The following is a 72,089-nucleotide window of genomic DNA, read 5'->3' as shown; positions in this document are numbered from 1 at the left end:
AGAGCCATTAACAGCTGAATATGATGTAATAAATTGTATCCGTAATGAAAAAGGCTGGGCACATATAGGCCTGTGTGTGCTTTAAATTGCAACTTTTTATCCTCTAAGCTCCTACTGTAGAGAACGATTGGTATGAATTGTGGTGAAGAGTAAATGGTTCCTCTTGGTTATTATGGACAGGCTGTTATACAGTATAGGACAATAAAAGCAACAAAGGCAATTTCAAAGAGGAAAAAAGTGGCAAATCTCGAATAGGTCACTGAATGTATATGTGTGTATATATGTGGGTATGTACTATACATATACAGTATGTGTGTGTGTGCACTATATAATTAATTTACTGTTGAGATGTCCATGATGTCCCATGTATTTACATTTTTTAAACTACTTGTATTTCCCTTAACATGCGCAGCTCTGTGTATTCAGATAGTGGGAACACACAATATTCTTATCTTGATTAATGTTAGTTAATGCATGAACTAATACATAACATGAACATATTTATACATTTTTCCTAAGCCATTAACTAATGCAGTTTTAAATGCTTTATTTACATTCTGGTCATGTCACAGTTCTCCCAAAGTTCCTCTTTGATTTACTAACATTAACAAAGCATGCCGAAAACTATATATATTTATTTTGTTTCATTCAAACAGAAAGGTTGTTTCACTTTTCTTGAAGTTTTGCTCATGTTTAGAAATCATGAACTTGTTGTTCACCCTGTAGTTAATGCTTTACTACATATTAATTACAATGTACCATTGCCTACTTTTTCCATAAATGTCATTAATGTTATATGTTCATGCTATGTAAATAAAGCGGTGGGAGAGAAATTAAATAAGTAAATGGATCGGGATTTGATCGGGCGTCATGTAGCCGATACCGATCAATCAAAATACATCTTGGTCCAATTTCAATCATTCATTGATATCGACTCGGGACATCCCTAGTTAAAACAGTTATGATTAGATAGTGCTCATATCACAAAATTTCAGGAGATCAGGCTGGTTTCACCTGTGTGTATGGACTGTTAATCTGATCTGAGGCCAGTGCCCACAAAAGGCAGCGACACATTCTGCCCCCGAGTGCCCAGAGCTACTGATGAAATATTTATTCAGATTTTATGAATTGATGATGCTGATACTCCATCTTGAATGGCACTCTGTACTCATCATTGATGCGTCATAGAGAAAGAACGGGTGGTGAGGAGGGAAATGAAAGTCTTCCGCTGATCCTTTCTTCTTTCACCTGTGAGATTGATGGTTCAAGTGGAATGTGTTCATTCTCTTAGGTGACTGAGATTGAGTTTTGTTTCTCTCCATTTCTCTCTCTCTCTCTCTCTCTCTCTCTCTCTCCCCCTTTCTCTCTCCCCCAGGGTGATGATGTCTTGACAGTCATCAAAATGAAGGCGCAGTGGCCGGCCTGGCAACCACTGAATGTGTAAGCATTACATCATCATCATAATGCCCTCCTCCCCCCTTCCATGGAAATAACCATTCTTATCATCTGTTTTGTTACACTGCCTTTCCCTTTTCCTCCCATTCCCTTCAGCCTTCTGCCACACACACACACACACACACACACACACACACACACACACACACACACACACACACACACGTCTTACTGTCATCACAGAGCAAAGCCTCTTTAATTAGTCACTTGCTGCCACATGAATTCACATAAAAACTTAGGCTTCCTAGGTTTTTGAAGCTGGGGTGTCAGAATATTTAAAACTTAGCAGTCCAAAGTTGGATTCCCAACTTGTTGATCTGTGATGACCCAGCTGAAAGGCGCCCTGAAACTGCCAGCTACACCAGGCTCACCAGTGTGCCTTTTACTCCTAAATTCATAAAGTGCCATTTAATCTCTTATTCATGAGAAAAACAGTGAGCTAGTTGACACAGCTAGCGCAGAAGAACTTCAGTGGTAAAGGCCTGTGCAGTGGTGTTTCCTCAACCACAGACCCTCAGCGAGGGTCTTGGGTTTAGACTCCAAAGGGAAGAGCACAGCCAGGGGTAGAAGCAATCATATCCACAACGGATAATTGGCTTGCTTTGTTATTTATATGCAAGGAATTAATTGTATCATGCAGTGGTTGTGTAAATGCATGAAATCAACCACGTTGGTTAGGGGCAAGAGGAAGGAATGGAACGGATACAGATGATTGTAGTCATGTCATGCATAGAGAAATACATATCTTCCATGTATTTAATTTCATTTCCTCATGCTTGAAGTAGACAGCAGAAAGGGTTAAATGTGTGTTTTGCTCCACCAATTGGAGGATGCACCTTGTTAATCTTCAAAAGAGGCTCTAGAGATTTCATTAGCTTTACGTTTGAGCATGGATGCAAAATGCATATTGGTGTCAGCATATTTTATGGTTAGATGTGTGTGTGTGCGTGTGTATGCGTGTGTGTGTGTGTGTGCATGTGTGTCTGTGTGTGCATATCAATTCCAACAGTACAATGTACGGTGAACGTGTGTGGATGGGCATGTGCATGCTTATGTGATTGTGTGTGTTCCCATGTATGTTTCCACTTTCAGGTGTGTATGTCTGTGCATAAAGAACGTGTGTTTTGCTAGGTGATGTAACGCCAGAAAATATTTCTCTCAATCAAGGATAATATTCTCCTCTAAGTTCCACATCCAGACTTCAGGCGGACTTATTTTTAAAATTCGACCCTCAATTAACACTTCCAATTTCCCTTGCTTTGAAAAAGAGGATGAGAGAGAGACAGAGAAACAAAGAGAAAGCAAACAGAAAGTGAGAATAAGGAATTGATTAATTAAAGCTTGTGAGCACGCTGGGGCTTAATTACATTGCTAGAGTTTCTGTTTCAGGTCAACGATGTGGTTAAGAACCGGTATGTGCTGCAACTGCCATTTCTACAGTGAAGTGCTTCCTCCTGAATCGAGCTTTCACATTCATTTGACTATAAAGAGGAAGATGGTTACTGGAACAAAGGGCAAAGCAGCAGAGAAGTGGAAGGGAAGCGAGGGTGGGAGAAGAGGCATGAAGGAGGTGACAGCCATTATCACATGTTATAGCAGTATGTCCACAGCAATGAATCTCCAGAGAGAGAGAGAGAGAGAGAGAGAGAGAGAGAGAGAGAGAGAGAGGGGGAAATAAACGAAAGTATGGCAGGAATTTCTGAGCCATTTTATGCCGTGTAACAAGGTCAGAGCTAAGCTGATAGTGGAGATGAGTTTAAGGAGCTCGCTCAACTTATCGTTGACGGACACTGGTCTAATTAAAAACACAGCAGCACTAATGAAATTACCCCGTGCCCAGCTCATTTCCATTGAAGTCAGGGCACTGGGCAGTTGATAGGACTCTGTTAAGTGTTAAATGTTTCTGGTTTCACCTTTGTTCCTGAGTCTTTATTGACTTTTTTGTTTCTGGATGCTGTTCTAAAGCATCCTTTGGCACATATTTTTTTCTTTAATCTCTGGCAGAAGGGATGTTTATGTTACACACAGGAGAGAATCAAGGTTACATGTAACTTTGCACCTAGGATCAGGACTACGTAAAATTGTGATGACTTGGGGTCCTTGATTTCCTGTGGACTTGTCTGCTGAAGCGTTTCATCAGTACCATGTATAACTCTCATACACATTCAGCACACACACACACACACACACGCACACGCAAACCAAGCTCTCATAAAAGAAAGGGGCATATATTAGTGTGTGGAGAGAATGTGTGAATCCTCACAGTGCAGAGCCATCGCAGATGAGATGAACCTTCAATGATCCCCATGGGGAAATAAGGTCATTGCAGCAGCAAAGGTAATAGGATTCAGCAGGGAAAAAGACAAATACAATATAGCACAATAATAGAATACAAAAGAAGCAATTAATCAGAAATGAAGCAATAAAGCAATAAAATAAAATGAAAACAATTGTGGAGTTCTATAAATGAAGAGTTCTGTTAGAACATGAGATAACCACCATTTAAAAAAACATGACACCCACTCTGCAATATTGACTGCTGGCATGAAAGTTACTGTTTCCACTCACTCACTCACTCACTCACTCACTCACTCACTCATTCACTCACTCACTCACCAATTACTCCACATATCCTCCCTATTAGACAATGCTATCATATTCAAATCTTTGCACCAATTCTGGTGAAAACACAGACTCTCTTTGTTCCATTCCATCCTCCCTCCTCCTATACTGGATTAAAACGGTGGCACCCATGACAGCTACCTCCACGGCACACAACTGCCTCCTCGTTTTCTCCCAACTCCCACTCTCTCTTGTCAGGCCTCTCCCTAATAACCAGAGGAGCACTTTGGTGTTCCGTGGGGTACATCTGATTAGCATCATCCATTCAGTCACCACCCAGCCGGGGAAATAAGTTGTCGAAAGCATGAAATAACGGGTTTTTGACGACAAGAACCCAGCTGTTAATGAGCTGCCTGCTTTATCTCTGTGTCGTGTGTGTGTGTACATGTGAATGTGGTGTGGCAATGTTAGAACGGAAAAAGGGGAAGGTAGGCTACTCGCAGCACATGAAAATAATAATGATTTCCACCAGGTATTTAGGTGACACACAGCATGTCTGACCATCTGTCTTGACCAATGATTGACAGTTAAACTAATTACACCGAGTACTAGCCCAAGCCAATGAGAGATTAATTAGGGGTTGGAAGATTATCATTGTAAAGTAGAATTATCACCTGGAACAATTAGCCGGTGATTCCTTTTCTCCTGTCACCGTGCCCGTGTAAATCCATTTGACTTCACCCACCCCACTGCTGTCCTCCCGCACACTGCTAATAATGGCCTCTAAGGATGTGAAATAGCCCTAATCCCCTGGGAACACACAACTTGACTCGTCTCTCCTGGGCCTCAGCTCACTGAGTACTGGAAGTCTGAGGTTTATCTCAGACAGCCACCTTGGCCCGACACAAAGGCGAGTTGTAATTGGCAGAAAAGACGGGACAGAGCGAAGGTGGGAGCAAATGAGCAAGGGATCCACAAACCTTGATAATTTTCAAGTTCCATTTTTTTTTATTAACTGGTTTATAAATGTGTCTAGGAGTGTTTTTACGTAGGTGTTTGTTTTGTATGAATGTTAGTAGGTGTGGTGCTGGTGGTATATGTGTGGGATGTTTGTCACATAGTATCGATTTCTCTCCTGACCTGGAACATGCTTCTCTCCACCCACTCACTTCTTTGTTTGCATGCTCACTCACTCACACTTGACTTGACACTCGAGCCTGAGGTAGAAAGTTAGGTGACTTGTGGTCCTTGACTTGCTGGAATGGGACAAACTAGGGGGTCTCATGCAGCGCTGATGGGTGTGTTTTCTCTTGTAGAGCCCAAAATAAGGCAATAATCTCTCTCTCTCTCTCCTCTCTCTCTCTCTCTCTCTCTCTCTCTCTGTCTCTCTCTCTCTGTCTCTCTGTCTGTCTGTCTGTCTCTCCCACTCACTCTCTCTCTCACACACACACACCACATAACTCATGCTCACCCTCTTCCTCAGGCGGGCCGCACCCTCAGCAGAGTTCTCGGTGGACCGGGTCCGTCACCTTATGTCCTTCCTCACCATGCTGGGGCCCAGCCCAGACTGGAATGTGGGCCTGTCTGCTGAGGACCTGTGTACCAAGGAGTGTGGGTGGGCCCAGAGGGTGGTCCAGGACATGATCCCCTGGGACGCAGGCACTGACAGTGGGGTGACTTACGAGGTCAGTGAGAGCATTCAAATATTTTGGTATCAATTAGTTACAATTGGATAGATATAGCTTTCTAAAGCAACATTTCACACCGGTTTAACATTTTCACTCCCTTGCATGCATAGGAGTTCAGGAGTATAACCTTGACAATATTACCTGGGCCTAAGGTGCACAATGGCAAAACTAGCTTTTCAAAATGAAAGCTAGTGTGTTTTGACGTGAGAGGGTCAAATGTTCAAGAACTCTTATAATTGAATATAATTGCTCTAGTATGAGACTCTTTAGGCAGTTCTCAAATTCAAAGTATCTTGAGCTTCTCTGAGTTGCACTTCTCAAAATATCAGTTCTTAGTTCTAATTATGTTTAACTATAACTATATTTAATGCAATGTGAAATCTGTGAATGCTTTTGTGGGATGCACTTTTGGAAGTTCTGGGAAACACCTCTAAAGCTTAAGTCTCCAGTGGTCTTTACTTTGCTTGTAGTGCTGTATAGGCTCTGGGAAAACGAGCTCAGGACATTTGGAGAATAATCTGTTTAATCTCTACTGTTCTATCTACTTTGGATGTTTTTTTTTCCGACGTCTGGCTCAGACCCCTGACGTTTCCAGTCAAAACCAAAACAGCGTCCGTCGTGTACAAAATGTGCAATTCAACTCAGGTTACAACCCCAAAGTCCCATAGCAATCACACCCCATTGCAAACTGTTCTTTCCTCCACCCTTTACCCCCTTGTTAACCTTCATCCTTACTCTCACCACCAGCTGAATCTTCTCTTCGCACTCACATTTCGACCTTGTCATTATACCCACCTCTTCCTTTCACCTCACTGCCTGCTCACATTCACATTCCTCTGATCCTTCCCTCTCTCACATCTTCACATGCTGCCAGTCTGCAACCATTCCAGTGTCATCACCCATCTATTTCTGCTTTAACAGCCTTGAACGTCTTCCTCTCCCGCCCTCACCCTGAGGTGCTGTCTGCTGTCTCCTCAGTGTCTCCAGTCAGCAGTAACAGATGAGGCTGTGTGTCTATGTGTGTGTGTGTGTGTGTGTGTGTGTGTGTGTGTGTGTGTCTGACCAAATTGTATGACTGCATGTATGAAACCTTTGGCTGATCCCTCAGAGCTCACAGACGAACCCATTGAACTGCACGCTCTTGCTTGTTTTGGCTGGCTCCAGGAATGATTTCACTCTTCCTCTTCTTCTTCTTCTTCTTCTTCTTCTCTCTCTCTCTCTCTCTCTCTTACACACACACACACACACATATATTTCTCATTTGGTAACCATTCCTGTTTTTGCTTTTGCTAACACTTTTTGGCTCACTAGGGTTAAAGAGGGCTTGTGTAAGAGCAGCTCAAGAGACAAAAAGATAAGTTGCAGTTTGCTTTATTACTCAGCAGTCTGGTTACAGTAATATGAATTATGTGCCCCGTGGTCCCGTGTGAAGATATTTAAATTTGGTTTATCAATGATGGCATGAACGGCCAAAATTTTTACTAGTGTGTGCACAGGCCCTTTAACTAAAGGGTAACTGTTCTTTTATAATGCTTGTTTCTCACAACTATTACAAAGTAATAAAGGTACAGGCCTCTAATTGAATAATGGGATTCATCCTGTTTGCCATTGCTTATTTGTACTAATTAGTGGCCAGCCTCATTACGCCCTCTCCCCATCTCCCTCTCTCTTTCTCTCACACACAAACACCATCCCTGCCTGTTTTCTCTGTGTGGCCTCAGTGGGAGGTGAATGAATGGTCTGTGCTCCGGTCCTCTGCCTACTGACAGCCTCTGGCGGTGGCGCTTCTATCAGCCCCCTGCTGGCAGACCTTTACTGTCGACTAATAGGAGCATCTCCCATATAAACCACAGCGCTCCTCCACAACTGCTCTTCGACTTTGTGACTTGTCCTTTGTGTGACTTGTACTTTGTGCGACTTTGAGTGACTTTATGCTAAAGAAAGCCTGACAGTGTGTTATTGTTGTGAAGTCCCAAAGATCCATGCATTACAAGTCCATGTATTTTCTTTTCTTGTTTGTGTGTGTGTGTGTGTGTGTATGAGTGTTTATTTTTTGTGTCCATGTGTGTTTCCCTCAGTCTCCCAACAAGCCGTCGCTGCCCCAGGACAAGATACGTCCCCTGACCAGTCTGGATCATCCGCAGAGCCCTTTCTATGACCCCGAGGGGGGCGCCATCACTCCTGTGGCCAGGGTGATGGTGGAGCGCATCGCCAGAAAGGTCTGTTGTTTTCATACCAGTCAGCTCTCACTGCAAATACACACAGGCTATCTCAGCACTTGCAGGCTACAGATTACTTGGTCTTTCTTCATGGCTTTTAGCGTCTCAAAGCTATTCATTCTTACAATTTTACAGTAAACGACAGGGGGCACAGCCAGAAGTCAAGGCTAAAATGAATAAAACACATGTTTAGATTTGGTTTACATCTAAAAATGTGTTTCTCTCCACAATCATTTTTTATTCACTTGATACCCTTGCTTTGTTTCTACCTGCAGGGTTTATTATCCTCAACTACTTCCATCTCAGTTCAACTCCAGTCCTTCACTCTTAGCCCTTGTTGACTCCATGCTGAATCATAATGAGATTCACATCAAAATTGAAGTGGCATTGTTCAGTTTTTCAAGCCAGCATAGTGAAATATAGATGCCATTTAAAGATTCAAAAGCAGTTTGAAAGAAAGAGCTTTCACCTCTACTCATCCCTGCTCAGCAGGTATAATGATGAGAAAAGCTTTTGAAACTGGGGAGAAAAGGAATATAAGCTGTCATAAAAATGTAATTCATTTGAATAAATAAAATATGCACAACCAAATTCAAGTAAATTAAATAACTAGATTTCAAAGCATGTAGGATACAATCACAAATGGAAATGTAGTATTTCTTCAACCAATGGATAATGATTATAATTGCTGAAGTCATCCCCTGGCAATATATAACCAATTAATTAAAGGGTCATATTTTAACCAATGACATCTAGTGTTAAAGTTAACATATATCAAGTATTGCAAATTACATCATACCTCAGCTGTTAAACCCTCAGTCAAATGTGTTTTAATGCAACTCCAGAAAAGAAACACTTTTAAACTGGGACACTTAAGCCAATAAAGAGGACATAAAACACACACAAAAAAACATTTATGTCAGCTATAAAGCAGCACTCTCTATGCCAAACGTCCCTAATTATAATTTGGTGGCTCTGTGGGTGGTGAAAAGCATCCTGGGGGAACTCAGGCTGGATGCCAGACTGAGAATGACAACAGGATAAAAGCTTAACAGTCCTTCAGTGGCATCTAGAGGCAGCTATAGGTATTTTGGGTGATTATGTACATGAGTCTGTGACTTTCCTACTTCTTTTATTTGCACAACCCATTTTTCATGATTCAATCCGTTTTCTGTAAAAGATTACGCAATTGTGGAATCGTGGAAAACCAGGGCGATTAACACAGAGAGCGCTCTGAGTCAGACAGACTGGGGAATGAGTCTCACTACTCCAAATGGCCCTCCCCTTATCAATCAATGGATTGAATATTACCTACACAGAAACTTGCATTTACAAGTATACGCACATGCACACACACACATACAAGGAAAGTCAAGGATACAGAAAACAGTTCCTTTCACACACTGTGTGGCTGCCATTAACAACTGATATTAGACAGCATATTACCAAATGTGTGGCTCTACTCTTCAGCAGACCTATCATCAGAAGGCGTCTCATCACTAGCATCTGATCATGGCCTTACTAAGACAATTATCTGGTACTTGTAGCCTGGTTGAGGCTTGTTAGATTTACAGCACAGACAACCTTTAAAATTTCTTCCGAGCTCAGCATCAAAAATAACAACCACTAGGATGTTAGAAAGGTCAGTATTAAGTGGACTTAGAAGATGAGTGTCTTAGCAGTTGTGTAGTTATACATCATTCCAGAGGGTATGCCAAGTCCTTGGAAATCAAATCAACAACTCTGTAAGCATGGTAACTGTTTGATGACATTCGGTGCAATATATATCACTTGGTGGATGCTTTTAAGTGAAGCACCTCACAGTATCATGACTGCATACATTTACACATGGGTGGCTTGAGCCATACAGGACCAATACATAGGAACATACTGTAGTTCCAGTTATCTGTTCATGGTCATGGTGCAGGAAGCAGGATCAGGAAGATCTAGCTCAAGTAAAACCTGTTACCTTTATTTCATGGTAAAATGACAATGCCCTCATCAATTCTTAGAGACTGAATAGTCAGCAGAGTGTAGGAATTAGTTTCCACATAAGTCTCACGGTACACAGATTCATACTGCATTCATAACAGAGAAACACAAACACACACACAGGCACACACTCAGAACCAGTCACATGCAGATGTGTGGACAAGCGTTGTTATATACCTTTATGTGTCTTCTCCCTGTGCATTGTGTTCTTATCTTTATATAGTCAAGGTAAAGAGAATTTGGAGGCTGCATGCTTAAGCTCATCTTCCCATTTACCTGCTATCGCTCTCTCTCTGAGTGGTAAAGTATATTGCACCATCATGGTGTTTCTGTGTGTCCGCAGGGCGAACAGTGTAACATCGTGCCAGATAACGTGGATGACATAGTAGCAGATATTGCCCAGGAAGAGAAAGAGGAAGGTCTGGATCCTGCCCCCCCTCTCTCTCTGTGTGTCTCTTTCTCTTACACCATACTGAAAGCATAGCTAACAGCAGCAGGTTATGATAGTATCTCCGTTCCCTTTTACCACCCTGCAGATGATACACCTGAGACGTGCATCTACTCCAACTGGTCTCCGTGGTCCGCCTGCAGCTCAGCCACTTGTGAAAAGGGCAAGCGGATGAGGCAGAGGATGCTGAAGGCCCAGTTGGACCTTAGTGTTCCCTGCCCACACACCCAGGACTTTGAGCCTTGCATGGGGCCTGGCTGCAGTGATGAGGGTGAGTATCTATCCAAGGCCACTCATTATTTAATTTCCAGTCAAAACGGCAATTAAGTGCAAGTTATGTATTTTTCAGTGTAAGAAAAACATGCAGGAAACATATTTAACACACAATTACACAAAAGCCTCCACAACTAAATATAATATCACATTTTTCAGTATTTAGTGTGTCCACCCTTTTCTTTATTACAGCTTACATTCTTTTCGGGAGACTTTTTCAGATCTGAAGCAAGAGTGGAGCTTGATTTTTTCGTATCTCTCAAAGATGAAAGCTTTAAGTTCTGTCTACCTGATGGTGATAGTTTCGGTGGTCTATCAGCTCCTGTGCAGTCATTAGGAGTCCCATTTTCTCTATATCTTCCAATGCTTTTTTGAACTCCTCTTTTGGAAACTTTGTTTTTTCACTTATTTTCCTTTCCTGACTTTCACCTTCCTTATGCAAGTGTATTATCTTATATCTAATCTCATCAGAAATATCGACTTTAGCCATTTTAGATGCACATGAGAAAGAAATGTGCAAGGCAACTAAGGTGTGTTTGGGTTGTTGTTTGTGTGAAAGTTAGTGTCGCTTTTGAAGGGAAAGTGTGCTAACATGCCAGACACTTTTGGAACAACCTTTGCTGGTTTTAAGACTGGAAGGATGTAAGAAGTAAAGTGGCAGTAAGGTGAACAAACCTAAACACTGGACAAATTAAATACTGATAGATTTTATATTATACTTAGTGGTGGGGGGTTTTGAGTAATTTTCTGTTAAATATATGTTTCCTGCATTATTGTAAAAAAAAAAAATAATCTCTACTGAATGGCCGATTGACTGGAAATTAAATAAACTAAAGGATGGTCTCTGACTTCTGCACACTGTACTGTATGTAGAAAATGACATCATTTATATTGGAGAAGAGAACACGTCATTCCAGTCATGAGGTCCATCAGATATCCAAATGAATCCTGGTTGCCTGAAAGCGTAGGTTCTTGTGTTCAGTATCCACTGAGCCCCTTTATGAGCATTGTGAGTGTTTTTCATCATCTTTGGTAGCATTTTAGGGTTATTGCCTCGATTCATGACCTGACACTCTAAAAGGTCAGGGCTGGTTTTAAGCCGGTCTTTACTGGTGTAGTGGCCATCGATAATTCCCATTGCTCATTTGTACAACAGCCAATAAAGTTTTAGCTGCAGAGAGGTGAACGACACCACTGCGTTTATGAGGTAGGCTTTTAAATATTGTAGCGATTCAAGTTACATACACAGGAGGCCATTGAATACATTTTGCATATAAGATGTTAGAAGTAATTCACTTAGGAAATTATGTCCTTGCTGGCTATTGACAGAGACTATAAACTTTTCTGTGTAATATATGAAATGTGTTGCTTCACAAAGGCAGTAGTAGTATGGAGAGATTCATTATAGTTATCTGTTGTATACACTGCCATTTTGTTTGCATTTATCTCTTGTTTTCCCTTTGTAAAGGACCTGTACTTATTGAGAAGAAAGTCCTATGTGACAACAGCAAAAAATACTGTATTAATTCTGTAAGAGCCAACACAGTGGACTATATGACCATTTGTTTATTTTGTGCATATTACTTTTATTTTTTGGACATTTAAAAACAATTTTGTTAGTTCTGCTCTGTCATTGTAGTATTGTTATGTTGTTGTAGTGAGATGTCACTGGCTGAAGTTAAGTGCATCTCATAGTGCCTTTGTGCAGGAATAGCAGTAGTTCAGTAAGTCAGGGAGGAAGGACATTGCAGTTTTAATGCTCGCCACTAGGTGGAGATGCTCCATATGTTGGTTTGTCTGAGGAGGGAGTTTTTGGGGTTCATATAGACTTCCATTCATTTTGGATGCTCATTTACTTTCATTTACTTACAACTGTGGCAGTTCTCTTTACTTGTCAGTAGATGGCAGATCAGCATTTAGCATATTTCAGGTCACTTTCCAAATCTTCAAAATGGACTGACTGTTGTGTGTTTAGTGCTTGAGACTGACTGTTGCCATTGTTGTTGGTTGCTTGGCTATCATGCCATGTCATGTTGTGGATTGTATTAACTGTCAGAAATGGAAGGGAGAAATGTCATTGTTTCCCTTCTTGTAAAGAGGGCTAGCAGCTATTAGCAGAGATCAGTGGCCACCCAGTAAAACTTCTTGCTTTTTGTAATTTATTTAAATTCAAGACTGTCAGTGTTGACAGGCAACTAAGAATCCAACACGAACAGTTTCTCAATAACCAACATCATAGACCCGCTTCAGGTCTCGCTGACATCTACCCCTTTGGCCTCTGACCCCTTAGACGCATCCACCTGTATGATGTCAGAGTGGATCACCTGGTCTCCATGTAGTGTGTCCTGCGGGATGGGCACGCGTTCCCGGGAGCGTTATGTTAAGCAGTTCCCCGATGACGGCTCAGTCTGCACCCTGCCCACAGAGGAGACGGACAAGTGTGTCGTCAACGAGGAATGCTGTGAGTTTCCCTGACTCCTTTTTGACAAACTCCTCCATTACCACATGACCTGCCAGGTGTATGTCAACCAGACGTCTCTGTTGTACTCCCAGTCCATTCAATTCATACTGTAGATCTATGCATATGGTTAATATATAAGTAGTGCTCTAGGTATTACCCTGTCTCCCCAGCCCCCAGCAGTTGCCTGGTTACAGAGTGGGGCGAGTGGGACGTCTGCAGTGCTACTTGTGGCCTTGGCATGAAGAGGAGAGAGCGCATGGTGAAGATGCCTCCTGCTGACGGCTCGATCTGTGGGGCAGAGGTGCTGGAGGTGGAGAAGTGCATGATGCCAGAATGTCGTGAGTAGCAACATTGTCAGGACCAAGGCTGCCCTCGTCCTTACAATTTGATGAAATATATAGTCTCATTCCCAAATGTTTTTTCCAACTGTGATCTGATAAGGTAGATAGTTTACATGAGTCACGCATATATGCTTCTGATATGAAAATAAACACCCAAACACTGGAAGTCATTTTTACTGAGTGAATCCCGTTGTGTACAGACACCATCCCCTGCATGCTGACTCCATGGTCAGACTGGAGTGACTGCAGTGTGACATGTGGGAAGGGATTACGGACGCGCCAGCGAATGCTCAAGTCCCCTGTGGAGCTGGGGGAGTGTACAGAAGAGTTGGAACAGGTGGAGAAGTGCATGCTACCAGAGTGTCGTAAGTAATAAACACTCCCCATGTACACACACAAAGACCTGAATACAGATGTATAATTTATGATGATTAATGATTATGTCCTTTTTGTTATGCACCCTGGTGCCTTGATGCAGATGTAGGTACTCACTGAACCTTACTCCACAGTACACAGTGCAGAGAAGGAGAGAAGTGGACAACCTCTGCTTATTTGCCTACACTCCAAATTTACCGTAATTCACTGTTTGCTGGTTTATATGAGAGCTAACAAATGAGTTCATTTCCCCTATTCACATTTGAGCTGCAATTAAAATTCCTGTCAAGTGCACTAAATGACTGTGCAGACATGGAAAGGATTGTTTTCTAGGAAATCAGAGGCCTAACTTGAGGAAGGGATAATAAAGAATATCATTTAAAAAGCAGAAATTGTGGGTTTAGTCCTTGTAGAGGGAACTGTAAGACCACCATGAAAGGAGCTGCAATGTTGTGTTTCTGTCAGGTTATCAAACTGAGAAAAAATATCTTGTAGTGATTTTTTTTTATTCAACACCTCTGTTGTTCTTTGTTTCATCATTTTAAGATAAGACTCACACTATAATTCCTGGAGGGTTATTATGCATTCATGACATTTGTACAGTAGGACATAGCTCATAGTATCTTGGAGATGTGTAGTTTCCCAGATTGTGTCATCCGTATCACTCCTGATATCTTACTTCATCTTGCTGCTCTGTCCTCCCGTCTCATCAGTTATTACTCTCTCTTTAATTTTCTTTCTGTTTGTCCGATTGTCTTCTCAGCTACAGACTGTCTGGTGACAGAGTGGACCGAATGGTCAGAGTGCAATAAGTCCTGTGGGAAGGGTCATATGATCCGGACACGCATAGTGAAGCTGGAGCCTCAGTTCGGAGGAGACCCCTGCCCAGAGACCATCCAGAGGAGGAAGTGTAAGATCCGGAAGTGCAGCCGTGGCCAGGCCAACAGCGACGAGAAGAAACGACGCAAGGAGCAGCGCGAAAAGAGGAGGAGCAAACAGGGCAGGGCAGAGGTCACTGCTGAGCATCCAGGTCGGTATCCCTCTTCATCACTTTCAGAATTACAAAACAACACATAAAAAAAACGCAGTATTTTCACAGTCTATCTCTCCCCTTTCTTTGACTTCTGTCCTCAGTGTGTAAAATGAGGCCGTGGTCAAGTTGGACAGAATGTACCAAGCTGTGCGGAGGAGGGATTCAGGAGCGGCTCATGACAGTTAAGCTGAGGTTTAAGATTGCCCAGCTGCCCAGCTGCAAGGACAGGAAGGAGATCAGGGCATGTAATGTGCACCCCTGCTAGGAGGGAGTAGGGGAACAGGGGTGGGGTGGAACGCGGGGAGGGTGGGTGGGTGGGATGACAGTGGGGATGGGAACAGGACAGGGCGTGGCACACTGTCACACAATGATCCAATGCACTCTGTTTAGGGCTGAAATGGCACATACTTGAATCAGTACTGGTTGAATCCAGAGACCAGTTAGTGTCTGTCGGACTTCTCTGGATCTCTGAGATGTGCATCAGTCATCCTGTGCTTTCAGGTCAAAGGCCAAAGACAAACTTAAAGGCCTCAATGGAAAGCTCTGGATTTAAACCAGACTGATTCTTCTGTGCTTTCAAACTAGCTCTGTTACATATAAGATTCTTTTGCAAGATTACTGTAAACTTGTTGTGGTATAATATATCTTGAAAAATGATAATTATGAAATATGAATTGATTTAATAAGATATAGAACTGTTATATCTTGTGGTATCCTTCAGTAGTACATTATATTCCAGAACTTAAAAGCACAGGTGCCCAGCCATTCCAGTATTTTATATGCCTTCAAATAATGCTGTTTCTAGGACACAAAATGCCCCCATGACTTTTTACCCAGCTATATTACTGTACATGTAGATGCACCACGATTGAGATCTATATGATTTTGAGCATTATTAGAAGATTTTGTTATTTTTTGCTGTGGATTTTTTGATAAGAATGTCTCCCAAGATTCTTACCAAAGTCTTGTGTAGATGTTTTGTAGATGTTCCCCTCTCCTTCTCTTTTTCTCTGTTCCTCTAACATATTAATATTTTGGAATAATATCACCTTTACAATAAAAGTAAATGTGACAACTTGTCACCTGGATGTGTCTTTTCTTTTGGGGGGAAAGGTGCTGTATAATGTGAGCTATTTGTGCCTTACACGTTTTCCGCCACTAGATGGCGATAGCTAGCTTAGAACTGAGAACCTTTGTATATCACAGGTGAACTGACATTCACACCTGAGCCTGTAGGCCCAATCACTGCTTTACTAATTCACTCATCTACATAATGATGTTTGACCAAAGTCTCTGAGTGTCCATCTGATGGAATGAGAGTAAATAAATGGTTTGTATTTATATATATATATATATATATATATATATATATATATATATATATAGCCCTTGTGGGCATTAGACACACATACACACACACACGTACATGTACAGTATATAGGCACCTCTCACACATATATATATATATACAGTGTATATATAGTATATATACAGTATATAGAGAGGGGAAGAGATATATTATTATATATTATATTACATATTATAATGACCACAAGGGGGCAGTAAAGACTTACTGTTAATCAGAGAGCTATTTCAATTTTGATTAATCTAAAATTAACTCTGAAGTTAACTGTGTGATGAATAAAAAAAAAATCCGAAATAAGAGAAGGACATTTTTTTGCACCTTTTCTATGGTAATTTGCTCTGCAAATATGTGGCAATGCCTGAAACTGTTCAAGGGAATAGACGTTATCATTCTTATCAAATTGCAGACCTTATAGCTGCTAGTCAGAGATAGCTAGATGGGACACTGAAATTATTTTACAGCATGGCCATAACAGTAGACCTGGTCTTCAATTTCTGTTTCTACAGAGAGGATTTGCTTTAATGGAACATAGACGTGGGAGAGCATTGAGTTTTCATGTAGGCTACTGGCTGGCATCTTGAAAGGATCTTTTCCCTTCGTCTGGTGGAATAGCTGGGGGATGGGATTGGGGATGGTGTCATGCTTTCCTCAGTGTGGAACTCTGGGGACAGGGGTGAAAAATTCAATACACACACATCACAATGCCATTCCTGTTTCCATGCCAACCACACACAAGGGGGAAGCCTACACACTTAACAGGCGATGGAAACATTGAGGGTGAATTATCATGGCTGTGATTAAACTGATAAAACAGAAATACCATGGAGATGAAAACGTGGTAGACAAGGTAGACGTGATAAAAGAACTGCATGGATAAAGAAGAGACTTGAGTCTGTCGAAGGATTGGACAAATAATGTTGTCTCTTTATGTGTGTGTTTGTGTGTGCGTGTGTGTATGTGTGTGTGTAATCTGGAAGAAAACCCCTCTAGACCTCATCCAGGCTGGCTCTGCTTACGCTGGTGGTAAAGCAACACAGCTTTGCAGATCTAAGCTCAGACTCAGACTGGAAGTGGGCTAGATTGTCAACCCAAAGATGCAGTTATGCAAGTAGACCTGCTAGGTCTCTGTGGTTTTGTAATGAGTTTCCTTGGTGTGCAGACATGTTCATAAATATTCATTGAGCAGGCCACACAGCTGACATAAAAAGTGGACAGCTGGATCATCATGAATATTGCTAAAAACATGGAATAGTCAGAACGGCTAGGAACTCAACTAAGCATGTACTGAACAAAAGATGGGATTTTGAATGTCTCACATTGGCTATCCATCCTCTTCCTCATATACCATTTTTTGCACAGTGCTCCAAAGGCGTCAACAGCTAGCCTAATCATTTAGCTACATGATGTGGGGAATGGGGGAGCTCAAGCTTCACTGCCACAGGCGTTAAGCAGCATCTAACCGCAGACATAGGTTATCTTTTAGCATGAAGGTATCCTTCAGCTGAACCATCACCTTTTTGACAGATTGGTCTTCTTGTTTATGCGCCTCAATGTGTTTGCAAGGCAAGATGCATTGCAATGTCCTATCTTTATTTCAAATATGCCTCAGGCAAAAGACTTGTAGAAGCAGTCTCCAGTGGGTTTATGCCTATAAGATGTGTTGCAGTATAAAAACTCAAATACTCTATAGGTCATGAACATTAGTCTCTCATTTGTTATCTATCAGCAATTTCAGATTTTACATCTTGACGATCTTGCACAGGGCAGGAACCTTTACACATCAGGTTCAGTATTTCAGTTCAATAGAAATAATGTTGAAATAATGTTTTCATCGCACATTTCTATCAAATCTATCTATCATCTTGTGGATATAGCTCTAGGCTAAATTATAGGCAACATTTTAGGGAATGTGTCAAACCCTGGGGCAGGAAAAGAAACCCTTGTGTTAGGATTGTGCAGCTTTTCTATAGGTTGATTATAAATCACAATGACTGCAGGTAGGATAATAACAATGCTGTGTGCAATGTCTCCTGTGTATCTGCTACTGAGATGAGGTTGTCTAAATAATCCATTGTCCTGATGCTTTATGTTCTGATGGAAGATAGTGCTGCCTCTTCGCATTTATTTAGTGGAGCTACAGTTAGAACACAGACTGAACACTTGGTAGGTGACACACCAGGCTATTCATGTAAAGGCAAACCTGATGTGTTTGGGCAGAATAGGCACATGAAAATATGCACCTGTCAGATCTGTGGTTGTGAACCAATGGGGAAGGAGAACTGCTTCTAACACTCGTCGTAGACTCGTCGCATTTTCATCTTGGAATGTCACAGGTGTTTTTAAGGCCCTAAGGTCTAGTTTAGGGTGTAAGCCTTTATCTTATTTTAGAACTACAATGAAGCCAGTGTGTGTGTGTGTTTGTGTGTGTGTGTGTGTGTGTGTGTGTGTGAGAGAGTGAGTGAGTGAGTGAGCTTGCCTAACTGCTTAGGGAAAAGGGGGAGCCTTTGAAGTCATATGGCCAATACACTATGCCCGGATAACCTTGGTTGGCCATGAGAGAGAAGCTTCAGTTAAAGTAATAATCCATGACATTTTCATGTAGATACATTTCTGCTTTGCTATTCTGTATCACCGACTGATTTAACACTATAGTGATTCAACCTATACCCAGTTCACCCAGCCACCACAGTTGAACTACTTACCATCCAAGATGATAAAATAATAAATACATCTTGGGGATTATCACTTCAAAGCCACATTGGTCCCAGAAAGACCCTGGCACGTAAAATAATTGTTTGATAGGGACCTTCCATTCAAAAGGCCACTTTTAATTGAATTGTTCAAGCCAACAGTTTGAGGAATAGGCAAACATGAACCACTGGGTGTTACCATTTGGTCTGATTTTAGCAGTTAAAGGTCCCATATTCTACAATTTCCAGTGTTTTATTTTATGTCTTGAGGTCCATTCAAAGCTGTTTGTGTGGTGTCATGCACCAAAAACACTCTCAATCCATTTTTACATGTTCATTTGCAGCATCTCTCTGAGCCTTACCAAGAACAGGCTGTTTCTGTTGCTGTGCCTTTAAGGCTTATTAATATTAACGACCCCTCTGTTCTGATTGGCTAACAGTTTCAAGTGAGTGAAACATGAGACACCACAGACACGGCAGCTGCAGACAGCAACAGGTAGGGAAAACTCTCCGGTAATAAACAATGACAATCGCTCAACCGCTTTGAAAAAAACATTTTGTTAAACTATTATTTCTTACAAAAATGACAATGAGCGAACCTTTGTGACGCCACAAAGTTACGGAAGTCCAAACTGCTCATTTAGAGGCTCGGTTTTCTAATATGGATTGTGTGGATTTAGTTGGCGACCGTGCGTTTTGATACTTTCACAATGTTTAGATAGCACATCCAACTCCTTTATAATCAAAGAGGCAAGGGAAATCCTGTTTTACACGATATGGGACCTTTAAATTGTACATAGGAACATATACATAGGCTACAATATATGGTGCAAACTCTGAATACATATTTAAGTACTGTAACACAAAATGACCAGATGCTGAGTCTAGGTCTAGATCAGTAGTGACTATACAAAGTAATTCTTCTATACTGCTATGAATGAAGATTAAATTGAAATTGATGAATTCCAGTTTGATCTTGTACATTGGGCTTTCAGCCAGTTAAAGGAGACAAATCAGGTAAAATTGCTGTAAATCTAGCGAAGCATGGGATTAGGTCCAGAGATCAATGCTTGCTGTGGTATTCAACGCAGTTAGCAGTAGCCTTTTTGGTGTTGTAGGAGCAAATGTGCATATGATCTTGGGGTAAGATGACCAGATCTGGAGGAAATCCAGGTTTCTGGCTATGTAACATTACAGCCCAATGAAAAAGGCAAGGGGTAAGAAAGGAGGTAGCTGTGATGCCTAATACGCTTGCTACTAACTGAGAAAATGCAATCTAGCCATCCAGGTTAGTTATTTAGCCTAGCTGACCTTCTAAATTCAAACTAGCCACACTAGGTCATGAATGCTAATGAACGACAAAAATAAGTCATTGCTATATATATTTTGATTGGTTTTCCTTTTTTGCCATTCAGGTTTGCCAGTTAGCTAATTTGCAGTCTATGGTTCTTTGGCTCTCCCATTGAAGATTAACTCAACCAATGAGATTATTTCTGCCTCCAGAGCAGCTCTACCTCCAAGAAATGTTTGTATAACTAAAAGTCCAATCTGCCACGGGTTTTGTTTTGTATTCGTTATTTTGTGCCTCCTGTATAGCTTATCTCATAAGTAGGCTACAACCTTGGCTATTCTAAACCCTTATTTGACCGTCTGCATACCTAAATCTGTTGCAACAAAATATCTTTGGTTATAAGAGGTTTGCATTGTACTGTACAATACAAACCTCGCCATCTTAAGGAGTGCAATTTGTACGGTATATGTACTTAAACTAGTGGATGTGGCTGTCTGCTTAAAATGCATGTGAGAGGCAATCCAACAGCATGATTACGCAACTGTTACCTTATATCATCATAGAGCAATTTAAGCTCTTAATTATGACACACGTGATCGCTCACACTCCCCAGGCTGTGATCTACATGATTATATGCATAAGGCTCAGTAAATATATCACCACTCTTTCTCCAGCTTCTAATGACATCTTTTCATAAAACACTGTCCCTTATAACTACAACATCTTCTCCAAATTGTAGTATATGGCAGATTTTGCCAGCATGCCATATATTACATCTGTCTCATAATGTGACAAGCTCTAATTCTTGTTTGAACAGCTTGAGCAATGATTTTTGAAGTAAGCATTATGAATGACAGTGAAAAACCTCATCTGCATGGGGTTGTTTATTCAAAATGTATACAAAGTGGAGTCTAACTGTTCTATTTCATTTTGACAGCAGGCAATGTATGTTTAGTTTGGTACAGGCAGTGTGGGCCACCGACATGAGAAGGAAGGGTTAAACCATTATTGTGTGGAACGAGAGTGTGGGGTGGAGGATATGGAAGATCATGTCGCTATGATAGGGTTGATAAATCTATCTCGCCTTGGTTTGATTTGTCTGTGAGGTGTGAAAGCCTTTTTGGATGGGACAGGGTCAGTCTTTTCATTGACAAAACATAAGACAAGAAGAGAGTAAAAAAGAAAATATCAGTGGCTTTTCAGTTTTAGGTAGCTCAGGTAGCTTCCTTCTTCATTGGCTTCACAGGCAGTCCATCTGCCTGGACAGAGCCAGAGGAAATATAGGATTTCATAAACTAATAAACCTTGGAGGAAAAATCGATATGATGGCTAGACCTGCAAAGGCTCTTTTCCACAAATTTATAGACCATTGCAGAGCATCATGGCCTGAGTTTATAACCTGTGAAGCCTTGGAGCAGGAGGAATCAGTGGAATGTCAGTTAGCATTAGTGCATATTCAGAATGTAATCTAATGTGATCTCCTTTTAAGACAAGGCAATCTGCCCAGTTAAACAATTATAGACTTAAAGGTACTAGAAGGCTTCTTATTTAACTGTCTTGGGAATTCATTACAAATCTGCATTTTGTTTTCAGCTAAAGTTAAAAATGAGAACTAAGTTGTAACTCTAGATTTAGGAGGGGAAGTCATCTGCTGTAAGTCCCATTTTAGCTACCTAACACTGGCATTTATTACTTATAAAGTAATAAATGGCTTGGCCCAAGCTTACATGATGGAGCCAAACCCAAGACACACTAATACAAGTCTAATACAAAGGGCAATTTACTGAGTGAATCGCCAATATACTGTAAGATGAAATAAAAGCATGTTTTCAGAAAACAATAGAAATTACCTAATGTGAAAATATTTTTCAACTGGTAGAGACCAAACAACCAAACAACTCCTCTGACAAATTCAGAGCAGAATGATTTTTAGGAATTTAAAAAATTACATTTGTTGTGCCAAGTATAACAATTTCAAATTGTATCATGATTAGAGTTAGGACAGTTTTGAGTAGGGGTGTTTCTCTCCAAGCAATATGATGCATTGCGATACAATGCAATACGATACAATGTGATTCAATACTGTACAGACAGTTCCATTATACTTCTACGATAGTTTTGCCACTGGTTACAAGAAGGAATCTTTAGGCATGAATCAATCCACTTATGTGTGAGAGAGAAAGATGCACATAAAAATGGTCTCCTTCACATTTTGATGACCACAATAATATCCTATTTGGAATCTCATTTGCTGATAGTAAAAACTGAAAATCAGTCAGACAACCTGGGGATCTACTTTCCAGTGAAGCCCTGCCTACCTGTTATACCTCGGCTCCAGTGTGTGCAGCAGGTGTCCAAACCCTTCATTCTCCTCCACACTATATAGTTGCAGATCCTTACATATAAACAGTGTAATGGCTTCAGTAATCGATTTTGACAGTGCAGAGCTGTTGGCGAGTGGAGCATGGAAGAACATTTTGATACCTTTTTCGTCACTAGTGCTAAAGCTAGCTGCAGGTGATGAGGGGCAAGCAGGGACTCTGTCTCCCAGAGCGAGTCCAAGGCGTCTCTCAGAATGGGTCGTGAGATTAGTACTGTCACCTGTTTATTTCACTGCTGCTCCACGTTTTGCATATTGCCACACTTTATCATGTTTTCCGTCTTTATTCTAAAACCCAAAGTGGGTCCACACTTGTGATTTATAGATGTTTTGTTCATCACATCTTTGCTCTTCATTGGTCGACATTCTTGACAAAATGGTCAGAGGAGCACAACACTGGAAGAGACAAGCGGACTTGGAGGGAGAGAAACACACAAGGAATAGCCTAAATTACATCATTATGTGCTAAAATAGAAAAAAGATACGCGTGTCATATTGGCCTTTTCCAACAGAGAAGCCCGCATTGATTTAGCTGTGATTCCCTCCCAACTTCCCTCTCTCACCCCTAGTTTAGAGACATCTGACATTTCATGTTGGCTAGACAATCTATATTGTATTATGGCAATTTGTATCCCTGGGTTTTACAGGGAAATATAAGAGTGTATCATCTAAATAGCAGTTGAAAGGAATATACAAATTATGTGGCTAAATGGGAGCACAACAGCTTTTAACAAAAGATTACAGCCAATTAACCAATTCTTATGCCACACCCACTTGTAGGCTCCACCCACTTTGCAGACAGGGTGTGCTACTGTTACCAACACTTGCACATCAGTATTTGTCTGTTAGTACATGATGACATTCACCTACTACTGAGCTTTACTCATGTATGGATTATGGTCATGTTGACCTGATCTACAAACTGTTCTTCTGAAATGTCTGATTAATTTAAGATGCATAAGTCTAGAGAATACATCAGTGCGAAGCCTTCAAGAGGAGAATGCTAAGAGCACAGTTAACCTAGTTTGTATTTAGCCCTGGGCTGTAAAAAGCCTCTTTGGAGGCATGGGTCATAATTAAGGTCCACTATTATACATGTTTCATTTCTAAACTGTAATGGCTATTCTGTTTATTGTCCTACTCATTTTTCTCTCTTTCATTTACTGTCATCCCTTTCTTGTGCTGGTAAAGAATAGGAAAACCTTTTTACAGTGATAGCACAAAATGATTTCCCTGTCATGTTATCTTGCCGTTGCTGGGGAAACGCATTTCGTAGGAATTCACTAAACAGTAATCTGAAATTGACTGGCATTCCACAGCAAGCCTAGAGACTCACTATGTGGCTTCTGTAGAGCCTGATTGTCATTGTTTAATTAAAGCTTGAGTGGGTGACAGCACAAATGAAAAAAGGAACATTTAATAATGTAAGATTATTGTCCGCCACAGTAAATAGTTTAAGTGTTATAATGCAAAATGATCTGTTTCTCCTGCTGATCACTGTTTCTCCTGAATTCAATCTAATAATTGTTCATTTTGTCTCACAGTCTTTGTAAATTATAATCTCAACAAGAAGGAGGTTTGGGATGAACTCCATGTATTTTAGAATATTCCTGTTGCCCTTCGGGACATGCTGGGAACTCAGATAGGTGGGAGTTTTTCACCCTGTGTAAGACAAAATCTGTGAGCTTGAGGGCGTAGTGTGGTGGATTACTGGGTTTCTTCTGTACCCATGGGAATTACTAGAGAGGCCCAAATACTGCCTCCTCATACATGTCACACCCATGCACGTGCACACACACACACACACACACTACTGTACAGTATTCGTTTAAGTACTAACATGAAATTCAAATTCAAATTGAAAATGCTATCAAAAATATAACAAAAAAGACAAACTATGAAACCCTGCAGAGAATTTGACCTATACTCTTTGCCCATTCTAATCATTTGAATTAAAAATAGAATATTATGTTTTCTTATCATGGTCTCTCCATTTCAGTGTTGACCAATATTCTGTGTTTCTACATATAATTGTCTTATGAAAGCTTGACAGTTGGCTGACAGCGTCATATCTTCAGGTTGATGTATTTGTGTTCTTGTGTATTAACACATAAAGTGTCTGTGCATTGCCCTGCCTACTCCACTGCCACATCAGCTATGAATGGTGAAGCGAACAGAGTGATTGAACTGAATGAGAACGGTTTGGGGTGTTAAATTCTGCTTTAGAGCCACATTGTTACCATGACAACACAGCCATCCCAGTAGTGGTAGTTTCCTTACAACTCTTAAGTTACCATGATCTTAAAGGGATATCTCACCCATTTTACATAATTTTCAATGGCTCTTCTCCCTTCAAAATTGCTAGTTAAGCAGTAGTGACAAAATCAACCTCATGCCAATACCAGGATTGTCTCCACTGCCAAATGGACACTCTTCCACAAAGTAAGATCACGATAGTGCACTCAAAGAGTGTAGAAAATGGCCTGTAAGTGGGGTGATCCAAAAGAAAGCTGTTCACATCCCATTCGATGTGCAAGAAAAACTCACCTAAAAACAACTTAGTTCAATTTGGCATGACTCCACTCAAATTTGGTAACCTACCAACACCCATCCACCATTTTAGGTACCCATTATTTTCAGGTCCGATTTCTTCATAGTTAGTTTCTACAAATTGTTCTTGTCACAATCTTCAAGTCGATACAGGCAGTGAGGTGTGGGGGGTTATGTCAGCTTTTGGTGTTGCTGCGAGGAATCTAACTGTCTGCATAAAATGGATTCTGTCAGTATAGCTCAACTTTTGAACTATTGTTAAATAATGTAAAATGGGAGACTCAAAACACTAAAGTTTCACCAAAACGTTCTAATTCAACTTGCACAAGAATACAGCGCTCTGTACTACATGGCGATTGTAACTGCAATCTGAGCCATGAATCTCTAATGAACCACAGATCATAGCTCAGCATATCACTCATGAATATACCATGCTAGTTGTAAGTGTAACATCAGTAATTCAGTCTGAGCTGCTTCATATTCCTTAGAAGCTTGGTTTCTTGAGAGCTTATTCTATAAGCTACTATATTTTACTATCAAACAAACCTATAGCTCTTTCCCTACAGCTCATACACAATCTCTTGAGTTTCCCTGACAACAGCTTCCATACCAACAGAAATCATGCTGTTGTTGTTGGTGCTACTGAATGGCGATGCGTGTGTATCCATACGTGGGCGTACATGTGTGTCTGTGTCTACACCGAGGGAGAGCTTCAATCCCCCTCTCCCACTAGTCATGGATCTGTTAATTCCTTCCCACCGTCCAGAGTGGATCTGAGACAGGATCGCAATGAATCAGTGAAAGGAGCATAGAAAACCAGCATCACACATCCATCTGTTCTCATCTATTTCCATCTCCTCTTTTCTTACTGTTGTTAGCCAAAGAATTAGAACATAAAAATAGGTAACTAGAAGGCGCTCAGAGAGCACAAGCCTCCGCCAACACTGAACAATTCTCCAACTTGCTGTTGCGCCCACAGACATCATTCCTATCACTTTCACATTTTAAGTTTAATTGATTTCTTGACCTTTTAAACATATCCTTAGGATTTGGAATCAAGTGTCTATCTCTGTTAGTTTCCTTGTTATGGCTGAAAAACTGTCGGTAATCATCTAAGGGTGGAAATCCCAGATCACCACCAAAATCTAATCAATTGTTCCATGGCCCAAGGCCTATCTGTCCACCAAATTTCATGGAAATCCATGAGTTTTTGAGATATCGTGCTAACAGATAGACAGACAAACAAACTAACAGGGGTGAAAACATAACATCCTTGGCAGAGATAATGATTTTGTGGGAGCTCATAACTTATGGTGAGGATTTAAAAAGATGCTGGCTATCAAATTTGCGAAGGGGGTTGATTCACTGTAGGCTAATCTGTTCTGGCAACCCTGTGGTACTTTTTACTCCATTGAATACTGCCAAGCCTCAACAGATTGCTTTAAAACCTCAAGACTGAGAAAGTCTTCTTCCCTCACTTTAAAGATCACCACATAACCACATGGCAGACTGACATACTCTAAATGTCCAGTTCTCAAATTCTCTGTATCGAGCCCTCTGGCTGCACCATTCTCCCATGCCTCTTTCAGTCTTCCTTAGTCTCTCTTAGTCTCCAACAAGCCTCCATCAACTGTTCCCTCTACTGGCTTGTGAGCGATAGACAGATGAAAGCATGGTTCCTGACAGCCCATGTCAGATTACATCACTGTCAGTGTGGCTGGTAACACAAAGGCACCGCACGCCTAGCAGGTGTGCTACTCCAACACCATACCAGACGGGACCCCAGATCTAAGATGGAGCTATGGCTGCAACAGCAGGGGGGAGCTTCTTCCTTACTGACTTCACAGCATCACAGGAGATGCTTGTCATATCTGAGATGAAGCTGTTTCTCTGTAATAGATTGCATGGATAAAAGCATACAATACCCACTAGTCTGTAGCTTTAGGAATTGAATTGAAAATGCTGCACTCATTGACAGAGCGTGCAGGTCAGCCGTAACATTTATGGCTGCATTGACATGTAGCTCTCTCACTAGACTGTGCTCAGTCAGGGAAAGCAGGAGGAGCAAAGAGAGATTATCTGAGAGTCAAGGAGTAGAGCTCAGTGGAGGAATGACCTGTTTACACAAGCTAATGGCTCCCCGAGCAGAGCCAGAGCATGTAATGGTTCCTACTAATGTGTTCTCACATCATTTAAAGCTCTCTCTCTTTCTCTCTCTCTCTCTCTCCCTCTTTGCCCCTCTATCTTTCTCTCTCTCTCCAAGGAATTCTTTATCTCAGGCAGTATTACTCTTGCTTCCTCCTATTCTATTTATTTCTCCTGAATTGGCACTGATGTTATTTCCTTGAACCAAAAAGGCTCCAAGCGTTTTTTTTTTGCTTCATGGTTTGGTTACCATTTGTCACTTTGGGCTGGTACTTAACAGAAAGAGGGAAGTGTGTGTGTGTGTGTGTGTATAATGTGAGTGAAGATGAATAAATCTGTACGTCTGTCACACACAGACCAAGCAGAGCCACAGAAAAAGGCAGTTGGGTTTCCCCATTCAAAGACTGTCTGAAGATCTGCTCTATCTACTCATGCCATTCAGGAAAGTGTAACAATACACGTCATGTGTCAGTAGAATAATGAACGCCTATGATAGAGTGATAGCCATTAGTGTGTCTATTGAATCATATCGAATATGAAAATGAACTGAACACCTAAGGATGCAAGCTAATGTGTTTATAGATGTTTGACTTTTTTCTTTGTTGTGAAGGTAATTCATTATGATGACGAGACTATGCAGAAGTAAATGAAGCATGAGGAGAACTTAATGAACTTAATGTAGGATCTGAGCATGGTGTCAGGTCCAGAAGGTGGCAGTGCCACTGGTGGAATGAATTATTCAGACATGGAGCGCTCTCTGAGCACAGTGTCAGCACACATCTTAACTCAAACTACAACAGACTGTTCTGTCTGAGCGATGAATCTTTTCAGGCGTGCTCTGTCTTCTTGGCAAGAGCAAATCTTTTCAGGTGGAAACAGCAAGGAACTGTCTTCACTGGCTCATGTAGATCTTAACACTATTATTATAATGGAAATGCTTCCATAGAGTACATGTAGAGTATATCCTCTCTAATCTGAAGTGATTGAAGTTGCTTGAACTAGTGAAATGTTCTGTTAAATTGTGTAATGAATAGAAGAACCTTTATTAAGGCATGTTATAAACACAGTAACCTGGTATGATGCTGCATGTCAAACGGATGTATCGTGGCAGCTACTCCTTTCATGTGACACCTGTTAGGAGAGACCCAGTTGTGCTGATTGTCATGGTCATTTCCATCTTAGCAAGTGCTACGGCCGTTGAGACTAAAGCTGACATCATATGATAGCATGGCTTTAATACTTTCACAGCCATACACCAAACACATAATTCCTTAGCTGACTTCCATGTTCTTAAGCAATCTGAACTGTACCAGCAGAGAGAGGAGCCAGAAAACTGATCATTTTGATAACAACACCACTTCGTACACTGACCAGGGAAGATGCCAGCCTTTCCAAAGATAGACATGAAGAGGTGAGGCTTTGTGGAAAAACCACACTCAGATTTCCATTTAAAACGTATTATTTGTCAGAAGAAAGAATGTAGAAAGAATGTATGACTTTGTAGTGCTAACAGTCATAAAGAGAGACTGCTTGCATCACTTGTGAAATAGCTGTACCCCACAAGTATCCAGATGGTCCAATATCATGTGGAGACAACAGATTTCCACATCCAAAGAATCTTTGGTTTCATCAGCTTTTCCCTCTCGTGGTTTCTCTAGTTGGAAGCAGGTATTCAATCTCAGTTGAGGCCATTCTCAGTAGTTCTGCATCAGTGCCACCTTGATTTGACACTTGGCGAGCAGGATAGTGATCAATCCCTCCACCTAAGAATGGAAACGGACAACCATAACCAGAGACACAAGAGCTGGAGGTGCTTGCCGCTCTGTTACCACGGCAACAGGCGTGTGGGGGGCATCATGTGAAGCTGCAGAGTTTTTTTTCGGCTCTCGGAGATTGGCTGTTGGTGGTTTGGTGCAATGGTTCAGCTTAGTTGGTTGTTCTGCCCTCTGAGAGATATAGAAAGAGGTTCACCGGTTTTCAATTTACCTTGATCTCTCAGAAGCTGGGTAGATTTATGATAAAATGATGAGAAAGACGGCGGAGTTGACATCTCAAAGCCTTGGATAATCACGTGAAACCTAAAAGTTAACCCATGGTATGATTCAGTTTGAAATATTCTCGTCAGTATTTGACATTAAAGAGATGTTCACTTTGTGTATCACAATTCTCTGCCTGTTATCCGTTTTTAATACATTTGGTGGAATGTTATGCTTTGTTTATTGAATGATCAATAATAAATTCATATCAAATTAAGCATAAAGACATACCAAATAATAATATGTATAATAAAAATAATAATATTACAGTGATATTGAATTACAATTATTAAATGGAACTCTGAAATATGAAATATCCCTCTCATTCATATAGTCGTATGCTCAGTAATTGTACCACTATGTCATGTGTCTGTTTCTGGACCATCTGGTTGGTAAAGATTGTTGTGTATTCCTCGCCATACAAAACCCTGGGGACACATGTGCAATGTACACATCCAGCCTCACAGATTCCATCCAATAAATTATTACTGACACGGCAACAGTCACAGACATGAGACAGACTACTGTCCCTGGACACACTGAGTACATACTATATAATATGAGCACAGACACATACATTATATATGTAAGCGCACACATTAACACAAACAGATGAATGCTTGCATGCATGCACACACACAAGAGTGCGAACCTTTCCCCTGCTCTATCCCCATGAGTCCACTTACAGAGCTCTTTCAGAAAGATGCAGTGAACCCAGTGATGGTTTGGGAATGTATCAGACTAACAGAGAGGATAGTTACTGCACCACTTACACTGGTAACCATCTTTAGGATTAGGATATCACTCCAAGATAATCAATTGAAAGCAGCTGCACACAAAACATTTCAACATTATTGTGTGTGGTTTATTAGTGTTCATGCACCCTCTTAACAAGGTGCAACCGTCCTCCCACCTCACTCCTCCATTTGCTCATAGTGTTCTGTACTTCAAGGATGTACGTAATTTTTAAATAAGTGATGAGGAATTTATGAATAATGTATTAATTGGTTTTATCAAAACTCAGCAACCCAGTTTGTACTCATTTTGAGGTGAAGAATGAATCTAAGTAGATGCTTTGGTCTTCCAATGCTACCACATAATAGTGTTTGATAATATATTCATAACATGTAATGATTACTGTCAATGATAATATGTGCATTCTCCAGTAAAGAAATAGTTCTGAGAGTTCTTAATCATTACTTGATCGTTTCATCAGATTGTGCCAAACAGAATCTAGTAAAGTCAGCCCCATTGTCTTCTTGTGTTTGTGCAAATTATTTGCTTTCTAATTGCCATAATGTACCATGACTGAATATGTACAACTCGGTCTCACGGCAGTTCGTGAAATAGTCACAAAATTTAAACTATTGATTCGTGTACATGGACACGATTTTTCAATTTTTTTCGTGACACTCAGAACGACTTACAAACTAACATATTTCAATTGGAAGTATCTTTCGTGCCTGCAGCACGTTTTTTTTTCTGTCAGTTGGGACTCAGGAAGTAGTGTGACATTGAAATAAAACAGTGGCCAGTAAGGGTGTTGTGGGCGTATACGTTTGCCTTCGATGCCGATGACCGGGGTTCGATTCCCAGCGTGTTCAAAGTACATTTCAACTGTAAGCCACATTTAAATTTAAACGTTTTTCTTATTTAACCATGACCAAACCATTTCTCTAAAGTTAACCAAGTTGTTTTAGTTGCCTAACCATAACCGTAACACAATTTGTTTACTTGTTGTTTAGTTGTTACGTTTTCAAATTCGTGGTGGAGGAACGTAATTCAGGTCGTGGTGGAGGCACGTTTTTAGGTCGTGTTCATTTCACGAAAAAAATGGCAAAATCGTGTCCATGTACACGAATCAATAGAGTAAATTTCCATGACTATTTCACGAACTAAAATTGCAATAATGATCAGCAAAGCTGCAAAACATCCCCAGTGCCTTGTGGCTAAATTAAACAGAGAGCAACTAAGCACTGCAAAATTCTCCAACCTTTTCAAATTTAAATTCCATTTATTGTCTACAAATAAGGGAATTCTATTTCACAGTTCAGGGGCTGAGTACAAACACAAGCAATATGAATAATTAGTTGACAAGTCTGTGTCACACACAATGTTATAAAGTTAAAATAATTTGTGCTTTTGGTATACGCTGTGCAATTGATACATTTTATAATTACCAACAGGTATCATATGAAAACTCAAGGTATAAATTTGGATTTGTTTATGTATACAGCAGTTCCAGTGCCAGTGATTACTACAATATGGACTTGGGCCAAGAAATCTACAGTTAAGACCAGGGGTGCTCACACTTTTTCAGCATGCGAGCTACTTATAAAATGACCAAGTCACAAAGATCTACCCACTACAAAAATGCAAAACATAGAATTATTTTCAAATATATAATATATAATATTTTCAAAGTCCGAAAATGCCGCTCCACATTTCCCTTCTTTGGTATTGCGATGGTAGACTGGCAGATGAGGCAAACGCACTTGGAAAATGACATTGTGAAAAAAAAGTCCACCTCCCATTCCATATGAAAGTGATATGTTTTTGTCTTCTTACTTGGTCCAGCAACCCCACTCATTTTTGATGGTCATAAGCTTTCTTTAGTTTTAAAGAAAAAAGCGAGGGCTTAAAATTGGAGATAACTCGCTGACTAGCTTGTTAGTTTTGCTGCACTTAGCGCCTTTTTGCGCATGCGCGGTGACCTAAAGGTCAGAAAAATTTAGTTGTCATCTGACTGGCTGCCCTGTATGTCAATCAAAAAAAAAATAGACGTCTATAGACGTCTATTTTTTTAATGTCATGCGATCTACCAATACACTTTTGCGATCGACTGGTAGATCGCGATCGACGTATTGAGCACCCCTGGTTAAGACAGTCAGTTGCCTGGCACCAACTCCAAGCTTATTTCTAGATTCTGGGGCTTCCACGACTCCCCTGCTTGCTTTGGCAAGTCAAATACACCGCATAACATTTACATCTGACAGCAAACAACAGACATTAAGAGGACAAAAATCGTTCAACCAATAGTTAATTGGAGCAACAGCTATTTCTTTTAATTGTGCTTCATGGCATTTCCTGATTTCATTCTTACACCAGTTTCATTTGTCTTGTGTTGTGCTGCACTGACTGCTAGGTGAAGCTCTACAGCAGACCTGACAATGGGTCGGACGCTTGCTCTCTCTCTCTCTCTCTCTCTCTCTGTCTGTCCCCCTTTTTGTGTGTGTGTTCCTCTTTTTATCTTTCTCCCTCATTCTCTCTCCCTTGTAAACTCTTTTTATAGGAGCATCCTCCCACAGGGCCCAGCAGGTTTAGCAGGTGTTAACCCCACTCTGGGAGGCTCCCTCCTGAGGCAACACACAGTCTAGCAGAGCAACACCTCCCATCCCCAAAGCAGCTTGCACTCTGCCAATCACACAGGTGGAGATGATGGGCAGCGGGGAGAGTCTCCCTCAGCCCTGTTGCTTGTGTTGCCTATATCCTACATATTAGTTATGGGGAAAGTACCTGTTTCTGCTCCTGTTCAAGCTAAATCCACACTATAGCTTGCCACTAAATTTGCGAGGCTGTACAATAATCTGACTATATCCTCCTGCATCTCGTTTCCAATTTAGTTAGCAACAGCAGTTACTGAAATCAGACTGGGCACATTGTGTTGGCCCTTTACTTACATTGTACAGTTTGGCCCATTGGTGACCTTTGTGATGAGACAATTCACACCAAAATCATCTAGCTCTATATGGTGTGTATGCTAAAGCTTTAGCATAGGCTACAATATGTAATCATTGGCAAATAGCATCATTCTAAAAGTGAGTAAATTATAAGGCTTGATGATTAGTTATATTTAATAACATGCATCTAAACCCGCCAGGCTTGTTTAAAAGAATGGTAGACATATTCGACAAAAGAGAATCACTTTCAATGGCAGAAATCTCTCTTCCTGCAAGACTTTGAGCGTAACTTGTTTTTTTATCAGGCAGGTAAGGGAAGTTAACCAGACAGCCAGACATTTACCTTTTTTTTTTTTTTTTTTTCTCCAGTTACCTTTTCACGGTTGTCAAACAACCGCATGATCATTAAAATGTTTTTTTCTTTAAGTCTCAAAATGCCTCTCTTGAACAGAAGTTTGCATGGAAGTTTGCTAGCTTGTTAGCATTTTGTGACTTCCAGAAAAAATTTGAATGATGCAGTTCTTTGATAACTGTGAAAAGGTAACAACAAATTATTGACACCATATACATTTCACATAAATTATCAGAGCACAGAAAATGTTGATTTTTTGTTTTGCCCATAGAAATAGTGCGGGGCATATCACCTGTACCGCACTTTGCGGGCGTGCATGGCCCATTTGAAACGTCACGCCATTCTTATCTATGCTGTTATCCAGGGTTGCCAATTTAGGTCAGCTGGCTGGAGTGGGATGTTCATGTCGTGGCCTGCATTTTTAACATGTGCATGTCTTCACCAGAAATCGCTGTTTATTTAGCCTAAAAATTCACAAACAACAGATTATTGGCTGTAACGTGGCTGTCGCCTGTCACTGATAAGACACATGGAAATCTGTCTGGAATGACAGTGCTATTCTTTCTCTTCCATCTCCCTTTCCTTGTCTTAATTAGGACTTCTCTCTTTCTCCTCCATCCCCACTTTCCTTGTTTCACTAGGACTTCTCTCCTCTCTTTCTCCTCTATCGCCCTCTCTTTCGTTCTCTTCATTAGGACTTTTCTCCCCTTTCTCCTCCATCCCCCCACTTTCCTTCTCTTATGACTTATCTATTTCTCTCCACTCCCCCCATTCTCTATTTCAGCAAATTCATCTGGAGTCATGGTCACAGAAGTTATGGTCAACAGTTTAGCTGAAGTTTTACTATTTACTTTGTAAGCTAGGTAGCTAGCTAATTTTAGTTTGCTCAATTAGCAGTGTGTGTGTGTGTGTGCGTGTGCGTGTGTGTGTGTGTGTGTGTGCGTGTGCGTGCGTGTGTGGCTTGCCACAAGTGTATCTCAGCTTTAACACTGTTCGCATCCTTACTTAGCACTGTCTGGCAATTGAAACAACACCATCCTATATCTTGGGTATAACTGGGTGGAAGTTCTCACCTCGAACCACCGTCTTGGGAGTCTTCGGAACTTGGTCTGAATTTTCAGAAAGTGCCTTGTGCACAGAAAACAACACAAAGCAGTGCTGTAGAAGAGATTGCAGCCAATCCACAGTCTCTCCTTACTGTCTATGAGACAATTTCATCTCATCATGCAGGGAAAAAATATATTGTCTGCTAGCGGATGTGTTCAGAATAGCCTACTCATGTTGCTCTGTCTTGATGTGTTCAAAATGACCAAAACTGTGGTGTGAGATTTGTTTGGGGAGCTTGAAAGGGTGAGATGGAGCCTGAAAGCATGTCTCACACCAAATGCGTGAGAGTTGGCGATCCTGTGTTACCGAACATGATTAAGGACAAAGTGTATTTCCTTTTCCCGTGCATATAAGGGCTATAAGAGACATGGACACATATAGACACTTGAGGTTTAGATCTGAGCGAAGGGAAGTGAAGTTGTCCCCGGGGGAAAGGTTTTTCCATTTGCTAGTCCTGCCTTACCTCTTCTCTCTTGATACAGTCTGGCTGACATAAGAGCATTGGACATCTTGTTCAGTCAGAACACAGAGCTAGGAGTCAGACCGCAGGATGTTATCGTAGCCAGCCTCCTGTTCACACAGTCACAGACACAACATGTCGAACACACATGCACACACACGTAAACAGACAGATATGCACAGGCACAAACACATAGATACACGCGTGTACACACACACAAGATTGTAAAGAATATAATTTTGTCAGAATCCTAGTGATCCTAGAGGTAATCATATTCCTTTTCCTCTCCAGTGAAATTACTCAAACCTACCTATTCTTGAACCATCACACTCTATGATACTGCATGGTGAAGCTCTGTCCAAATTGACTCCTCACTGAAAATCTAGGAGTATGTTGTGTAACACTATCAGTTGATGGATTTCAAAAAGCGAAATGGAGGGAGATACTGTGGAGTAATATCTAATTCTATCTAATCTAATTCTCTCTGGCTACACAGAGAATAGACAGGCGTGCTCTGTGGCTATTTTTAGCACCATTCACACATTCCTTTGCGTTCAGGCATGGAGACAGAAACGTGTGAACGCTTCCATTCAATTAGCGTTTGGCTTTTCAGGGTTGATGCTTTTCATGGCTTAAATTAAACTTGCTTATTTTTAATTAGCGGATTTGCTGTGTCCTCTGGTCCCCGTACAACCCTCCCCCCTCCCTCACCCTCCACCCCTATTCTTTTTCAGATCAGATAATTAGGATTTTATTTGAATTTTTTAATGGCCCAGGTTTTGCGCACTTTGGTGGTGGCGAGGCATTGTTCTACACATTTTAGTGCAGAGTTGGGGAAAGGGCGGAGAAGGATTCAGTGGTGTGGTTGTTGTGCATGGATGTAAATGTGTGAATCCACTAAGGGTTAAATCATTTTGTCTTGTACTGTGCGTTTACCATGTATCATTAAAACACTACTGGCTGTACAGTCACTAGAGCAGCAGTTCCATCACAGTCTACTGGCTACATCATTACATTCATGAGCCTTGTTGAATGAAATTAAGTTACTGTCTTCTACTACGCTGTAACTGTGCCATGGCAAATAAATTATCCCATACATCAGTGAGTCTGTCTTTGTATGCAGATACTCAAAAAATGTGTATCAAATTGCCATTATTAATTGATCATTTGTAACAGTTTTTTTGACATCATAATAGCATGTCTGTAATACAAACTCTAAAAAGCATTTGGATCGATACAGTCAAGTGGTGGCTTTGCATGGAGTCTGACAGACTGGGGAACCATAAGTCTGATAGCTAATAGCTATTTATCTCTTTTTATTAAAAATTCTCCAAAGGATGATTGAAAAGAAAGGAATATCAGACACATTGTAATCTCCTGATTAATTCAGTGCTTATGTAGCAAAGTCTCCAACTGCCCATCTTACTGCAGTAACTGCAAACGGTCTCTTGGCACAGTGGTTGAGCCCACCTGGGACATCTGGGCTTAATACCTGCTGCCCCGTTGCAGTAACCAATAACACGTCTTTTTATTTATAGTAATTTCAATTACAGTTAACACAAGTATGAAAACTATTGCCTATTCATCATTTTTCTTTCTTGCAAGTTTTTAAGTGGAGCTCATTGCTTCCACAGTCTACATTATAACTATGAGTGTGCCAAACTGCCTGTATCTGTATCTGCTGAATCAGGAAAATTATTTGTATTTGGAAAACAACTGGAAGTTGCATGTCGTAAACTGGAAATGGGCTGTAGACTAAATGATCTATTTAAAAAGTAGATTTTTTGCAGTATTTGCACTTGGAATGAAGTTTGAAAACAAGCGTATCAATCATTTCAATATTATTTGAAATGTTTACAGATTTACTCATCTAAATTCCTTTGAAAACATCTTAAAAGGTACATTTCAATGAACAACTGATACTAAGAAATTGGTTCTAAATTGAAAAGTTGAATATCTACAAAATCCACGAAAAACCAGAGCACCTGGAAGAAATCCACGTAAACACGGGAAGAACATGTAAATTCAACACAGAATGTGCCAGGGCCAGGAGTCAAACCCTGGTCCTTGGCGACAGTGGTAACTACTGAGCCACTGTGCTACCCCCAAGACACTTATCCTTGTGTTTCATTTCCACCTCCATTGGCACAGTGGTGAGATTCCATTGATATGGAATAGAGCAGGGAGGGAAACTTGACTGAAGGACGTCTTTCAGGAGTTGGAGGAGCGACCACCAATGAGATACATTTTTCAGAATTACTGGATTTGGATAAGCCAGTAATTATTGCCAGTCACAAAGAATTTCTAATAACTTTGACTAATGCCAGTATAGTGACCATGAATCTCCTACCACCTCAATTACCCAGCAGAAATGTCTTTATTCACAAGGCTTGTCAGTGGCAGTCATGGCATGAACAGCCCATCCAGCCACACATAAGGCTATCTATAGGTCATAGCAAGCTATCAGTGAACAACTTATTTGCACTTCAAAATCATAACCATTAGCCTGCTGACATAAAATAAAATGTTCATGACATATCGTAGGTTGCCTCTATCTTGACAATGCTTCTCCTCTTGTTCTTTTCTTTTTCCCACGGTGCAGCCAAGGGCATCACGAGGCAAATTCAGGTCAGTCAGTCAGTCATTCAGTCAGTCAGGTAATGCTTAGTGAGATGTTGCGCTTCGTCAGATGGCCTCTAGAGGGCGTTTTTGACTGTGAGATGCAGTGTTTCCCATACAGAGGCACAAAATCCAAAATTGGTCAGAAATGTATCTAAATCGATCTCTAATGCGCCTGGTGTGCACATCACGTCATGTTTGTCGTTTGGAGATACAGCAGACCAGCAGCACTGAACTCAATCCACAGAGTCTCCAGGTGTGAAAACAAAAGTGAAACTTAACATTCCACAGTTGGTAATGGGGATTTGCAGACAGTAATTTAACCGTGTTGCAGTGCTTCAGTGCATAGAATTGAACACACGTGCCGTGGGTCTGTACAGGATCTGTGCTTGTTCTGAACTGTGCATCTGATTTCTTTGACCTCTACATTATGCAGTACTGCACAGTGCAGTACTCAAAATGACTTGGCGCTCTTACTAATCAATGCAGACTGCTGTCACACAAGTGAGGCAATTTTTGTTTTGTTGATTTTCTCTCATTATTCTCTAAAGCTCAAGGTTGACAAACACACAGTTTAGATGAAGATGTCACTGACCTTGTGGCCTCAGCTTGCTGCTCTCTATATAGTGTAAAATGGAAATGAGTGTGCATAATTTGATCCTGAGTCCCTTAGGAGATGGAATAATGAAGGGTGAGCTGGAAGGAGGAAGCCAAGCCCTGGATGCAATTAAAGGGAAGCTTTTCATACTTCACCATTTAGATAACAAGGGAGCCATTCCATGTATTTACTCTCTGAAAGGCACAAGAGTGGAGATATTAATGAAATATAAACACAAATTGTTCAGATGTGAGCTGAGGTGACCGAGTCAACTTTGCTGTAGTCCCAAGTCAGTCTCAAGTCTTGATGCACACGTCTCAAGTCAAGTCCCAAGTCTAAATGTAGATTACCAAGTCAAGTCCAAGTCAAGTCCATGCCATTAATGTGAAGTCTCAAGTCTAAATGTAGAACACCAAGTCAAGTCAGAACAAATCCAGTATCAATTTAATATCTTAAAGAAAATGAAATATCTAGGACTTTTCAATGCAATATATTTTGAATAGGATACAAGTTTGATTTCTATAATCAGTTTCAACTTCAATAAATTCAATCATTCCATATAAATTCAGAAAACAGAATTTAAATTCAGTTGTCTGGTCGAACAAATCTCATAATTTTCAATCTAAGTCATTTACATGAACACAAGATCTTTTGTGAAGACTTCAGAAACCTTTTTCAAGTCATCAAAGTACAAGTCAAAGTCAAGTCCCAAGTCACCAGAACTCAAGTCAAGTGCCAAGCATGTTCTGCAAAGGAGCCATGTGAAACAATTCAGTTTGCTTTGCAAGTAAGCTGAAACTGGACTGTGAAAGGAATATTTATTTGTTTCCATGGTATTTATTTGGTATCCAGGTCGCTCATAATTATTTATTTTGCTTTTCAAATCTATCAAGAAGAACATGTGCCAGTATGATCTGTACGGTTCTAAAATATTCCAATTCACTCAGTAGGTATACTGAAACTGGATTGTGAAAGGGAACATTCCATATGTTTTTTTTACCATAATGGGTTATTTCCTTTTCCTTTCCATTCAGACCAGCATGTGTCACCAGAATGAACATTAAAGACTTTTCGTACATTGCTCCTCTACTTTGGACAATATGGACTTTTGTACATTGTTTTTATGTGGCCACTTGTGCATTGTGCCTTACCTATGAGCTACTGAGATTATTCCAGAGACTCTCTCTCTCTCTTTCTCTCTCTCTCCCTCCCTCCCTTACCTTTCAGCCTTAACCAGCCGCACCAGTGGACCGCCTGGTAAAGAGGTGCTTGGGCTGAGGACATTTGCGGGCTGCTTCTAAGAGAAGTCAGTCCGGCTGCTGTTGAGAGACGTTGTTCGGCTGGCAAGTGGGCGTATGCAGACCGCCTGCATGGAAGGACCGCTGGAACCATTCAGGAGGAGAACCGTGCTCTCAAATCCATGTAAAAGGGATGGTATTTTCCTTTTTTCCTAGCTCTGAGCAAAATAGTGTGTGTGTGTGTGTGTGTGTGTGTGTGTGTGTGTGTGTGTGTGTGGGTGTAATCGGTCCGGCCGGCTGGTGCAGTCGCTGATCCCTTGATCTCCTCTAGCAACAGGGAAATTTGGGGATCGAACCTGTGTCCTTCTTGCTCTGAGTTGTCAATGCTAACCACTGAGCCACAAAATGGACATTCATTTTAGAATAAGACAGGTTCACTGTATACAATCTATAAGAAATGGACAGTCCTTGCCTTAGGTCTTAAAATGATGGTGTTGTCAAAGTAATTGAAACTACTGCAGTTGATTCATATATAGCAGTGGACCAAAAAAGAAGAGAAAAGGTATTGTCGTTTTAATTTGTAATCAACCTTCTTCTGAAAATTATTGCACTGTCACTGCAACTGGGAAAAAAGTGGCTAACTTAAGTAGCTGCTGCAAGATTAATCCGATTTGAGCTGGTGGAAAAACGCTGCACACACACAACACCTTGGGACCAGCCTTAGCCAACAGTTGGTACACAAAGTGGTCTAACATTCAGTTCCAGCCCCAAATCTAAAACAGAAGTCAGATTTCAACAAAAGATGTTAAAAATGCCTCTAGCCATTTCTGCTTGTTAGCTACAGGAACTAGTGAACATCCCACACCTTCCATAGCTAGGAAGCCTGTCGTCAAAGAAATGGAATGCAAAGTTCACTAGCTAACAAAGAGAAATGGCTTGAGGCATTTCTTGCAGCTAATGGTGAAGTGCGATTGAAGTTTGTTTTACTTAATGCCTTTGCAGAACATGTATAGCACAAGTTGTCTGACTTGAATGGTAGAGGACAAAATTATAAATGATATTGAGGTCAAACCATGGAAGCAAGCGATGCTTACCTTTTCTGTCCAGTTTCAGCTTATTTACTGAGTAAATTGGAATCTTATACCTAGTACCTTTGTGAAACATACATGGTTTATTTTGGCCTTGAATTGGCATTGAATTGAAAAGGAAATAGTCAATTACATTAGGATAACAACCTGGTAATTTAATGGGAACAAACAACACTTTCTTTTACACTTTTCTTTTATATCTTTTTTTATTATTATTTCAGCTTAGTTTCCTAGAAAATTAGAAGATATTTCTTAGCACTACACTAAATCATACATGGTCACCATTCAGCAGAGATGCCTCTCAGAATATAAAACCTATGTAGACCTGCTTAGAAGGTAGGCCTACCCTAAATATTTAAGAAAATGTACCATGAAAGTAGAGTATGTGCTCTGTCAAATACTGTACTGAGTTTGAATGAGGTCATGTTTGGTAATAGATAAGGGTAATAGAGAAGCTATTTCTAAGAAAGTCTAGCCTTAAACTCCAGTTGTTACCATCCTAAACCTGTCACAACAGCAATGTGATTAGACTACTTGTACTGACTAGAAATACCACAGGTGTTTGTTAGTAATTGAGCTATTTCTAAGTATTTACCTATAGTTGCAGCTGCAATTGCTGATCTTCTATTGTACCTAGGCTAGTATTGTACCTAGTACCTACCCTGCATTCAAGTGGTGTGTTGAGTCGGAATTTTCTCCGAGACGGTCACAACTTCATCGGAGTAGTTTGCGTTCATGTGCTTTATGGTCTGAAAATTGGAGAAAAGATGGAGACAAGTGAAGATTGAGGCAAGTGTCTGCTGTGTGTGCGGTTTTCTCAACTGTTAACAAACATTGCTAGCCTTCTAGGCTAACATTAGCAATCAAGCTAGTGATAGCCTAGCTAGCAAGCAATCTTAGGCTATTTCAGGGCATTATGAATGTAAATACCACAGGAAAGTGAATGCCATAGCACTATAGTTATCAATGAATATCCATGTCTTTTAAATTTGTACTTGTGGTTCATTTTCGGCTTTATTGTATGACATTTCTTAGAGTTCACTCTGTGCTCTTCAGCCAAGTTGGAAAGAGCAACACAACTCGGCCAATTCGTGCTGCATCTACAATCCCGATTTGTCCAACTTGATTATCCGACATAATAAGGTGTTCATATGGCACTTGCTGGTTGGAAACTCGTTCAAAACATAAATCTGACACCACTTGAGTGCAAGGTTAGGGTGACTATAAAAGGACAGGTTTCCAAGAAAAGTTGAAAGTAGTGAAACACTCATCTTGAAAGCCAGAGACAATACCAGTAATGATCACAGCAGTGAGCAAGGCTGTACCGTAAGGTGTCTATTAACATCGATGTTGCTCTTGAAGGTGAACAAAGCCCTCTGTCAGTCTGCCTCAGATGTAAATGAAAAGTAAAACTGTGCGAGAAATGATTTCTGATCTGATACAGCTACTGAGAGGAGAGGATGTGCGCTGTGCTCTTACCACAGTTACTGTGTTTTTCTTTGTAGCTGATGCTCTCTCTCTCTCTCTCTCTCTCTCTCTCTCTCTCTCTCTGTATCTTTATTTCTTTCTCTAAGGAACATGCTTATGAGAAATGGAACAATGTTTACAGAAGGAGCTTCCCAACTTTATTTGTACCCAGCTGAGTTTTTGACTGAAGATTGGCTTACTCACTGGGGAATAGCAAGGATGCCATGAATATAAAACCCAAAAGTGCCACATTGTATCTTTGGTAAAATCCATATGTAAACAAATGTTCAAACAAACACAAAACATGCACTAGTAAATCCACTGCAATCTTAAGGGATGTAAAAACCATATAAATTGACTCATTCCTAACCTGCACAGCAAATATATTCTTTTATTTTTCTCTCTATGCCCCAGCATAAGCTTTGACAACAGCAGGAGTCAAATCTGACTTTGGCATAATGTTTTAGCATTTAGCATCAAGCTGTGGATATGCCTTTGAGAAATGATGGTCCTATTTTCAAAACAGTGATTTCAACACATTTTAATCAATCATAATAAGAGCAACCATGCAGAGCTGACAGTTGAAAGTCTTATTTATCAGTCGTTGCTCATGCAAAACAATTTGACATACTCAGCAGGAACTATTGAATGACTTTATGGCTTGAAGGCCAAAGTCATCATCCAAATGTAAAGGGAAGCCCCACCACTAAACACCAAAAAACACTCTAAATTATTTGGGTGTAATTTGGGTTTTTAAAATATAGCATAATTGCAAATGTCTCTGTTTAGAAGTCAAACTTGTCACAAATATGAATATACCCAAAGTGTCTTTTTAATCCAAAAAGTAAACTGTTGGAGCACTATTAAAGTCTTTACCATCAATTGTGGTCCATGGATTGCTTCAATATGTTTTTTTCTTTCTTTCATTTTTTTCCTTCTTATCCCCTCCCCCATACAGTAACACACTACTTTGTAATTCTATTCTTCATATACACTCCATGACCCCCCAACACTCTCTCTCTCTCTCTCTCTCTCTCTCTCACACACACACACACACACACACACATGCACACGCACACACACAACCACACACACACATACATACCCTCTCACTCACCAAAATATCTTGCATAGGCTTTGCCTTTGTGCCTTTGTTTTTTGAGACCCGATGCTCAAAGCCTCAAGGCCTCTCTTTTAGCCACAGAGAAAAATGGAGGCAGAGAAAGAGCAATTGAGATGAGAGAATCCCACCCCGTCCTCCTCCTCTCCGCACATCTCTCCTATGAAGCACACTTTGTTTTAAGTCATTGAATGCTAAGAGGCTTGGGCAGCACGTGAGATTTTGCAGAAAATAACCAGTAATGAATCTCTTCACGCTCATCTAGTCACATTCATGCTCTTCTTCTGTGTCTGTTGTAGATAAACACTTTGTCAAAGTGATACTGTACTTCTAATCGTCCCACTTATGTCAAGAGAGGAACACTCAGTCAAAAAATACCAGGTACGTCTTTTTATATAAGCACGTTATTTTTTTATTTATTATTGTTATCCTACATATTGTGATCCTTCACATTTAGAAAACCCAGGATTTTGTATCTTCAAATGAATTACAATATTCTGCACACATTCCCTAATTATAACATAGGACAGTAATTACAATGTATTATCCTTATATAATGATCCTCTTTTAATTTTTTATATGGCAACATCAAAAGGAATATTTGTTGATATACATTTTAGGGGCTCACATGTTGGATTGTTAATGTGACACGTAAATATTTATGATATTATGCAAAAAACAGATCTTTACTTTTCATTACAGAGCATGCCATAAGAGGAATCGTTACCAACAAAATACCAAAGCCCTGAAACAACAGGATTGAACTCTCCAGCAACAGAGGCAAGCTGCAGGTATATTGAGATAATCTGCTCTGCATTACAGAGACAGAGGCAGAAATGCTTCCCATTACCTTGGCCACAGGACACATGGAAAGAGAGATCCATAAAACAATATGAACCACTCATTACAGGTCACCATGCCAGCTAAATCAATTTGAATTTGTTTAGAAATAAGCCAAAGGGGGGCAGTCCATTGAGTCAATGTTCCAATTATAAAAACACTGAACCAAAATGAAAGGGGGAGGTCATAAAACCTGGCTTGTGGAACTGACTGTTTAATTTCACAATATATTTGGACAAAGTCTTCTGTTAAATTAAACACAATCTGTAATAGCCATGACATGCAACAAACATTTTACGTTTTCATATACATATATATATATAACTCAATCATCCTGATTTTGTAAATCTGGGTAGGACATTTTAATTAGTCTTAATTTTTTTTATGGGTTTGAATCCCCTAAAGAACTATACTACAATAAGCAACTATACTATAACAAGCAACTTTTGGCCAATAACTCCTGAACCCTAAGGTCTAGAATATTTTTTTTTCCACCATGTTTTTCTGCCATTTTGATTTTTTTGTAAAACCATTTTCCGCTATTTCTCCCACAAAGTTAAGCCCATTTCAACAAAATTTTGCACACAGCATAATACACTTTAGAGATTACAGCTATTACCCAGAGTTTTGAAAATCCAAACCATTTGGCCATGTTGCACAAATTAAGTTAATGATGAAGACACGCAAAAAAAGAAGTGATGCATATTTCCTAAATGCTTAATGCTAGACCATCCAAATATCAGGCCTACCTGTTTGCAAGGAGCCCCAAAGTGTGTCAGATCACATTTGATCATGCTGAGTAGCATCAACATCATGACAAATTGGTGACAAATCAGAATTGAACTCTTCCAATCCTGCAGTGTGTATATGCGTCATAAGGCACCTTTGTATGAACTTCCAGATTGTCCCTTACCACATGAATCCTCATGCCTCCCCAGTGAGCCAAAGAGTTAGGGGCAGTTCAGGCTGCGCTAGGCAACAGCTGAATAATGGGATGCAGGTTATGAGTGTCAAGTGTATCACAAGGTGCTGCAGGCATTCTTCACAGTGGACTTTTATCACTCTGTGAACTCTGCTCTATTGTTGTTCATCTGCTGAGCCACCAGCTGGTAAACCACAACACACATTATGAGCAAAATAAAGTGAGAGAGAGAGGAGAGAGACATGTGTGATAAGAAGTAATTCTACAGCAACAACAGCAACGGCAGAAGTGGAAAAATGAACATCAAATTAAAAAAAGAAAAAAAAGAAAAATGGAGGAGCAATAATGGAAGGTCTACATGAGGAGAGAGCCAGTATGACAATATGAGAGTAGGAGAGAAGGAGAAATGGGTGAAGAGGCCCTTCTGTCTTTTGTGTTGCCATGGACACCAAGAAAGCTGACTTACTGCTATGTGAAAAAAAATATTTGAATGCACAACACACACATACACACACACACACACATGATTACCACACATCACCATCATCATAACTACCATGACCTACTCCTCTCTCCGCTCACATCACTCTCACCTCTTGAATTGTTCAAGGAAGACAAATGCATATTAAATAGCGTCCTAACCACATCCCGAGGAGTTCTCTTGTGCACCGGCACAGTCTGCTAGGATGCCTGCTAGGCTCTCATTATTACTAGGTATGAAAGCACATCATACCATTTGTAAGACAGCAGAGCAACAGGATAAATGCACACAGGGCACAGCTCATTAGAAGTTGTGTGCGTCTTTGATGGTAGATGACTGCTGGGCTCTTTGTTCTTGGTGGAGCAAGCATGAAAAACACCAACACAGCAAGCCCACTTATCTCTGTTACTCCTTCAAATCCCTAACCTTTCTTCTCTCTCTCTCTCTCTCTCTCTCTCTCTCACACACACACACACACACACACACACACATATACAGACTCTTTTTCTCTGCCTCTTAATATCAGTGCCTGACAGCTGGTCAAATTGCAAGTTAAAATTAATATACTGATTCTGCATTTAGTATTTTATTTGATTAGTCAGCCAACTCTAGTCATATGACTATGAGGGGCCATGAGATTCTAGAAATTTCCAGTGTGTGGTAGATTGTGATACTCTAGTATATCAATAAGACAAATACACTATAGAAAGAGAGTATTTCAGATGAGGAAGCTATGGTCTAGTTTGCTGTTCCCTCTGTTGGCATACTCTTTCCACTTCTTCCAGTAATCTCAATAATGGGGCAATGGCTGTACATCCTTATAACCTCAAAGTACCATTTTGTGCTGTGAGAGATTATTAAAACAGAAGAGATGTATTGTCATATCTCAGGGGATGATATAGAGTATAGCAGATGTCCTTGTATGATGCATGTCACAAAGTGGTTGCACTTTGACACGCACACACCCAGACTATTACATATTCACCCAGCTGTAAGTGTATGCACACTGGAATTACACGCACGCACGCGCACACACACACACACACACACACACACACACACACACACTGCAATAATTACTGGGCTGTCAATCATTGAAATGAACTGACTGAAGGTGAAACTGACTGAGCCTTCAGAAAGGCTGCTTACTGATCAGTTGAGCAAATCCATAACATAATGAGTGACAGCCCTAATGCAATTCCTCAAAATATTGACACCCATTGTCCCATGAGAAATATATCCAGCTTTGCCTATAAGGTAGACAGGGAATTTAATTATAATTATGTCTATAGAATACTCCAGAGATGATTACAAACAATACAAATAAAGACAGGAAAACACATGAACACAGTGTCCCTCCCTCTCTCTCTCTCTCTCTCTCTCTCTCTCTCTCTCTCTCTCTCTCTCTGTGCGGTGTGTTCCTAATCTCTAATTAGTTCTGTCTATGAAGACAAGTCAAGGATGTCATTGCTGAAGAATGCTCGGATGCTTGGATTCAGCCTTCCTCTTGGCAGGACCACGGCGGGAGCAGACTACTGAGAAATCCACTGTTTCTTTCAACTGAGAGAATTCCTTTGCGCTGGCTTGCCTTAAGAAGTCGTGCTGTTCCTTTAAGATAAATTACGCCAAACGTACATATGCAATATATTAAAGGCTTGTGTCTGATGCCTGTACTTGTTTCTAGTCTAAAAAGAAACTGATTTCACTGAAAAAAAAAACCATGTCATTCTCCGATTGGTCACATGCAGGGACGTAACACCACACCAGATTTGTCGTAGCAGAGTGCTGATTGGTGTTTGTTGCAGGTAGTGCTTGCAAAACCCGCTATTTCTCTGTAAAGTAAAGTGTTGCTCAACTTTCCCGAGCTTTTTACCGGTTGTTTTAGCAATCGGCTGCCGTTTCTGAAAGCAGTAAAGATACATGACGGCGGGCCGCCCGGCGCAAAGATTCACTGTAGCATGCGCGCGCGCGCACATTTCAGCACCTTGGACAGCGCGGGGCGCCGCAGTGGCAATGCGTGGATTCAACCGGTGGCATTTAAACAGAGCAGTGATTATGTGTGAGGTGGGTGATTTGACTGAATCGTAAATGGAAAGTGCCTGTTTTCCATGCATGGAAAAAGCTATTTTCTTTCTGGATTACATGGACTCTTGCTTCTCATCCTTGCTGATACACCGCGTCTCCGTCGTCTCCGGTTTTGGTAGGCGTGCCGGTGGATGAGCGGTTGACTGGAGAAGCCGTGTTGAGCAGCGTGGAATAGGTGACTCTCTGGCGGGCGGAGTGGTGTGGTGGTGCCTAAGAGACCCTCCATTTATAAGGATGCTGGTGGGAAATGCCTGGCGACAGAGATGACGAGATTTGTCAAAAGGCACTTGAACTCCTGTCAGATCTTTGTTCGAAGGGGGAAGTGCAGAACGAAAACTGCCTGGATTTCATTTACTATTTCCGAGACCTTGCCAGGCCACGCTACACGGACTCAGGTGAGGCATCAGTTGCAGACTTGATTCACGGGTTGCATTGATCTCTGGACATATGAGTTCAGAGACTGAGCAGCGTGCACCTGAAACCTACTACTGCAGGTGGTCCACCAAGCTGTTAAGCCTAACTTGTTGCGCTGCTTAAGTGCTTCTACAATCGTATTTTCATGCTTTGTTTTGGAATTTGGGTAGTAGATTTTTCCCCCACACATAGACTTATTTAACTTATCTAACGAAAACCCTACTCAGCTCAGCGAGAGCTTTCCTTTGCCACTCATTGCCAGATCCACAGTGCCGATTTTTGAATTCTACTTTCATGCAATAAATCTACATCCACATGTTATCAGCATCTGTTATATTTTTTTATTTTATTTTATATGGTATTAGTCAATATGTTCATTCTTCATACTTGTGCAGGCAGATGCCGGCAGCGCCCTGGAATGAAAGTGAGGGTGTACGATTTATACGTAGGCTCTCTCTTCTCCCCAGGCTCCCCGAGGAGACAGAAGGGCAGGGATACAATATAGAAAACTGGATTTGTATTCTCGTCCTTGAGTTTAGCTTGCACTTGCGCTCCCGTTATTGGCAATGACTATCTAGCACATACTTATTGTAATTCTCCCTTGAAAGTTCACTTCATTAATTCTTCGTCTTGCCCAAAGTCTACGTGAAGCATTTACTGACGATATGTGGACATACTGTACGTGCTGAACATAAAGGATATCAGGCAGGGGAGCTATAGGGAGACATGCAATCTGGAACCAGCAAGCAGTTTATAGCCTACATGTGAAGAATTAATGGGACCATATAGTAATGTTTCATCATCCCCAGCACAAACACCTCATAATCTCCATCTGAACCGTGTGTGTGTGTGTGTGTGTGAGTGAGTGAAAGAGCGAGAGAAACCGCGAGGGAGAAAATAAGACACGAGAGGAGAGAGAAAGCACACTATCTGCTGCGTGTTGCACAAGAGTTCTCCACACCTCTACTCCAGTCATTCAGTCACGTTATTCACCACGACCAAAACCCCATTTGCCTCTCCCTTCTCCTTCCCTCTTGCTCTGCCTCTCTGCCTCTCTCTCTTTCCTCTCTCTCTTTCTCCTCGCTCTCTTTTCCCTCCTTATTTCCTCTATTCCCCAATATCTTCATCCTCCCCCCTCTCCTTCATCCTATACCCAGTCTTGTCTTTACTTTGCACGGACAGATACAGAAGTGGAATTTTTATCTGGGTAGTGGGGTTACTGGACGGCCATCAGGACGGCTTCCCTAAGGTTTAATACCAGATCCAGCTGATGTGTCACCCAGAATCATGACAGCACCCTTAATAAAATGACAAGGGAAGTAGATGGGAGAGCGTGGGCAGAGTACTGGTAAAAAACTGGTATGAAAATTGGTGAGTCCAATACCATAAATCATTGGCAGATGTGACCCAGAGTGCAGGGTCAGGGTTAGGGTTACAGAGCTGGTTGGAGTGTCTTGCTCAAGGACATTACTCATGCATGTTTGTGTGACTTTCGTGAATATTTCTGGACGGAGCACAGAATCTTGACTTGGCAACTGTAGTTCATACTGTTAAATGTCATTAATTATGGGGAAATAATATTTGCAAGGATCTGGTCAGATATGCCTGGTAGCAGAAAGATTATAAAAATGAACAATTCAAAGTAATTGAAACACAAGCCCTTAGTGCTTAGGGTAAAGACACATCGGAAGGTGAATCGTGCTGCACTGAGTTTTTTCTGTCAGTTTTTCACTTGCAGCATTCAATTATACAGTATATCCTCCCTTCTTCATGTTGTGATCAAAATGAATAAAATGACTTGTACCACTAGTAAGGCACTAAGGGACAACATGTGCACGCCATAGGACAGTGGTTCCCAAATCCAATTCTCAGGACCCAGAGCGCTGCTGGTTTCATTCTAGACATCTAATAGGGAAAGATTTAGATCTGGGATGCCAGGTGAATGCAATTAACTACCTGTTGGATAGGAAACCAGCAGTGGGACCCCTGGATCCCAAGGACCCAGAGTAGTAGGGCACCACTCACATAGGATTTATAGTAACATACTGTATGCTATGCTGTGTGGGCATTAATTGTAGAGCATGAGGAAATTAAGCAACTTCCAATAATTGTTTAATGACATAAATACATACTGTATATTATACATGCAAGTGGTATACCAAATAACATACATTATATACAAGTAATACAAGTGCTATACCAAATAACATACATTATATGCAAGTAATACAAGTGCTATACCAAAACTGCACTCTCAGGAATCGTAACTATGTGGAATATAGTGCTGAAGACTTCAAGGCTTCTGTGACTCCTGGTCAGCGGAAAAAATTGGTGTTGTCATTTACGACCCTGCATGCAATCTGTCCTGGTCCTTCCAACTGCCCCCTTCTGGAAGCAGATATGCTTTTTTGTATTAGCTTATCAGATTGTGCCATGACTGGATAGAATAGATTAGGGCGTATTGTCTATCATGTTCACCCTGGGAAATACCGCCTTGTACAATGCACAGAAAGGGTCCTAAAGCAACACAGCCTAAACATGCATGAGATATTGCTGTGGTAATGCTTTCACAGTGTTGTCAAACTCTGCGGGACTTGGCAAATAACATCACAGGAGCTGGACGTTCCAAATATTGCTTTTTCAGCACTGGGTTACCTCCTACTCTACTGCACCTTTGAAGGTCCTGTGCTCTAAAATTGGTCCACTCGCTTTGTTGTGATGCAGTCTCTGTGAATCCTTCCAGATGTCTATAGATCATTCTGCACCAGGCAGCACCGGGGCAGCCTGCCAAGCTAACTGTGGGCTCCAGGATCAATGTCCTCAGATGGGGGGGCCCCTCAACCTCTCCACATTATTCTCCAAAATCACGCAGGTAGAAATACCCCAGTATCCAGAGTCTCAGAGCTCAATAATGACCGTTCGACCAAATGCCTGTGTGAGAGCCAGTCCTGTATTAGGCAGAGATGTTGGCTGTGGAGTCACAGATCACCTTGCTTACAACACACACAGAAATATGCAAAATATGTAATATGATTTGCGGTGCTTTTTGGATATATTATTATGGATATATTAATTTCAAAGCCTTTCCAGATCTGTTATGAATGACACCAACATTGAGCACGTTGAGGGCGACATGACATAGCTTTTTAATATGTTTAACCACCGTACATGTTCAAGAACTAACATATATCAACATCATTTTTCAACCTTCCTTAGTTAATGTTTTGTCTTCAAGTATTGCCTAGCTTTACATCAGATGTGTAGCACAGCTTGCCAATAGGGATTCAATTCAGGATGTTTCCTGGTTGCATAAGATGTTCTGTGATTTTAGTTACACCCTAAAGCACATTCTCTCCACTTATTGAGAAGTCCTTTGTCTGTCACATCAGTCATAAAGTGGTGGCATCATTACAGAGACTCAGATCAGAAGTAATTCGGAAATTGCATATAGCTCATGGAAGGTGACAGGAGGTTTTAAATAACATTGTGTGAATACTAATACTATATACTAATCGGCATGATTTAGAATAACAAACTTTGACTTTTAAGAATTACGGCGACACATCTTGCTGTGTATTCTATTGAGATTAGAAATTAGAAAGGATATGAGCAAGGGCAAAAGAAAAATTGAGAGGATAAAGAGTGGACATTGCGGTAATATTTTACATGAACTTTTGTAACAGATTCATCATGCCTCAGCAAGGGCTTCACAACAGCTGCACACGATAGTAAGTCTTTATGTTAACTTTAATTAGGTGTACTATGTCATTGTGTCATTTGTGACATAGCAGTAGAATAGTGTGCAATTTAATGAGTGTAAAAATCAAAATAAAAGTTATACTGGCCACTGCCATTTTCTTTACTTTCTTTTTTTGTCTTTTTTTCCCTATTTTCCCCCAATTTTGTTGTTGCCAGTTTCTGATGTGTTCCACGGTCCCTGTCATTGGGTGACCCCCTTTTGGCCAGGGAGGGTGTAGACTACCAGTATCTTAGTCATAGTCATAGTATATATACTGTATGTAGTGGTATTTAGTGTAATCTAGTTGCTGGACTATTGTTCAGGCACCAGGGATGTTCTAAACTATGTTAAGTGATAACAGATGCTAAAGAGATTGGTGGAGATTAAGAGAAGTAGAGGGAAAAACTATAGGTGAACATTGAGTACACAGGAAGCTGCACTAATTGAAGCCATGACTTCCAGGAAGGATCCTCTACTCACTAATGACATACAGTATGTCATGCACTGAACCTGCAACGCTTGGCAATAAATGTCCTCTTTGCTCTTTATGGCTAACGAAGAGGCTGATCTGGGCCCAGCACTAATGCCATTACAACCTCTTTAAGGTTATTAAAACAGGACAATATTTAACATGTTAGTGATTATTTTACCACATTGTAGTGTATTTACCATTATCTACTGATTGCAGTGCAGCTCTCTGAACTGTTTTACCCTCCAGTGGATGTATGTGAAAGGTACTGGTTAAGATAAGATTTAATTAAGATGCAGTCAGTGAGCATCTGTGAGACTCCATATCGCCCATGAGCAGACTTTGTTGTGGAAAAGATAACAGTTACTCATGTTACAGACTGCATTCAGTTCTGCTGCTATCTCGTAGTTGAGTGATTACACAAATCATCACTTCATCATTTCCTTTGCCTCATAAAAAATCAAAGGTTCATGACTACCAAGAAGACGAGGAGAGGAGGCATAGCATATATAATGTGTATGCCATGTTGTTGTCCAACCCACTAGACAGAGAGAGATAATCTTGTATTCTAAGAAATTATCTCATCACAGAAATGTACTCTACCATCTTGATTCAGTCAGTACATAATGTGGTCTATACACTAACCTAACCTCTACTGAAATCTACTGGCTGATGTGATTAGTTCATGACCTGATTTGTTTTCCCAATCGTTACCTTTGGAAGAAACCAGTTGATTAGAAGCACATGGAGAGATGGATAGGACACATAGCAAACATTATACAGTGTCTGAGAAACATCTTCATGCAAATTTTCATGGCAAACCACAATGCATGATTTTTAGTAAACAGAAAAACTTTTATTTTGAAAATGTCCTTCATAATTTTATTTCAATTCTATGTCATAAATGACTTGAGCATTACATCATACCTCATGAAAGCTGACATAAGGATTGAATTCATATTCATGAATATGAGGCTCTTGCTTAAACCAGAGTTCATATAAAGGCTCTATCTTCATGGTGCCGCATGGCGGGGCTTTGCACCGGCGAAGTGGCATTTTCATTGGGTGCACAGGGTTTTTTTCTCACCTGCGCCTGTTTGGTATTTTTGTGACTTCCTGTGAACTTGACTGTGCTGAAGTGGGAGGTGAGGCGCAGCAGGGGGTGTGTCAGTAGTGATCAAGCAGTGCAGTGCAAAGCTTACCAAGTCTTTTTGTGAATGATAAGTGAATGATATGTTGGCCAATTTGACTTAGAAATATCTCAAGCAGCATACTTACACTTAACATTTTTCATTCTAACTATGCACGTGGCTGTGGTGTGAATGATTGTCATCCAACATAAAACTATCAGTATGCACCATGATGCACATATTGGGGATTGTGGAGGCGGCCACATCTTCTAGATATCAGGGACTGGCTGGTGGATGGCCCCCCACCCATAGCCAAACTGTCAATGAGGTTTGCCGCCAACTTCTGTTGGCCCTTCGCCTAATATCATTGAACTGTTTCTTACATTGGGCCAGTGCCAGCTCAGAGTGCATAAAGATCACAGTGGAATTATGAGGTGATGACCAGGAAAGGGATACATCATAGTTAGTTGATGGGCTAATATTGAAATAGAACTCACTGCTTTGGACTTCAGGTTTTAATGTGATATGTAATGATTTTTGTGGGTGTCCAACAAACCTCTGCCAAAAGTTGGGAGGAAGACTGACTGCTCATGGATTTTTTAACATTAAATTTATCTCCACTTTTTAGTAAATACTATATATTTTTTTATGGTAATTGGGCAAGTGCACCTTAAATGTTAATAATCAATTACTTAGTCTAAGTACCATGGTAAGACAATATCAATTTTTTGGACTATCATTGATCTATATAATAGTTGTCCATAGTTAGGCAATATGGTTCTATCAGTTTCTAGAACTCCAATCACCTCACCCACTTCTCACAGAACAGAACAGAACATCCATTGTGAAATCAAATAACTTTGTGTGATTGCTATGAAAGTGAGAACCAAGATGAATCAGAGAGTTCTTGGTGACTCTTGGCGAGTTCCCACCTCACATCTCTGTCCATGGTGACTAGGGGACCCTGTTCTGATATAAACAAATGCACTGTCATACTATTCAGAATCATAGTTTTAAACCATAAACTTTTATTTGAAAGGCTAAGAGCCGGTGTAATGCTCCTGTAAAACGTTTTACATGCCCCCCAGCGATTGTTTATGCACTTAGCCACCATTAAACCATTACCATTACCATTGTGTTGCTGAGGACTTACGTTTTTTACATGGAATTTACCATTGGATTTGTTTGCTGCTTAAGTATGGGTTTCAGTTTTCATTTGTTGAGGGAATCATTAACACTAACAGTAATTACACTCTAACTCACCATGTTGAGTTGGTTCAGTTTTATGGAAATCATTCCTGCAGTATGTACAGTATGTATGTATGTATGTATGTACGTATGTATTTATTTATTTATTTATTTTTATAAACTTACCTTTTTAGGCAAGAAGGTATTGGTCAGGAGTTGCAGCAACCCCTTTCTTTGCTGACCATCATCAGTTTTTTTGAGAAAAAATTTGATGTAATAATCCCTCATGTGAGTTACATAACCACCTTGAGGAAAATTTACATTGTGAGTAATGGTTACCATAGCATTTACACTGGCAATGTTCTGGCTATACTAAACATAGAAGACTTACTGGGTCTGGATGTGCTGGTCAGATAATGACACCTTCCTTTTTACCAACCTGTCATCTTGACACAGAAGTTGAAGCTGAGTCAGAATCTACAATTTCCTGGTACAACTGCTCTGTATAAAGACTGCTTTAGCAGTGGTGATGGAGCAAGACTGGAACTAATCCCCTCTTGCCAGTTGGGGAAATAGACAGTGTCACAGTAAAATGTCTCTATTACAAGATTCTCTCTGGGAATATTTTAAATGTTTGACACAATGTCTGTTGCAAAAACAATTATTTTTGAATAATCAGACACCTGCAAGGTTTCAGAATTTAGTGGCAGCCATACATTATATTCCCCAAGGTCCCCCAAGTGTTCACCTAATGAATGAATCTGTTGCTGGCTTTTTGAACTTTGCAATTACAGTAGTTTAATTCATGGATTAAATGTTGTTTTCAGCAAATATTGCTTTGAGGTAACCTAATTATTTAAACAACATGGAGGTAGAAAAGGAGTTTTGTGTTTAGTACAGAATTTATTTTTGTTTGTGAAATTTGACAGATGGACAACAGGGTGGCCTTGTGTTTAGAGCAACCATTATATATAATATAATAATATATAACCACAAAGGCAAAGGTTTGATCCCTGTAACATGCAATGTGTCCATCAACATTGAATATAAGTCTGTAAGTAATGTAAAATGTGAATATTAGCTCATCAGCTGGCTCAGGCTGAAGCACAAGATATGGGTTGCCAGGCACTGCAAAATTCAGCATCAAACAAAGCAGAAATAAGATTTGGGTCTTGCAAAAGATTGAGTCCTGGTTTTTGTAACAGTTGTGTAAAAAAACAACCAAGACATCCAGATAAGATTCACATTGGGCAATGTCTTGCTTTGGTGTGAAAAGGCAGGACTCTTTACTTTATAGGATAAACTGTGAGAAATTCATAACTTCAACCAGGGGGCTTCAAATGTGTGATCCATGAAGGTCTTCGAAAAAACATTTATGCCTAATTTTCCGCACTGGCAAGACTTACGTTTTCACTCCTTGATCTCTATTTTGAATAGATTTTCTATGTTCCAGTTGGACAGTACTAGTACACATTCATGGTGAGTATCTGTTAGAAAACCTCTCTCACTGTTCAGTGGGCATAAAGTGCCTTCTACAACCCCATTTTAACCCCATTTATATAGTTGACCGTTTAAGTGACCTTTTTAGTTCCATTTTTTGACTGACCATGCTTTGGTTTGATGATTTATTGAGTGTACATACATTATTAATTTATTATATGACACAAGGAGTTGGGTGTGTTTTTCTCCATCTCGTATATAACGTTTCCTGGATCAAAGTCAGCACTCAAAGATCCATCCCCATATAATGAACATGCCGCTCATGTTTTGTTCAATTAAATTTTATGTTAAAATTTTTATTTTTGTATGCATGCAACACAAATGAGTTCCTTTTATATACATTACAATCCTGCATAGTTGGCCATTTTGTAATAGATTGTTCCTCACAGTGGCGTTATCTTCCATTGTACCCTGAAAATCATTCAAGAAACACATTCTTCACATTCCACTGTTCATCTTTCCTCTCCCCCACGTCACACATCCCCATAGTTTCCTTACTTGCACTGAAAATACTCCTGTCTTGTTTAAAAAAAAAAAAAAAATTCTGCCTGGCTTTTACTTATTTGCCTTGCATGTCTCTATCATACATGGTCATTCTTGGGAGGTAGACATATTTGGTACATATATTGTCTGGGAGCAAAGCTGGGGCTTCTTCGACCCTGGCACTTCATACTATTGGTTGTTTGTACTGTAATGTTGGCAGTCTAAGAATTTAGGCTATTGTATACAACTGTTGTACTCATTTTAACTTGTTCTGGATAACAGCATCAGTTAAATGCCTTAAGCATAAATATTGACCCCAATGAAACAATCAATAATATTACTGCCAGTATAAGGCCGTGGGTAGGTCATGTACAAGCATTTGCTGCAGCGTTTGTTTTGTAACACACTCTATTCCTCTGTTATTATCGAATCGGGGAGAAAATTACAGCATGGAGCACGCCACAGTCCTGGGGCAGAGATGATACTCCAGAGAAGATAATTAAATAAATTTAGCTAATCCTAATTAAGCTCGTCAAGGGTTCTTTTTAAGAATAAAGAAGAACAAAGGAGAAAATCCCATAAAACTCTTAGAATAAGTCATGCTTTTTCAAAGAGCGCATACTTGTGTGATCCGTCTTAGGACATTCCCCTAAAGTGTCTACAGAGACCAGGCCTGAGGATGCCACAGACAAATATACCTATCTGCCTAACACATCACTCATCCATGAGTGTGATTTTATTGTCAGCCAATGACAAGATAACTCTTAAAGCTGTGCAGGCTATCAACCTTGCAAGAAATTGTAGACTACTTAATATATGACAGAGTAAAAATGACTTTCTTCTGATGTCAATGACAGTGATGCTGCTGCTTAAGGTGGTGATGGTCACAGACTAAAGGACTGCCTGTGATATAGCGCTGCAGCAAAGCAAAACAGCTAACAGCAGTATCACTTCACTGCTGTTGGCTATATGTCTGATCCTTATTTCCCGTTTCTTGTGTCCTCTCAACTTATCAGATGTATCGGTGAGCCTACTGTCGCTGGTGGTCACTGCCTGTGGCTTGGCCCTGTTTGGAGTCTCCCTCTTTGTCTCCTGGAAGCTCTGCTGGATACCATGGAGGGAGCGCGGGGTCTCTCCCAGCACCAAGGAGGCCCATGGGCACCTCAACCCCACCCTGAGCCCCCTGCCCTCCCAGCCCCCGCCCCGTCAGCCTGTTTACACCGCTGTGGACCCCCCCGCCCACAACCGCCGTGAGTCCTCGCACTGCTCCGCCACCACTAGAGAGCCCACTCCTGTGGCGTCGGTGGTGTCGGTGGAGGCTCCGGTAACTCCTGTGTCGCCACCACCTGTGGTCATACCCACACCGGAGGCAGCTATGAAGATCAGCCACACATCGCCAGACATCCCGCTGGATGCCCACCAGAGTAAAAGCCGGGAGAATGGGGTTCACACCAACCCTCGTATGCAGAGACAGACCACGGAACCCCCGCCCTCTGGTCGCTCAATGTCTGAAATTGGGTCAGTATAACATTCTTGTTGATTTCTTTGCCTTTGTGGGAACGAGATGTTTCCTTTGATGTGTAACCCATTATCATGAGAAACTTGTAACAGTCTCCTTTCTGCCCCTCTTTATACGCTCTACTGCATATCTCTACATAAGCATCTTAATGTCATAATATTGATTTTTTCTGTCCCTCGTTTTTACAGACAAGGGTCTATTCGCAGACATATGAACCTGTCCAACCCAGACTTCAACATGGCCCAGTTCCAGAGGCAGGATTCACTCACTGGAATGGGTCTGGGCCTCGGCCGCCTCAAGCCTGAGCTCTACAAGCAGCGCTCGCTAGAGGGGGATGAAGGCGGTCGAAGAGGCGGGGGCTGTGGACGCCTCCACTTCATCCTCAAATTTGATTGTGACCTGGAACAGCTAATAGTTAAGATCCACAAAGCTGAGGACCTGCCAGCCAAGGACTTCTCTGGTACCTCTGACCCTTATGTCAAGATCTACCTGCTGCCCGATCGTAAGACCAAGCACCAGACCAAGGTGCACCGCAAGACGCTGAACCCCGTGTTCGACGAGGTGTTCCTGTTTCCCGTGGCGTACTCTGAGCTGCCCACACGTAAACTGCACTTCAGTGTCTATGACTTCGACCGCTTTTCACGCCATGACATCATTGGCCAAGTGGTTGTGGATAACTTCCTGGATCTGGTGGACTTCCCCCGGGAGACAAAACTCTGCCGGGAAATCCAGTATGTCTCCTCGGTGAGTCAGCACTTCTTCTGGACGATCAAACACATGTCATGTTTATTTAGATATGCTGAGTAGGAGTTAACAATAAATGATTAATATAAAAAGGTTAGATTTTAAAGGTAGTTCATTAATCATCAAATGTCTGTCACGATGGTGCTTGGATGCGTAGATGTTGTTGCAGTTAGTGTTGTAGTTTCATTTGGAGCTAGAGCTTTTATTTTGTCCTTCATTTCAGCACGAGGTGTCTGACAAAGACAATATACCCAATAAAGTGTGTCTTTGTGGTAGGAGAGAATAGAAATGACTGCTTGCGAATTCACTGAGCTGACAGCTCTGGATAAACGAGGAAGGAATTAGTTGGTGAGTTGGGTGAATAGGTCTCACTTTGAAAAAAAGAATTTCTCCTGATGACTTTGTTCTGTCTTAACACAGCTCCCCACGCTGCTGAGATGGAGGCTTTTGTAGCCTGAAGCAAAGTATTTGATCAATGCCATGACATACCCCCTAATAGGTATCTCTGCTGGATCAAGTGGGATACTGATGGGTTGGAGTTATATGGTTTTGAAATACTTCACAGGCAGGATTTATATCATTTGGTTTTGCTTATTTTATTTTCCTTGTTTATGCCTATGTTATTCTTATGTAACATTGTTTACATATGAATACATGTCAGGTATCATTATTGCTTATCTTATTGGCTTTTATTTATTGTTGTTTTATTTTTAGTAGAGCACTTTGTAACACCAATTTTGTCATAAGTAAGGTCCATTCTTTTTTATAAATAGTAGTATAATAATATAATTATAATTAGGTACAGACTGAAAGCATTCTGAGAGGAGCAGTAATTAAAGAAAGGAAAAGAACGAACGTGGTACCCTGCAGATTCTAATCATCCTTCTATTTCAGCCAGCCATGCTTATATTACTAGCCTATTTGTGTAGGGTAATGTAAATTCCTGTTCTCTATCCATCCATCTTATACTGCCTAAGGTCAACAGGATTTAGAGCCCCGTGCAATGTTGCATGAACAAATCACTGACAGTAGCCTGTATGTGTGTGTGTGTGTGTGTGTGTGTGTGTGTGTAAAAGTTGACTTGTCTAATGAGTGTAAACAATCTTGAGGGTCATACTGTTGTGTGCAGTCACTGCCAATGTTGCTGTCCTTTATCAGCCCTGTTTCCCTTTATCATACTCTCTCTGTAAATGTCAGAACTCTTTGTGATATCTGTTTTCCCTCTTTTCCCTCTGAGTAATACCTTGTGCAGCTGAGGGATATTTGACAAATCTATCTTGTCATAGACAGTACGTGCAAATATTTATGAGTAACCTCCCAGTGATTGCATTGACTAACAGCCCTCTCAGTGTGTGAGCTAAATTAGCCATAATGTGCCATTGATCCTGCTCTATTTCCATGGGATTCTGAAGTGGCATTTATAAGACTTCTCTGCTCCCATTGATTACAGCAGACAATTAATTTTATCACGGTGAGGTCAGTGATGTTCCATCAGTGAAGTGTAGCTGCTGAAGACAACACTTGCTGATCTATTGTATGATGATAACTATCTAGCATGATTTAGCAAACTCACATTCAGCTCATTCCTATACAGGCATGAATGGGAGTGTGTGAGCATGCAATTGTGTGTGTGGCTGTGGCTCTGTGTGAATGGATGATCTTGAATCAGTAATGAGTGAGGCATTCTTACCTTTTTGTTGGTGTCCAGATTTTAAGAGACAACTCTGTTCCTCGCAGTATATGCAAGTGATTGTTTGTCTGCACTGCAACCATTTCAATTTAATGAGCTTTGAACCTTAGTGACCTGAATTTGTGTTCCTCACTGTTCCACCTGTCATCCCACGCTTAAATATGGCCTTGGTAGTTAATGTAATTTGGGTGGGGTAAAAAAATCCAAAAACCTGCTGACTTGTACTTGTGCTTTGGGCCTCTCATTATGTAATCAGGGAGCTGGATCATTTCATGTGGCTTGAGATCTGAGTGTACTCAGTCAAAGTATAAAAATACAATCCCAGTCCAGTTCAGCACATGCTATTTGCAATGCTACTCACAATGAAATATGGAAATATTTTATTTGATCTTTGCCAAATCTTATCATAGATTTTTGCTGGACCTCTTGAAGGGTCGAGCCTAGAAAAGTGACAATCAGTAACAAGGTGGGTTGAAACAGCCTAAGAGTGGACTATTTACAGGGAAAGTCTGCTCATGAGATCTCTAGGTTCCCATGACCGTGTTACAATTTCTTGCAGCTTCCTATAAATTAAGTTACAGTTATAAAAAGAGCTATATTGGCTCTGAATCCCCGAAGGGTATATTTTCAAAGAGCATGTTAACATGTGAATAAGCTATGTTCTACTGGGCTGCTGTAAGTATTTCCCAAACCTGGGGCATGACCTGACATATGGATCCTCCTTATGATTTATGAAAAAAAAAATGCATCTTTATGTATGCACCTTTTGTGGCCCGTCTTGTCTACATGTATTGCTATCCTTGTTATTCCTGCCATTTGGCAGTCTTGCTTTCCTAGAGTATAAATACGCCTAATAGGCATTTATTGAGCACATTTTGATGGAGGTGAATTGGTGTAAAAAAACTATGTAATCATCTAGAATAGGAATAATTCTTGAATTCAGCTTCTTTTGCCTCTGCTACATTAATAATTTGTTGCTACCTACACTCCCCTTAAATAAACGCGTGGAGTGCAGGCCTTTCCTTTTAATTACATGCTGAGAATTCCTCCTGAGGGTAGCGGATAGTTGACAATATGTGTACAAAACATATTTTTGGGTAATCAGCCACACTCAGCTTATTTTTAAAACATAACCATTTTTCATATGAATATTATCCGGGGTGAGATTTATGCCACCAGACAAGTGAATTTGAATTATGTCTTCTGAATTTGTGAAATTGAATATTGAATGTACTTTGTGAAATGAAGTAAAAAATGAAATGTAGTAAAAACATGCAAACTCTACCTAACCTTTCAAAAAGCCACAATTTCAAATTCACCTCTTGGAAAAGCTTTCAGAGAACGGTAGAAAAGCAGCAGCTTGCAGACATAATCAAACTGACATGGAAGACCTGAGTGACAAGACAAAAAAAACAGGATTCTCTTGGGAGATCCAAATATCTAAGTCTCATCTAATTTTTTTTCTCCCTTGTTTGCCTAAATATATTGAATTATTTTACTAAGTTCTGCCAAACCCAACACTCAAAGGACTCACTAGCTGCTGAGTCAAGCTGTATGTCCCAGTTGGTGCAGTGGTATTGTTGGTGTTTGTGAGGTCCTTGGTTTGCACCTGGTCTCTGTTTGATTCCATGGTTTTCAGCCACAAGAGGACAGGAAAGCATCACTGCTCTGTGTCCAAAACAAGCCTTAACACATTTTTGTTTCAGAACAAGAGCATTCAAGGTCGATGTCTGAATTGCACACCTTGCACTCATGTAGCCTAGTCTTCATTAGCCTAGCTGTCGAATAATACTTTTCATTATGTTTAGGTTTATTTGTTTATTATTTATGCTTGCTAGCCATTTATTGTGTGTAACATGAAAATAAAATAAAATGCAACAGTGATCATGTATTATGCACGCACGCACACTCACACACATACAGATGCACGCATAAACACATAGCTCCAATTTCAATGCAATTACAGCATGAAGAAAATTTGCATACCTTTTTATGAAGCGTTATATTAATTATTTGCATGTTCATATATATTCATTAACAGCAGTGTTGGTTTGTCTTGACAGTTTTTTTTTCACATCTCTATATTGGTTGCAAAAATGAGCGATAGAAAGATTGTGGAAGCAAGACAAATAAATGTCTTCTCCAATATAAATTGTTAGTGTTAGTTTGGTCATGATCATTGTTATAGAATTATCACTGTATGTTGTTGAACCTACTGTGCATAATTGCATAATTTTGTTCATTTAATTTCATTAGGGTTGCTCTACCTTAACCATAGAAATGTTCTGTACTTGTTAATTTTCTTCCAGGTATGAGAAGATGCAGCTAATCCTTTTATCCTTACTCTTGGTGATCAGTGAAATTCAGAGCAAACTGCACCAGTGCTCATTTTTACAGTAGAATGTAGTTTTTGTTGGGGAACAAAAATGAAACAGCATCATATACAGTATATAAGCTTTTCAATGTGGTACTTTTGCCTTCATAGTATAGCTGAGGGGCTTTGGCACAGTTTTCAGGAAATATTTATTTTTTAATTATTTGGTTGGTTTTGGGCTTTATCTTTATCATTATCGCTAGTATCAGGGTAGCAAGCAGTTGATTTTTACCTCCGCCAAGGAGGTTATGTTTTCGGTGCCGTTTGTCTGTTTGTCTGTTTGTTTTGTCTGTTAGCAGGATTACGGAAAAACTACTGGCTCGATTTTCATAAAACTTGGGTGTAGCATGGGCCAAGGAAGAACCCATTCAATTTTGGAGCGGATCCGGATCCGACTCACAAACAAGCAATAATAGCACGAACCTTGGCGGAGGTCTGCGCTCTCCGAGTGCCCTTCTAGTTTTTAAACTGTGATTTCATTGATGAGCTCAAATTTGGGCTATGATGCAAACCCACTTGAGAATAGGTCTAGCATAAAAACAGTTTAATGTACTCTTGATTGTCTTTGTTCTGTACTGATGAACCAGAGGAGAAGGAGCTAGTGAAGGAAAGCAATCAAATATGAACATAGAAGGAACAACACAGCCAAAGGTTTAATGCAAGAAGTCTGACTTACAATGCTCCGAAGACCATTAACAGCTTCCTACTCATGCCCTCTAAAAATACTGACGGGCAGAATCTGTCTGTTTCTGTCAGTCTGTCTGTCTCTCTCTCTCTCTCTCTCCCACACACACACACACACCTGCTTCACTCACCTGCTATAGTTGTGCAGCGTGTGAATGGTGAAAGACAAGAATCCACCATGACAGTTGCTTTGAAATCACATTGATATTGAAAGCTTGAGCCTTATATCATGCAATGCATGTAGACAGTGAAGGCAACATTACTGGTTCTGTGAGTCTAATGCAGACAACAGCAAACAGAGTTTTCAGAATAATGAAGTGGAAATGTACCAGCTATAATGACATACCAGATGCCGTCATGGAAACAGACAGCAGATTCTGTGAAATGTTTTCTCAGCATCCCAGCGTGGTCTATTTTGGTTTGACAAGTTATGCATTTATCCACATGTGATGGAAATGAAGTGGTTTGCAAATTAGACAAGTTATATTGTAGTTGTATTGGGATTCATGAAGGAGAATATAGTCACAGAAGAATGTCACAAAATCATGCTTCCCAAAGAAATAGCTTTATCAAGGCAGAAGATTGGTGGCTATTTGAAGAGCAGCAGAGGTGTTTGTGTAAGTGGCATCGTAATAAATGACCCACCTATCAGTTCCTAATTGCTCTTGATGTACTGTAAGGTGGATGTCTTTGGGTCTACAGTGACAGAAAATAACCGGAGGGGACAGCTAGGGAGTGAGGAGGAGAGGCTGATGAAAATCACAGTAAGATAGTTGTTGTGTCAATGTGTCAGACGTCTGACTGACCTATTGATAGTGACAAAAACGTGATATATGGTTTTGTGGTGGGGTAATGTTGCCACTTGAGTCCTTAATTATTGATTATTGAGCAACCTTTGTTGGCCAGCTAGACTAGGATGATGTGACAAGTGGTGATAAAGGACCAGAGATCCATTCTCACACTACTCAGTGTCTCAGTTTCACACTACTCAGCTCACACTTACACACAGTTATACACAGACACTCTCTCTCACACATTTGCACACATGCGCACATGCACGCACATACACTCACACACAAGCAAATCACATTTAGACACAAGTAGAGAGGTATATAGCCTCATTTACTTATGCTGCATAGCCCATTTGTCATAATCATTGTACAGAGTCTTTGACTTAATTGATAGGGACTGCAGAATTATCATTAAATCCTAATTGCCTGTGGGACTGACCATATGCTTTGTTTTATTACCATATTTGGCTTGTTTTCCCCTGCAATATAAGTAGATTGTAAATTGATGGAAGATAGTGTGGCTTTTTTTTATGATTTTGATCTCTGAGCTAAAAATGCAATGACAATAAATTAAAAAGAATAAAACACTAACAATCACTCTCTCTCTTTCACACACACAAAAACAAAGTGCCATATCACAGAGAGCATACACACTTGTCAAGCCTGACAGATGGCGGCAGTGTCAAGACTAATTCCCTTTAGAAAGAAATAAAATAAGAAATAAAGAGAGAGATGTAGGCGATTATCTTCTTTCTTTCACACCTATTTTCATATTAAACTTTCACTACCACTCCACTTTTCTATGTTTGAAAAGCAAGTAAAGTAACAAGTGCGCTAGCGCTTTCTATGTGCTCGGGTGGAGGGGTGAAGGGTATGCATGATTGGAGTGAGTGAAACTACACTGACTTTAAAAACTCCACCTGCTAAGATCAAAGTGCTCACTGAGCTACTTCATGGTATGTGGATGTACAGCGCTCCAGCCTGGAGTTGGTTGATGCTTGAACTGTACTGGTGTACGAGCGCAAACTCTATATTTGGCAAAAAGTGTTACACACGAACACACAAACAAACAAACACACAGAACATACTATAAAGTCTGTCTTTATAAGTTGGGAAACAATGAAGTTTCTCCCCTCCATTGTAACAGTTATTACAACCTATGGCACAACATATGGCAGGCATGGTAGCCAAGCAACCAATGGCAACAGCCGTTTCAAGCAGTAAACATACAACAGTTGGTCCATTTGGAACATTTGGAAAGGGACTTGAATTTGCTAAATGCTATAAAGATAGCGGCTTCTACTAAAACAACATTGAACTACAACAGTAAAGCAGTTTTGTTTCTATAGGCGCAGTATTTAATTCATTAGGAAATGCCCACAAAGTGTTTTGGCTAACTACCATAAGTTCATCAGCTCAGTAGCAGGCTGAATTGCCAGGTGCAATTGCAAAGGGACTACCTTTGTGAAAGTTATAAAAAAAAGCCTATTCTTCAAATATTCTGAATTAAAGGGGACCCTGAACTTTAGGATTTAACATGAATTTGAAGCTCATTTCAGTGTAAAAGGTCACATAAATCTGAAACGTTATTCCTCCAATCACAGTTAATGGAGCAACTCCAGGCTGCACATCAGTTTCTTAGTTGTACTAGTAGTTTTATGTTCAGACATACTGATTGGACTGTGCTTGTGTGCTTGTTTGAATTTTCAAATTTGAGAAGAAAAATTGGATAATTTGCAAAACCAATCTAGAGAAGGCATCTATAGAACGAAGGAATTCTATAGGAAGATTCTATAGGAATGAAGACATTCTTGCACATTGCTCTTCCAATGTACACAATTCTTTTATTAATTAATGCTTTGGTGTATGCGGACCTTCATCCTAGTATAGAAATATTCTGGAAATCACAATGAATCCACTATAAAAAGTTTAAGAACCTCTCCTCCCTCAGCTGAGAGCACTGATTTCATCAAGCGGTGAGGACAAGAGGATCAAGACAAATCCATTAATGAATTTTCGAATTGAAAGTTAATAGCAGAGCACAAAATGACAATGGCAATCTTAATGACATATCAATAGATATCTTTCCAGAAAATTATACGAGAGATCAGTTATAAATTCTACAGTGCATTGTTGAAAGCTCTTAAAATCCTTCACTAGATCATTTAGTGTCTATTCCTGGTTCTCACCTCCTTAGTGGAGTTATTTTGAGAGCAAGTGATAATTGAGCTTTTGCTTTCCTATGGCTGAACAGAAGTCTCCATCTCTGGTGAAGTGTGGGAGGCTTTTATTAGAACAGTGTGACAGAAGGGAGTTTTCCTGAACGGACGTGTTTCAGAGGAGTCTAGACTGACAGCACTGCAGTGATATACAGTTAATTATGTAACCAAGTGCCAGTAGATGGCCAAGCCATTATTCTTTACCTTCAGTCAGTTTGTAAAGCTGCAATACTGGTGAAATGTAATTATTGTAAATACATAATTTCTTATGTACTAGATGTCTATGAAAGAGTGACTGGGAGATAGCTATTTTATCATAAGATACTTTCGGTGACAAAAACTCGTAGTATATCATCAAGGTCATGTATAAAAAGTTAATAAACATTGTTGTAAATGTGTTTTTTGTTTTCTCTCAGGATAATGTGGACCTCGGGGATCTGATGTTCTCCCTCTGTTACCTGCCTACTGCAGGCAGACTGACCATTACCATGATAAAGGCCCGCAACCTAAAGGCTATGGATATCACTGGAGCATCTGGTAATTAAAAACTGATACTGTGTAAGACTGCTGGGACACCACAACTTTATGCTCACTGGTATCCTGTATAAAGAAATGAATGAAAATGAACCTCCCTCCCCCCTGTCTCTATCTCTTTCTCCTCATAGATCCATATGTGAAGGTTTCACTAATGTGTGATGGCCGCAGATTGAAGAAGAGGAAGACATCAACTAAGAGGAACACTCTGAATCCAGTCTATAATGAAGCCATCGTCTTTGATGTTCCTCCAGAAAATATAGACCAGATCAGTTTGTTGATTGCAGTGATGGACTATGACCGGTGAGGCGCTAATACAGAGCTCCCTATGACTAAGTCATACAGTACTTTCAGCACTTGACTCATGTTTAATTCATATTTGCTGCAGGGCAATGACGTTTAAATGCTTTCGAAGTGCAATATGGAAGATATTGACTCAAACTCTTCATCTCTGTCACACACTTTCATTTTTGTTTTTCTTTTGACATCCAAGAAATTATTTTATTTAACAGTAAGTACGCATAATGCGTCATTATCTCCAGACTGCAGGGTGGGTTGTGATAGGTTTCTCTCTCTCTCTCCTGTTCCCACAGTGTAGGCCATAATGAAGTCATCGGTGTGTGTCGGGTCGGCAACGATGCAGAGAACCTTGGTCGAGACCACTGGAGTGAAATGCTCACATATCCTCGAAAACCTGTCGCCCACTGGCATCCTCTCGTTGAGGTGAAGACTGAAGTGTGTTGTGTGTGGTGTGTGTGTGTGTGTGTGTGTGTGTCTGTATGCACACTCTAGGTAAGAACAACTTGAATTAACAAAATAGAAAACTGTCGTAAAGTTTGACACGTCTAGGTTTCCAGACTTAAGGAGGAACAGGCTGTTACCTACAAAAGAATAGAACAGAGTCTGACTAATTATCTGATCTTTGGTAGAAGCTTATCTTCAGTCACTTGCGTTTCAAGACATCATGCTCATTTCAGAAAATTAAAGGAGATTGGGCTGAGTGGAGGATGTCTAGCCTCTCATACATACTCACTTGTCTAACTACAGAAGTTAGCTAACTGAAGATAGCCAGTATTAGAGTTACTTGCATCTACTTTAAGTTTATTCTTGGTCCAAAAAAAGTGATAGTACAGCTCCTTTCTTCAACACCAAATTGTTTTTTGATGCTAGTTGTTTAAGTCCTCCTTCTGGAAATTGGCACCGCAGACAAAGCTTGTGAGAGTGAGAGCCTAATCCTTCCCTCTAATTGTGTCATCCACTACATGCAAATATTTTTTTATCTTTGGGGAACAAAAATCCAGTGTTGGAACTTTGGTATTCATTGACAATCCACAGTGTGATTCCCATTGAACTGTACTGTAACGGTACTGCTTTCCAATCTGAGATCACTAATATCTATCTGATTCTACTATTGTTAAAAGAAATGACTTGGTTTCAGATATCCCATGCCAAATAGCCTTAGCCTACAGAGTGCAAAATACCCTACATCTTTGTATTCAATAAACATTTTTGGGCTGGATCGTACGCACAGCACCATACATTGCCCTGATGTTTAACATATTGTCATTGCTCTGATGTTAAACATTTTGAAGCGTGCATGCCTGGAGGCGTGGCTGGTCCAGTGGATGCATACCTAGTCCATTAGCCTTACACCAGAACAGCTCAGCCATCACCAGGAACACCTACTGTCTGTCTCACAAAGCAAATTCAACAGAGTCAGAGTATCTTTGTGATAGCTGGCTCCACAAAACAAAAAAATAAAATAAAAAATTAACAACAAGAAAAGCAATATAGTAAACAATGTCGGGGTTATGTAAACGCTGCCAACAATTTAAATGCATTAAGTAGACTGTAAAAGCGAAATGTTTGGGAAATACTGTAAATGGATTACTAACATTAATTTTCTCTCAAGAAAAACAAACTATTATAATGAATAAATATGGGCAATACAAAAAATATAACAGCAAAAAATAGCACTGTTGCTGCTGCCAAGGCTAGAGAGGATTGCTGAAAGAAAATTGCAGTAAATGTAAATTTGTAAGTAAATAGGCTCATCACTGCCCCATCATTAAGGCACAGTGGGCATACCTTTCATTGATACAGTCATTGTGTCATCACACTGAGGCTGTGAAAAGATTCTCTATTCACAAAGTCGGCCTCATGTTCCCCCAGGCTGCGGTGATGGAATACGAGTGCAGTCTATTGAATCAATCACTCTCAGGAATCCTATGAAAGAATTTCAGCGCTCTTACTATGCAACAATAAATTTCATTCATTATTCATAATCATAGTCAAATAATGTAAGATACCTGCTATTTGATAAACCCCTCTATTATAGCCATGAGTTCCCTGTGAAGAGCCCTTATTACTATCTGTGTACCCAAGGCCATGGATCCACAGGGAATGGTGATGACTGGTGATTTGGATAAGATAAGATAAGATATGATAAGATGACACTTTATTGATCCCCATCCCCATGGGGAAATTAGTAGGTTGTTGCAGCAGCAAAAGCAATAGAAGTCAATAGGGAAAAGACAAGAAGAGTATAAGCACTATATAAAAACAAGCAATATAACAAATACGCAATACAAATAGTAAGACTATAAAACAATAAAATAGGATATAAACAATGTACATACTGTGCAAATGTGCATGGAACATTAACAGTGTGCAGAGGACCATACATATGTACATAACGTGTTGTGGCTTGCAGACTAGTGCAGTAAAGAAACTGTGCCCTTATCAATATATTACAGAATGTGCCTTACATTACCAGCTGTCGTATGTAACGATAGCCTGAACATAACCTGCTCTGGAGCAGGTAGGTGAGCAGCCTAACTTACCATGGTGACATGCAAGGTATTTGATGTACCCAACTTAAAAGTGAGCCACCATCGTGACACGGAAAAAAGCCACTGTTAAGCCCAAAGTTAGCTCGCTAAATCACTACTCTGACAGGCTTGACAGGCCTCTAGACATGACAGGCCCCTAGTCTTGTTTAAATAGTGTGTGCCAGTTCAGTCATCTTTAGTCTTTATCTTTTTTTATTTAGATAGTGCAGTGGGAAACTAGAGAGGGAGACAAAGTAGGGGAGACACAGGAGAAAAAGCTCTGATGGGATTCAACCCCGGGCCTGTGAGGATGCACGTGGTTCCAGAGGCAAGACACTTGACTATCTCTGGACTGGGCACCGATACACATTTTGTTTTGCGTGGTACTGTAAATAACACCAATGTAAACACCCAATATCTACTGGTGCATGGACAGAAGGAGTATAGGGAGAGTGGGTGACGTAGAGAGAATACAGAACACACATTCTGACGGGAGAGAAGAGAGAAGCATGCTGGGGAGTTGAAGGATAGTGTCTATGACCTGTGCACTCAGCCTGGAATAATGGCTTTATTGTGTGTATTTGTGTGTACTTCAAAGGTCTGTGCCTGCAAAAAAAAGAAAGAGAGAGGGGGGAGAGAGAGAGAGAGAGAGAGAGAGAGAGAGAGAGAGAAGGAAATTAAGCTTGTTGTTATGGTTTCCTTCAGGGCAATTAGAGTATGTAGTTCTACTTTGAAATCTTCATTTGAGCTGCAAGAAACCCCATGTATTATTTACTTCCTCCCTAGCCATTTCAGTCAAGGTTGTTTTATCTTTACAAACCCTCGCTATCCGCACACTCCTCCAAAAAAACTTAAAATAGTCCTAATATGCAGAGGGGTTTTCAAATGCAGCTCTGTTTACATGTTTTTATTGCCAAGCGAAACACTTTGTCTATAAAAGCTTTCATCTCGTTGCATGCAGTTGGCAAACAAAACAATCACTGCAGCACAGTCTATTTCAATAAAAAAAGAAACTAAACAAACATTACAAAGATCAAAGATGAAACGGGAGGCATTTACGGCTTGTTAAACTAGCCAATTCATAACTCTGTAGGTGGTTAGTGCATCTCTTTGGAGGTTCCAAGATGAAGTGGTGGGAGTTTGGGAGTTGGAAAATCTCTTTGGCTATATTTGGTATAACGGTATCAGTTTATATAACTCAGTGCGAGTTAGTAGATCTGCACGTGTATGGATCAGCTCTGTTTTACATTCTTTCTCCTTGCCTGTCCTTTGCAGTACCAGGGGAACACAGGTAGTAGCCAGGGGGGCTCCTGTAATTCCCTGAAGACGCCCCCCTCTCCGTAGCCTTGACCAACACTTCACACAGGAGCAACTATCAGTTTGAAGCCCCAGCCGAACCTCTGGACAATTATGGTGCTGCGGAGTGCAGACACATGGTCCTCAAAGAAGAATGCAAACATCCATACAAACCATGGATATGAGAGACACCAACTGTCTTTAGCTCTGCTTCTCGAAGAGCTTTGCATGGAGGGCTGGGTTGGTTCAGTTGCATGTCGAGTGACCGCAAAGTGGATGTTTTCTTTTCTATTATGTTCCATAAGAAAATCAACAACAGGCACATGAGGACATTTTAAAAGTCTTAAGTCCTAAGCCTGGGTTTGTAGTTACTGTTTTTTACATAGTCTTGCTACTTGTTTTAATGGGGTGTGTCTGTATTTGCACAATGTACTTACAACCAGTTGAACTGCCATACTGTTTTTTAATTTGGTGGTGAATTGGTGCATGAGGTCATGGTTTGGTGGGATATCTTCTCCTTTGTTTGTTTCTGTTCCTGTTTTTGGAATAGAATGTGAAGTTCTGTCAATTGATCACGACGTGTGCAGTGACAATTAATTTCTAGAATTAGTATCTGTAAGTAAGATATGTTAAATGTTATCAATAAATATTCATACAAAAACAGTCATACTGTAATCAACATTGATTGCGAATTTGGCTTTTCGATGAACTAGCAAATACTTTTTTGTTTGTTTTTTTAAGCGTTGGATTTTTGTTTTCCCTCAGAAATTACAAGAAACAGATTCACCCATCCAGCTCCTTTGGTGGAGACAGACAGTAGAGGAAATGCAGTAATGTTTTGTGAAAGAATAAAATATATGGAAATGAAATTAAAAAAAGGGTTGGAAAACACTGATATGGTGGGTTGGAGGAGACTTGTCATTTATTTTGTAGCATGTCAGTTCTGTTGAAGATTAGCATATTACAAATCCAATCAATGAAAAGGCAGCCAAGTGGATCACCGTGACAGGCAAGAATGGCTGCATGTGTGAGCAGATTACAAATGCCTGGAGGCACAGCCCTCAATGTACCTTTGCCAAATTAGCATCTACTCTGAAGCAGTTTGGAAACAAACAAAAACAA

The 72,089-nt window shown here is 40.4% G+C and overlaps 2 protein-coding genes across 5 annotated transcripts in view; both read left to right on the top strand.

Annotated features, from left to right (window-relative positions):
* spon1a (spondin 1a) overlaps positions 1 to 15,114 on the top strand; it is a 71,126-nt gene extending 56,012 nt beyond the window's left edge. The window contains exons 7-16 of the mRNA XM_071907085.1: positions 1,376 to 1,440; positions 5,501 to 5,702; positions 7,784 to 7,924; positions 10,260 to 10,335; positions 10,453 to 10,635; positions 12,928 to 13,098; positions 13,269 to 13,436; positions 13,640 to 13,804; positions 14,578 to 14,844; positions 14,949 to 15,114. Of these exons, the coding sequence (XP_071763186.1) occupies positions 1,376 to 1,440; positions 5,501 to 5,702; positions 7,784 to 7,924; positions 10,260 to 10,335; positions 10,453 to 10,635; positions 12,928 to 13,098; positions 13,269 to 13,436; positions 13,640 to 13,804; positions 14,578 to 14,844; positions 14,949 to 15,112 (1,602 nt within the window). The 3' untranslated portion in view covers positions 15,113 to 15,114. The remainder of the gene's footprint in view (positions 1 to 1,375; positions 1,441 to 5,500; positions 5,703 to 7,783; positions 7,925 to 10,259; positions 10,336 to 10,452; positions 10,636 to 12,927; positions 13,099 to 13,268; positions 13,437 to 13,639; positions 13,805 to 14,577; positions 14,845 to 14,948) is intronic.
* A 32,495-nt stretch (positions 15,115 to 47,609) lies between these two features.
* On the top strand, positions 47,610 to 71,015 carry syt9a (synaptotagmin IXa). Of its 4 annotated transcripts, none has more exons than XM_071907081.2 (8): positions 47,610 to 47,757; positions 57,302 to 57,443; positions 57,567 to 57,791; positions 57,993 to 58,548; positions 66,723 to 66,843; positions 66,972 to 67,143; positions 67,434 to 67,575; positions 70,953 to 71,015. In XM_071907081.2, the coding sequence occupies exons 1-8, from the start codon at positions 47,610 to 47,612 to the stop codon at positions 71,013 to 71,015; spliced, it is 1,569 nt and encodes a 522-aa protein (XP_071763182.1). The 4 variants fall into 4 exon arrangements, with proteins under 4 accessions (XP_071763182.1, XP_071763181.1, XP_071763180.1 ...); XM_071907080.2 differs by having other exon boundaries at positions 57,302 to 57,507; positions 57,604 to 57,791; XM_071907079.2 differs by having other exon boundaries at positions 57,302 to 57,597; positions 57,655 to 57,791.
* The last annotated feature ends 1,074 nt before the right edge of the window (positions 71,016 to 72,089 follow it).

The sequence above is a fragment of the Centroberyx gerrardi genome, chromosome 1 (assembly GCF_048128805.1).
Source record: "Centroberyx gerrardi isolate f3 chromosome 1, fCenGer3.hap1.cur.20231027, whole genome shotgun sequence".
NCBI classification, from domain to species: domain Eukaryota; kingdom Metazoa; phylum Chordata; class Actinopteri; order Beryciformes; family Berycidae; genus Centroberyx; species Centroberyx gerrardi.
Note: the sequence above shows the minus strand (reverse complement) of the source record. Positions and strands in the feature narration are given on the sequence as shown.

Excerpts from the sequence above, each read along its gene's own strand:
- syt9a (XM_071907078.2), top strand. The coding sequence starts at position 47,610 with ATGCCTGGCGACAGAGATGACGAGATTTGTCAAAAGGCACTTGAACTC. Across the intron at positions 57,804-57,992 it reads CGCTCAATGTCTGAAATTGG|ACAAGGGTCTATTCGCAGAC; the intron begins GTCAGTATAACA and ends TCGTTTTTACAG. Across the intron at positions 67,564-70,946 it reads ACTGGCATCCTCTCGTTGAG|TACCAGGGGAACACAGGTAG; the intron begins GTGAAGACTGAA and ends TGTCCTTTGCAG.